General features: G+C 36.0%; 4 protein-coding genes, 1 non-coding gene and 3 pseudogenes across 5 annotated transcripts; 5 read left to right on the top strand and 3 right to left on the bottom strand.

Moving 5' to 3' along the window:
- Positions 1 to 22,973: 22,973 nt before the first annotated feature.
- Positions 22,974 to 23,501, bottom strand: LOC113713901 (uncharacterized). The gene has a single exon (XM_027237704.1). It carries the CDS (start codon positions 23,499 to 23,501, stop codon positions 22,974 to 22,976), a length of 528 nt encoding a protein of 175 aa, XP_027093505.1.
- A 1,732-nt stretch (positions 23,502 to 25,233) lies between these two features.
- LOC113715274 (small nucleolar RNA R71) lies at positions 25,234 to 25,340 on the bottom strand. Its single transcript, XR_003453910.1, has one exon. It is a non-coding gene; the product is annotated as a small nucleolar RNA R71 (small nucleolar RNA).
- A 15,208-nt stretch (positions 25,341 to 40,548) lies between these two features.
- On the bottom strand, positions 40,549 to 41,661 carry LOC140015777 (uncharacterized). The gene has a single exon (XM_072068592.1). The coding sequence runs from the start codon at positions 41,659 to 41,661 to the stop codon at positions 40,549 to 40,551; it is 1,113 nt and encodes a 370-aa protein (XP_071924693.1).
- Positions 41,662 to 43,454: 1,793 nt separating this feature from the next.
- On the top strand, positions 43,455 to 47,355 carry LOC113713267 (protein NRT1/ PTR FAMILY 5.10-like; annotated as a pseudogene).
- Positions 47,356 to 50,721: 3,366 nt separating this feature from the next.
- Positions 50,722 to 52,138, top strand: LOC140015776 (protein NRT1/ PTR FAMILY 5.10-like; annotated as a pseudogene).
- Positions 52,139 to 52,543: 405 nt separating this feature from the next.
- Positions 52,544 to 53,627, top strand: LOC140015671 (protein NRT1/ PTR FAMILY 5.10-like; annotated as a pseudogene).
- A 7,850-nt stretch (positions 53,628 to 61,477) lies between these two features.
- On the top strand, positions 61,478 to 64,708 carry LOC140004374 (protein NRT1/ PTR FAMILY 5.10-like). Its single transcript, XM_072068461.1, has 4 exons — positions 61,478 to 62,045; positions 62,228 to 62,445; positions 62,654 to 63,210; positions 63,690 to 64,708. Exons 1-4 carry the CDS (start codon positions 61,922 to 61,924, stop codon positions 64,501 to 64,503), a joined length of 1,713 nt encoding a protein of 570 aa, XP_071924562.1. The 5' UTR covers positions 61,478 to 61,921; the 3' UTR covers positions 64,504 to 64,708.
- A 4,035-nt stretch (positions 64,709 to 68,743) lies between these two features.
- On the top strand, positions 68,744 to 71,883 carry LOC113713900 (protein NRT1/ PTR FAMILY 5.10-like). Its single transcript, XM_027237702.2, has 4 exons — positions 68,744 to 68,968; positions 69,138 to 69,355; positions 69,440 to 69,867; positions 70,109 to 71,883. Exons 1-4 carry the CDS (start codon positions 68,962 to 68,964, stop codon positions 70,968 to 70,970), a joined length of 1,515 nt encoding a protein of 504 aa, XP_027093503.2. The 5' UTR covers positions 68,744 to 68,961; the 3' UTR covers positions 70,971 to 71,883.
- Positions 71,884 to 72,089: the final 206 nt, after the last annotated feature.

The following is a 72,089-nucleotide window of genomic DNA, read 5'->3' as shown; positions in this document are numbered from 1 at the left end:
TTCAAATAAGTAGGGGAGGGATGGGATTGAAGAGACGGATAGGAGAAAAGGACAACTTGAATCCAAGACATAAATCGAGCATATCTTGACCACTTCTATTGGCTACTTGCTAGAACAGCTATCATGACCGAAAAGGCCTTAGTCTAATCGTTAAAATTAAGGGTCAAGGAGTTACAGGTTTTAATCCCCCACTCATTCCTTATTTTTTAAATTCCACCCTTCTCTTGCAAAAAAATCTATATACTATATTAAAAGCATCAATATGATTTGGTAATTTAGTAATTTAATTTTCTCTTTCCAATAATACCCTTGTCATAAATAATAAGGATTACAGTATGTATTCAATCCAGTACCCTCTCACATTAGCATGGGTATTTGTATACTATTGATGATGACATTTTGTGTTGGGAAAAGAATTTTATGGAACTAAACTTCCTCATAAAATATAGTTAGATATGGAATGCAGTTGCTTTATAATGTTAAATAGGAAAATCATTTAAAACGTCTCTTACATTTCGCCAAATGAATTTTTTCGCCCTTTACTTTTAAAATGTTAATTTTATATCCCTTACAAATTTCAATCAACAAAATTTGATCCCAACCTAAATTTTTGACAACCTTTTAACTTGAAATCACCGCATGACCCACATGCAGTCTTTTTTATATAGAAAAGGGTCAAATCCTACTTTTTTGGAAACAAACTTGATATGAATTGAGTTTGATCCCACTTTTTTAAAGAAAAATAAATATAGTTTGGGTCAGATTCTACTTTTTTAAGGGCAAAAATAAATATGAATTAGCATCTTTTTTTTAACTACAAATGAGATTTAATCTTTTAATCCCTAAGAAAAGACAATGTATGGGTCATGTGATGGATTCAGGGTAAAAGGTGGTCGAAAATCTAAGTTGGAACCAAATTTTACTGACTTGATCTTGTGTGGGATGTAAAGTTACTATTTTAAAGGTAAAAGATGAAAAAAAAAATTGAATTGACAAAATGTGAAGGATGTTTTTGAAAAATTTTCCCATGTTGAATTCTACAAATCAAAGTAACAATATAAGATTATATAAATTAAATCAACAAGAGTAAGGGGGGAGGGATGGGTTGGGTGGTACGGGGGGAGGGAGTGTAAGCGAGAGGTCTCGGGTTCGAATCCTCCAACTTACACAAAAAAGAAAAAATTAAATCAACAAGAGTATACATGTAGTTTCATTATAAGCCAAAGTGAAAAAAAATTACACAATAAATAAAAGTACTGATTTAAAATTCACTCATGGTTAAACTTTTAATACATAAACTAAACCCTAACAATGCTTCAGTACTCTAATTAATTACAAAATATTCTTTAACCACGCGCCTAAAAGGCCATAAGGATTAAGAAGGATGCTGAAAAAAAAAAAAAACATGCATACTCTCCAAAAATTAAGCAATGCGGACATACAAAACTCTACCAATGGAATTTCAATAAACACAAAAGTGAATAGACAACTTAAAAGGCATAAACACTACAGCATATTTACACATCATTAGTCGAATAGTGTTAAATGTATTAAGAATACTAGGGGGAAAAGCCCACGCAATGCGTGGGAGTTTAGTGCTTATAATTAAAGATGGTTAATAATTATTATTTGGCATTTTCTAGTATAAGAATTGAAGTATGATAATTTTATTATGTGATATTAAATTAAAAAAATCATAAGTTACATATTGAGTTAAAAAATATAATATGCAATAAAACATAATTATAAGATACGATCAACTATTTTGCATCTAACCTAGTATAATAAAAGACTTATTTATATCTGCTCATACACTTTAAGGATATTAAAATTTGTTATTTAGTTTGAATTTGATCATGCTATGAGGGCAATCCACCACATTATCTTGTCATATAAGTGAGATTTGAACAATTAGCATATTTGAAGAAATCATTGCTAGTAGAATTTTGATTCTTGCGAGCCAAATTCTTGAATTTATATTGATTCTAAGGACATATATCATCACGAGGTCTTCACATTGAGCAAACAATTAATTATAATTTATTGTATGATTTAGGACATATAGCAAAGCATCTCCTTTTCGATAGGGGTTACAATCACGAAATATCAGTTTTGTGTTAGTTGCAAAGATATACAACAACTAACATGCTAATTTAGAGGAATGATTACGTCAAAAAAGTACTAAAGCATCTTAATCCATTCAATTTAAGAAAAATAATTAAAAGTAATGAGGTACATACTTTAGATTTGTAGTCAAATAGTTTTAAGTAGATAGTTAAACATATTGGCAAATCAGATGAAGTGAAAAATTGTCTAAATGGAATAGTCAATAAAGTAGCAAACGATTTGAAAATTACCCTAACTAATAGTTAAAACAACAAAAGAAGTAGATGCAATCTATAAATGGGAAAATTTATGATGATAAACTTATTTTAAACCATAAATAACAATTAACAAATGTGGTCTCTTCCTTATCAAGCTTGTCTAACATGGGCAATTGAATTAAAATACTAAAAAATTATTGCACATACAACTTGCAATATTACAGATTTTTTACAACCAAAAAGTAGATTGGTTAAAGAAAACATATCTATTGAAAAAGGTGTTGCAAAATAGGGAAAAATAGTAGCTAATGTAACAACATCCGAATTAACATCTATGATAACGACCAAGAAACCAAACTTCTCTACTAATTGACATTAATTGTGTCTTAATATCTATATATCATAACTTTGCAAATAACTGATGAGAAAGACTTTAAGAAATTAAAAGACTTAGATGTTAATACAATTAAATGATTAGAAGGGCTTTTATGTAATTTCACTAAAACACAAGCTGAATTCAGTTGTACCCAATGTTTAATCGAATATCAAACAATGGCACATATCAAACTTACCCCTAGTTTTAAATGTTTAAAAGGACATCCAAGTAATTACAACAAAACTAAATTAGTTATAATGACTCATATTCAATACTCTAATTGCACTTCAAACACTCTCACATTTCCAAAAAAGTCTCATCCTTGCGGTTGAAATTCAAGCCCTAAACTCATTCTTATATAGTATAAGGATGTTAAAATTTCAAAAATCATTGTCCGACAAATTTAATAAAAAAAGTTGAGATAAATAGTCGTCTATATGTAGCTTCTAGAAGGAACATTCCAAACACCAAGGAGAATTAGGAGATTAGTGGCTTCTTGAAGAAATGTTCCAAACATCAAGGAAAATTAGGATATGAGTTTGTGATGGGATTTCTCGCAACAAAATTTTCAAGTCAGCTATTTGGCTTTGTATTCTAACCCCTTACCTCTTGTGTAAAGTGTAAACTTCTTGGCTATTGATAAAGATAAATTTGTGCATGAAACAAATTAAAATATAAGATATCATTTTTAAAATCTCTTATTGCTTCATTGTTGTATTAAAAAACAATAAGATCACAAACCTATGAATTATTTGAGCATTTATTTCTATAATTTTAATTTGAATGCATATTCTATAATTTCTAGCCATGATATTTAGGAAAAGCTAACTTTGAGATTATTGTTTAGGAATATATTTTCTTTCCAGTCAATTTCCTTATATTATAGAATAAAATGCAGTCAGGTATCATTTAGGGATAACATGTAAAGTTTAATTGAATTAAAATAGATCAAATTACATATAAATTTTTGTAGTTTTGTGTAACATTAGATGACCCCCTTAAGATTTCAAAATAGCCATATAGTCCCCCTATGATTTTGTATAAAGTGAAAGATAGACGGAATACACAATTAGTTAATGTACTGGAATTGGAATTCATTTGTATCGGTTTTTGGGTTTTGTTGACTCATGTGGTGTTATTTAGTCCTTGGATTTTTTTTATTACGCTATTAGTCCTTAAATTTAATACTTAGTATTAGAATGGCATTTGACATTTTTTTGGCCTTTTTTTATACAATTGTGGCCGGACACGTGACTGTCATATGGCTTTTTTTTTATAACAATTTGGAAAAAAATCGTCAAGGGTACTTAATGTGCTCAAAATTTGAAAGTTCGGGTACCAAATTTGTTTTCGTCCAAAATTTGGGAATTAAAACCGTTCGTGCGTCAAAGTTTAGGTACCAAAACTGTATTTTAGCCTTTTTTATTTCAGTTTGGCCGGACACGTGACTGTCACATGGCTTTTTTCGATAACAATTTGGGTAAAATCGTCAAGGGTACTTAATGTGCTCAAAATTTGAAAGTTCAGGCACCAAATTTGTTTTCGTCCAAAATTTGGGGACTAAAATCACTCGTGTGTCAAAGTTTAGGTACCAAAATTGCATTTTTCTCTTAAGTTTATTTGGAACAAAATAATCTAGCGATGGTGTTTGGAAAACTTTATGGTTTGCCTTTCAAGAGGAGACTTCAAATTGGAAATTTGTTTTCCTTTTGGGAGACTAATTCAGATTTGGATCTTTTTGAGATGACTTCTAGAAAAAAGAAAAAGAAAAAAGAATGCATTAGAATACCATGTAGAAATTAAATTTAACAAGAGTATGAGAATAAGAAATTAATTGGATAAAAGACTTTCATGTTTAACCATTTTGGACTCTATAATAAAAAATCATATAATTTTAGCCTAAATTAATCAATAGCAAATATGGAGAAAAAAAAACAAGGAAATCTATTAGTTAATATTGTGTTCAATAAATTCCATTAATTTGATTCATGCATGATAACATAGAGTAGGTCCGGCTTGATAACTTTGACGGGATGCAAAAATTACAAGCATTTAGCACTCTGTATATTCTTTAAAATGTTTCATTAATATCCCAAATAAAACCAACATACTTAGACCCCTTAATAATTGTGTAAATATATTTAAATGGGCAAAAAATTATGGTATTCTTTATGCTATGCAATACGTGCTATGAATCAATAATATTGACCAGTGGCGGAGCCAGAAAAAAATCTTAGTGGGGGCAAAATAACACTAAAATTTTTTATCTACTCTTTTTCTAGTTTTTTAAGTAAAAAAATAAATAAATTCACCAACAAGTACAAATAATACGTATATTCCATGAAAAATATAAAAAGACAAACTCAAAATTATTAATGTAATAATAATTTTATTTCAAAAACAAACTAAACTATTTACAATTGTTCACGGTGAGTTTTCATATTTTGATAACGGTTTATAACTTTCTCATTTTGAATTTCACGAAGTATATTTTTCTCAATATAAGTAACTAAACTAAATTTTGTGACCCATTCTTTCACATCTTTTCTAAAAAAACACTGAGGACACACTTAAAATTATATTAAAATTATATAAGTATTATAGGAATTTAAGGAGGTAGTGGGGGCCGTGCTCTCAGTGCCCCCACCTTAAATCCGCCCCTTATATTGACCATTAATATTACCAATTATGCAAGATCTCGATAGACAATAATAGAGGGGTGTGAGTTTAGTATCTTTGAAGTATTTGTGTGAAACATGTCATACATTTGATTCGTGCTAAAATTTTAGGGCCTAAAAGTACACAGGGTATACATAGGATTCCATGCATAGTAGTTCTCCCTTCTGTTCCTCTGCTGACAGCAGGTCCAATCCTCCTCTGAATTTTGAATCACATAATTGCTTCCACGACTTCCAGTGTTTCATTTAGTGGAGTTGGCCACCACTTTAAGTATAGGGTAAGAGGTTAAAAGTTCAAATCTTATCTCCTATCAAAAAGTAGCCACTTAACGTGGCTTTGTTTAGATCCATGTCTGTATGGTCCGATGATAGTTTAGTTCCATCGATTTTTCGTGACCGTATTGGATCATCCCCTAGTATAGGGGTGAGAGGTTAAAAGTTCAAATCTTATCTTCTATCAAAAAGTTGCCATTTAATGTGGTTTTGCTTAGATCCATGTCTATATGGTCCGATAATGGTTTAGTTCCGTCAGTTTTCCGTGACCGTATTGGGTCACCCCCTAATATAGGCTAGATTAGAAGTAGGAGTAGATGTAGATGGTGATAATTGACAAAAAAAAAAAAAAAAGACTTCCAATGGTTTCCTTTAGCATCAATAACTGCTTCCCGTATAAACCGTTCAATTGAACTGTCAATTGCTTTAGCTACTCCCCTAGGTATGCGAGACATTGTGTAATGGTACCACTGATTATAATCAGAGTAGCTAAGGGGGTAGATGAAAAAGAAAGAGAACAGAGGAAATAGGGAAGGAAAGATACGTGAGAGGGAAGGGATAATGAAGGAAAGAAGGAACTGAATTTGTTGTATCTCATTGCATAACCTTTCCGTCCCCTTTTAGGCTTATTTATACAAGATTCTTCCTCTAGATCCTTCTGTGTTCTAACCGCCCCCTTAACAGAATGAGCGTACATGCATGCATGCCTTTTTGATGAGTAACAGAGTAACTAACTTTTGAATTACTAACTAACTTCCTAAAATAGAAAACGCAGCAGATACATTTCTGCTAAAGGTATTTAAAATATCTAGGGTCATTACAACACCTTCCCCTTAAGAATCCTAGTCACTAGGATTGAGCTGGAAATTTGGGAACTGTGATTGTATTACTGTGACATCCTCCCAAGTTGAGTCTTCCGTGCCTAAGTTCACCCACTTGATCAACACTTGAGTCATCTTCTGTTTTCTCCTTATGATTTCACGAGTATCAAGTACACTTTCCGGGGCAATTTTAATCTGCCCCTCAACAGTAGTCAAGGGTAACTCCTGAGTCACAACACGATTTGTTGCAGATGGTTTGAGCAAGGAAACATGGAAGGTAGGATGTATCAAAGAACCAGCAGGTAACTCTAGCTTATAGGCTGCATTTCCAACCTTTTGAAGGATCTTATACGGCCCATAGTACTTGGAAGATAACTTCAGATTCTTCCTGATTGCTACTGAAGTTTGCCTGTAAGGCTGCAATTTCAAGTATACCCAGTCACCTACCTGGAAACTCCTTTCAATTCTGTCCTTGTCAGCAAACTGCTTCATTCGATTTTGAGCCTTGATTAGATTTCCCCTCAGCAATTCATTCCACTTCCTCCTATCCCCCAACCACTGTTCCACAGCGGCTACTGGGGTCTCTAAGGTATCTAGGCCTAATTGAGAGGGTGGATAACCATACAGAGCCTGAAAAGGAGTCATTTTCAAGGCTGTGTGATGGTTGGTATTGTACCACCATTCGGCAGCTGCTAGTAAGAACTTCCATTTGTGAGGTTGTTGGAAACAAAGACACCTCAAGTATGTCTCAACGCACCTGTTCAGCCTTTCTGTCTGCCCATCTGTCTGAGGGTGGTATGCAGTGGAGTAGTGCAGCTCAGTACCCAGCTTCCCAAACAATTCCTGCCAAAACATGCTAGTAAACAGCCTATCCCTGTCTGATACAATGCTCAGGGGTAATCCGTGCAACTTGTAGATGTTATCAAAGTACATGCTAGCTACTGATTGTGCTGTATACTTGGAGGGTAGTGCTAAGAGGTGGCAGTATTTGGTAAACCTATCAATGACCACTAGTATTCCTTCATATCCTTGAGATTTAGGTAATCCTTCAATGAAGTCCATTGCAATGTGCTGCCATGCTTGCTCAGGGACAGGAAGTGGTTGCAGTAGGCCTGGTGTTTTGCAATTTTCTACCTTGCTCCTCTTACAGACATCACATTGCTGCACCCAACCTTCTACCTCTCTCTTCATTCCTGGCCAGAAGAATGGTCCCTTCAACCTCTGATAGGTTCCCAGATTGCCTGAGTGTCCTCCAAGGTGCGAGTCATGAAAGCAAGTTATCAGCTTCTGTCGCAAGCTCCCTGACGCTCCAATGTAAATCCTGCCTTTATACCTGAGTAATCCCCTATCAAAAGAGTAATTTGGAAGAGAGTTAGGTGTAATTGTCAAGGCTTCGATTAGCTTAATCACTGCACTATCCTCTCGGTAGCTTTCCAGAACCTCAGCTAGCCACGCAGGTTTCATGACTGAGAGACTGTGTGTAGAGCTATCTTCTTCATAGCCTCTCCTGGACAGTGCATCAGCCACAAGATTTTCCTTACCTCTCTTGTACTGTATTTCATAGTCCAGTCCTAGCAACTTAGTAAGCCACTTTTGCTGCAGGGGAGTGGTTATCTTCTGCTCTAGTAGGTACTTTAAGCTCTGGTGATCTGTCTTTATGATGAAATGGTTGCCCAGCAGGTAATGTCTCCACTTGGAAACAGCTGTAATAAGGGACAGCAACTCCTTCTCGTATATGGATAGTCCCAGGTTCTTAAGTCCCAGAGCTTGACTGAGATAGGCAATAGGCCTTCCCTGCTGCATTAGGACTGCACCAATAGCCTTATGACTAGCATCGGTTTCTAGGATAAAAGGTAAAGAGAAATTAGGAAGAGTTAGGACTGGTGTACTGCTCATTAGCTGCTTCAGTTTTTGAAAAGCTAGCTCAGCCTGCTCATTCCAATGGAAGTTTTCCTTCTTCAAGAGTTCAGTAAGTGGCTTGGCAACAAGTCCATATCCCCTCACAAACCTCCTGTAGTACCCCGTCAGTCCCAAAAAACCTCTTAATGCTTTCACTGACGTAGGGGCAGGCCAATCCATCATGCTCTTGACTTTTGAAGAATCTGCCTGCACTCCATCTCCACTGATAACATGTCCCAAATACTCTACTTGTGACTGTCCAAAGACGCATTTGGAAAGCTTGGCAAAAAGAGAATGAGCTTGGAGTGTTTCTAGGACAGTTTTGAGGTGCAAAAGATGAGTGTCTGGGTCTGGACTGTATACAAGGATGTCATCAAAGAATACTAACACAAACTTCCTCAGGTAAGGTTCAAAGACATGGTTCATCAGGCTTTGAAAGGTTGCGGGTGCATTAGTAAGACCAAAGGGCATAACAGTGAACTCATACAATCCAAGGTGAGTTTTGAAAGCTGTTTTTGGAATGTCAGCAATGATCATCCTGACCTGATGGTATCCAGCTCTTAGATCTATTTTAGAAAAGAGCTTGGCTCCATACAGTTCATCAAGTAAATCATCAATGATAGGTATTGGGAATTTATCCTTGATAGTCAGGTCATTTAGTTGTCTGTAGTCAACACAAAATCTCCAAGTTCCATCTTTTTTTTTTACTAATAGAACTGGAGAGGCGAACGGACTATGGCTAAGCTGGATAATTCCACTACTAAGCATGTCCTTCACCTGCCTTTCTATTTCATTTTTTTGGTTGTGAGGGTACCTATATGGTGCTATCTTGAAAGGTTTGACATTAGGTACTAGGGGAATTTGATGGTCACAGTTTCTGGAAGGGGGAAGGGACCGTGGTTCACCAAATACATCTTTGTAGTCTTTAAGCAGAGCACCTAAGGACTGTTGAAAATCAGTGTCCAGCTGAGTGACAGTGTTTACCTGAGTCTCCTTCATTTGCAGTCCGCATGCATGCTTCCAAATTCTGGTACTCCATCCCTCCTTCTCAGCCTTATCACCAGGGAGTTTGAGAACAGTCTCCTTGGATTCTCCATGCAGAAGAATCCTCTCCCCTTTCTCATCAAAGGACATGTTCAGCTGCTTGAAGTCGAATGTGATGGGGCTGTGTGCTGCCATCCAGTCTACCCCTATGATCACATCATACGGCTCCAAGTTAATGACAAACATATCATGAGTGAACTGTTTACCTTGCATTGTCCAGCTCATGTTTGGGATCATCTTGTCGCAGGTCAAATACTCCCCATTTGCCACCCTGACTCTGAAAGGCTTGATAGACTGGACCAGCTCTGGGTAGAGTCGTGCCACAGAGTTTTTGACAAAGCTATGAGTGCTTCCTCCATCAACCAGAATTGATAGTGGTGTCCGTTTGAAACTCCCTTGCAGCTTGATGGTGTTGTAAGTCATTTTCCCTGTTAACGCATGTATCTCCATTTCTATACCCTTGGTTGATTGTGCTCCCTTGTACTCGATCATCTCCCCTTCCACCAGATCATCAGGACTGTCGTCTATTGCCACCAGCAGATGGATTTCCTTCTGCTTACATTGGTGTCCTGGACCAAACTTCTCCCCGCACCTAAAGCAAAGATGGTGCTCCCTCCTGTACTGCAGCTCTGCGGGTGTGATTTTTCTGAAGCTTTGAGGATTCTGTTTCTTGACAGCATTGGCAATAACAGGCTTGGTATGAGGCGCGGTATATTGAGCAGCAGTCTGTGTAGTATTCCCTGCGAAACCAGATTTTTGGGGAGGTTTGTGCTTCTTGTGGTAAGCTTCAAAGGCATTCTCTTGCAATCTGGCCAGCTCGAATGCTTTGGATAGAGTCTTAGGGTCGTGAGTCTTCACCATTGACCGTAACTCATCTGGTAGTCCACTCAAAAAACATGAAATGTAATAATTTTCTGGGAGGAGAGGTGCTCGACTCATTACCTCAGAGAGTAGCTCCTCAAATTTTTCCTGGTAGGCTAAGACTGTGGTGGAAAGCTGCAATTTATTGAATTCCTCCACTGGATCCATTTGTCCCAATGCTCCAAAACGCTTGCACAATTCTCCCGAAAACTCCATCCAATCCACCTTGTTACCTCTAGTAGATTTGAATCCTTGATACCACACCTCTGCTTTCCCTTCTAAATGGAATTCCGTTAGCTCCATCCACTGCTCCAAAGGAATGTGTAGAAGCTGGAAATACCTCCGAAGTTTCCTGATCCATTCCCGGGGATTGTCTCCCCTGAACGCTGGAATTTCTAATTTAGGTGTGCTAGCATGGAAGGTGCTCCTGACAGTTTTCTCTCCTTGCTCTCGAGTCCCCATGTCAGAGTTCCTGGAGTGACTTCCCTCTGGAGAGCTCAATAATCCCTTCTCAGAATTCCCTCGGTTCACACTGGAAAGCTGCTGAGAAATGGCCACCATGAACGCATCTAATTTATTGCTCAGCTCCCCGCTTACTGCATCCAACCTATCTTCCATAATTTGTTTGTCTGCTGCTAGGGATTCCAGAATTCCTTGGAGTCTGCTATCTTGCCTGCGTAGTTGTTCTTCCATAGTTTTCATTCGAGTTCCATCTGCCATTGGATTATAGTGATTTCAGCTTCCTAGTCCAAGGACCGGAAGCTCTGATACCACTTGTAATGGTACCACTGATTATAATCAGAGTAGCTAAGGGGGTAGATGAAAAAGAAAGAGAACAGAGGAAATAGGGAAGGAAAGATACGTGAGAGGGAAGGGATAATGAAGGAAAGAAGGAACTGAATTTGTTGTATCTCATTGCATAACCTTTCCGTCCCCTTTTAGGCTTATTTATACAAGATTCTTCCTCTAGATCCTTCTGTGTTCTAACCGCCCCCTTAACAGAATGAGCGTACATGCATGCATGCCTTTTTGATGAGTAACAGAGTAACTAACTTTTGAATTACTAACTAACTTCCTAAAATAGAAAACGCAGCAGATACATTTCTGCTAAAGGTATTTAAAATATCTAGGGTCATTACACATTGACATACAATATTGTGATAGGATGATCATCACCTCCATGATTTTAATATAGTGACAAATCCGCAACTCTAAAAATTCCTACAGTCGTTTTCTTTCTTGTTATCATGAAAACAGGGAAAATAGTTTCTCCATTAAAGCTTGTCCTGCAATCGTTTTCTCTCTTGTCATCTTGAAACAGGGAAAATAGTTTCTCCATTAAGCTTCAAGTATCATGTACCATGAACACTCAAGTGCAGAGTACACCAACGTACTCTTTTTTTTTTTTTTTTGAACTGTCATTCTTTGAAACAGCTACTTATTTGATAAGTACGCAATCAAGAGTTCAGCAAAGCTTAAACCACTATTTTTTTTTTCATATATATAGAAAGAATAATTTTTTTAAAAAAATCCGTACTAATGGAAAATACATCAAATCAAACACAACACAGATATATATATAAATGTAAAAATCAATGGATATAACTGATCTAAAGAATCAATACAACTAAAGACAGCATTGATACTCCAATACATCTTTCATTCAAATGAATCATTGTAATCTAATAGGTCTGCGCATGTTTTTGAACATTCAAATATAATTAAAAACTGGTTCAAATCCAAAAGAATCTTAAATCTAACAATAATAAACAAAAAAATTTAGATCTAAGATACTAAGCTTATAAAATATCAGATTTCACAAAAAAAAATTAAAAAAATTCTCATAATGAAAAACTCAGTTAGAGAGAATAAAACTCTTGTTAGAACAATTTATGAGAGAAGAATCTCTAATTAGGAGGAAACAAGACTATCCCGCCAAAAGCCCTTATGAAAGAATTTATTTAAATAAAGAAAACTAAAAATTAGAGAGAGGGCTCCCTTGGATAGGAAGAGACCAGATTTGTCTAGTCTCTCTCCCATGGCTAAGCTAGAGAAAATTTTGACCAGATGAATTTTAGAGACAAGGAGGAGAAAATAAGTCTCAGAATAGGAAATGTTAGGGAAACATTTAACTTAATCCATATTGGATTAGAAATTGGAATTATAGGGTGTTTTACAGTTTTATACTTGACAGTAGGGTTGCAAATGAATCGAGCCGCTCGCAAGTAGCTCGAGTCCAGCTCGAGTTCAAAATATTAAGCTTGTTAGCTTTCGAGTCTGCTTGCTAGCTCGAGTGTGTGTGTGTATATATATATATTATTTGTTTTTTAATAGTATATATATTTTTTTTATTTTAATAATAAAATTACATATGTATTCTTAATATTTTATTATTTATTAAGAAAAAATATATTATTTTATTTATTTTTTAAAAAATTAAAATAATTATTTTTTATTTTTTCGATCTCGAACTCGGCTCGAATCGAGTCAAGCTCGAGCTCAAGCTTTAGATTGTTAGCTCGTCGAGTTCGAGCTCGAGTTCAAGTTTAATAAAAATAAGTTAAGATTCAGTTCGATTAGGCCAAAACTCGACACGGCTTGACTCGTTTGCAGTCTTACTTGACAGCAAATCTTATTGTTTCGAAGCTGTTTATGTACTATCAACGGTAAGGTTTTTCCAAAGATGAATTATTTGAGAGAGTTTTTTAGGACTTTATTGTGCCCTGGATGGTATGAATGAAAACATTTGGTAAATTGAAATTCCGCCTCAAAGCTATCACTGTACTACTTAGTTATTTAATAAGTTGAAGTGTTGTTAATGAGTTAGTTAAGTAGTGAGCTGGGTAAGGGTTGGATTGGGTGATAAGGTGGAAGAAATTGTAAATAGATGGTCCTAAATTCAAGACCTCTCACTTACAAAATAAAAAAAAATTAGTTGTCTAAAATTCTCTCTTAGATTATTTAGAAAAAAATTATTTCAATGAACACTATAATATTTTTCTATGATGTGATGTTTATGAAATAAAAATAAAGTTAAAAATTATATTTATGATACAAGTTGAATAATATTTTAGAATTATTTTTTTTGTAAATTATGAAAACCAAACAGACCCAATGTATCTCATCCATATATAGGTCATAGATATATATATATGTATGACCTATGTGTGTGTGTATATATATATATGTGTGTGTGTGACTCTTTTAAGTACCAAAATGAAAAACAGAAAGGGTGGAATAAATTAATGAATTTAACCTTTACTCCAAAAATACTTCTCACCTCTTGACCTATTTCCGAACACAGATATAACCATTTGATCGTCGAATTATAACAAATGAAGGTTGCCCAAGCGTGAATCTCTCTTGTAAGTTATAGCCACATGATAATCTAATATAGAAAATAACTGGTCCTCCAGCCTTCACGGACTTTGTTTCCACAAGATATGTTAGTAACAGCGGAAAAATCAACTCCAACCTAGCAAAAATTTCTTGGAATGAATCTCTTTCGGCTTTGTGTAACGGGTGCAAAGCTAGGGATGTTCAAACTTGAGCCACCCCCAAAAAAAAAAAAAAAAAAAAAAAAAAGAACTAGTTGATCCAATCTAACTTAGATATCAAATGTCTGTGGATTGGTAAAACTAAATAATATCCATCTTTAGAGTTTTGTAAAATAGTTTGGAAATAGTTTTTGAAATTCAATTCTTAAATCCCCATTTACCGGCTAAATTAACAAATTTACACGTTATATTTGCTATATACCTACCACTATATTACCTTGTATACTGATTAAGGGTGGCAAACGGGTCGGGTTCGGGTTGGCATGTCGGGTTGAGGCCTAAGTATAACAAAGAACCTGCTGACCCGAACCCGACCCGCCAACCCGAAACGGGTCAGGGTACCTGACATGAACCCGAAAATTTCGGGTTGGCGGGCCGACCCGAAATGACCCGAAACTTAATTTTAATTTATTAATTTATCACTGTAATTTCTAATAAAATCAATTTTTCACAAAATTAATTACATCATCAAGTAATAAAAAATTAAATAAATAATTTCAAACCAAATCTAAAATAAATTAAACACCATAAAAGTGTTTTATCCCAAACCAAATATAAAATAAATTAAAACAACATAAAAGTAAAAAATAACATAATATATTATTTGTCCAAATATAATAATTTTAACTTCACACAAGTTAAATAAATTTATTTAGGATTAAGTAATTAAAGCCTTTGGAAAAAAAGAATAATTTAGTTTAGTTAGATAAAATAGTTTTTATGTTTATTAAATTAGTTTTAATTCGTAAACGGGTCACATCGGATCATATCAGGTCACCACGGGTTGACCCGAAATTGACCTGTTTTCTTTTCGGGTTCATCGGGTTCGACCCGATTCTGACCCGAACTCCCAAAACCTCAACCCAAACCCATTAATTTTGTGTTAGATTCGTATCGTGTTTTCGGGTCGTATCAGGAATTGCCACCCCTAAGACTAATAGTAATAAATAGTGTTATAAGTTATACCTTAAAAAAAAAAAGTGTTATGAGTTATAACATATACTTCTATAGGATTAATTAATCTATTAAGAATAAATTTTCTTGTATAATAACATTTGAAAGTCACTAATTTAGGATGTTCATGTATCATAGGAAATACTAGATTATTTCAAAAAGTTTTAGCACAATATGTGCTACATAATGTTGTTGATTGAAGATTAGGTACACGTAACTTCAAAAAAAAAAAAGATTAGGAATATGTGAAGAACATTAATAAACTTATCGATAAACTTTATTTTGTTGATAACAAGTCGAATATGCTTCACTAAATCTACACTAAAATAGCTTATTTAAAATTTTAGATACCATAGAAATAAATTATAAATTCAGTGTAAATTATGCATAATAACAAGCATCTTCTGTTTTTTAAGCCACATATCTTGCAAGAGGTTGTGAAGTGGTAAGTACATACTCCATCTATCCTACAAAATTAGGCGTACTTTTATTTTATTCTGTGCTAAATTATAGGCATGTTTCCTTTTTAAACAGCGGTATTAAATTATAAGCTAAATAATATGCCCATATTTAATGTAAATCTCTAACCCAAAAAGAAGAGTCGTGTTCCAAATGAGCCACTGATTTGCACTAATTCGAGTCATCTTGCATTAATGAAGGGGTATATTAGGTGAATACTAAGCAAAAATAATTACTTTAACTATGTTGTTTTAAACATCTTAATTTGTGTAAAAATGGAAGTAGGCCTGATTTTTTTTAGACGGAGGGACTACTTATTTTAACTACTGTTTTAAGATACTTGATGCGTGCGCAACTATTAGAAAATTCATTTGTTAATTCTATTTTGATAGTAAAAAAATGAAACAAAAAATTGAAATAAACAATAGAAATTATAAAGAACAGAGCACCAAAAGTCTATAAGAATTCAAGATAAAAGAAAGAACTTTTTATAGATAATTGTGGAAGTAGAAGTGGCTTATAATTATGAAAGTAGTGGATAGAGAAAGAAATTTTTTTTTTTGGTCAGAGTATAAGTGAGTGAAAGGTGTGGACAAAGAAAGAACTTTTTTGCAATTGTGAAAGGAATGGATAAAGAAAATTTTTTTTTTTTTGCAATTTTCAACGAAGTAGATGAAGAAAAAACCTTTTTTTTTTTTGGTGGATAACTGCAAAAGTATCTACGGTTTAGGTCAAAGGAATGGATAAGATGTGACCCCCACTTTTTTCAAGGGCGAACCCAAGGGTATCGGTGGAACGCCTGTCCAACTCTCGCCGGGACTCACTACAATCCATAATTCAAAAGTTAGAAATACTTCAAATATTTTCAGTATATAAGTAAAGTACTCCAAAACATTTCATACTTAAAATTAGATAACTTTCAAACTTAAATATAACCCAAAAGAATATTTACTACAGTCATATGCTACAATACAACTTAAAGTCTCCAAAAGAAAAACAACCTAGTACTATTCGCGAGCACTCTCGGCCTTGAACCCTGTTAAGAAAAACAAAAGCGTGAAATGAGCAAAACAGCCCAATGAGTTTCCAAAACCTAAGCAGTTCTAATAAATCAAGTAAATTGAGCACATTAAAATGAGACATTTATTATTGTATAGAAATAAATACACATTGAAAGGATACGGTGTTCACTTGGAACGATTTCAGTCCACTTCACCTTATAACTCCAATGATCCCCTCGGTTTGTCTGGCCATCATCTTATCCCTCCAGTGGTAATACTCGAGTATACCGAAACGGTGGTCCAAGGTTCCAACCTACCCAACCGAGCCAAGTCCTGACTCGAGCAGGTTAGTAACCAAGGGCAAGATCCAGTTCAGCTTAGAGCTTACAACATGCGCAAGTAATCAAGTAAATCAGTAAATGGTAGTAGTTCACGGTTAACGGTAGAAATTTATCATTTTAGTAGGTCGACTGAGATAAAGTACACACTCGCTTTAAAACAGTGGACAGTTACATAAGAGCATTTATAGGGTGCACTTAACACTTAAGTACACAATAACTATGAAGTAAACATGTAGTAAAACTGTTCAAGTCACGTACACCTATAAGGAACACTCACCAATTCAAAAGTGAGAAAACGAGCAAATATACTTTTAGATGTCCACTCCGAGACTCTCTTGAAGGTCCTCATGAGCGCATGAAGAAATATCGATTTTCTATTATTCACAATCATGCATCACCCAAGTAAGAATGTCCACTAGAATAGGATTGAGAAAATATCTTAAAGATTACTCTATTGACATGTAAGTTTCAAAAGTGAGAATTTTAAAGTCATAAAGGAGACTTGTATCCTCCATGAAATCGGGTCCAAAACGATATATCGATATCGGGATAAGGTGTTGAGTTTTCAAAAACTCATTTTCTAAGAAATCGAAAATTTTCAGTTTTGTGCGTCAAATTTAGAAAAATCAGATCTTGAATTTGGCATGTCCAAAAATGGAAAAATTTACACCGTTGGAATCTAGGTTCAAAGTATTAAAAGTTCCTAGAAGACACTTTTCTAAGATTTCAAACAGAAAGCATTCATTTTTCAGTTCAAAATCGCTGACTTATTAACAAGACAGAACCGACCTTGGTTATTCGGTGATATTTGGAAATTTGGCAAAATTCACAGAAAGTGAATTAGCATTTGAAATTCATAACACAATATGAGTTCCAAACAAGGTTTCAAACACAATAAATGGAATTAAATTCGGAGTTTTGAATATCGAGGTACATCATTTCAAAGTTGGTCGACTTTCATGACCTGTCCAGTCATTTTCCAGATTTGTGAAGGCATCTTTGAGGTACTATTTGGCAATCGAAATGGCATTGAAAATACACCAAATTTGGTACATTTAATCTTCCATATGTGAACTACATCTCTACCCAAATTCATACAAAAACTCACATGGAAAGGCAGTTAACAAAATAATCAAAATTCGTGAAATTTCCAAAGCAAATCTGCCATCTCAACCTTTTCTTTCTTTCCAAAAGCTTAGTACTATGAAATCGGTCCCAAGTCATTCCATTTTGAAACCAAGGGTCCAGAAACACTTAATAAGTAGTTTAGAGGTAATTAACATCAAGATTTTTGAAATATAACTTCCCAAATCAGATTGGACCATTCGGCCAAGAAGAAAGGAAAAGTTTCCAGTTTTCCAGTTTCGTCGAATTTTAGAAATCTGGCCATATATCACTCAATACAAACTCAAATTGAGAATGGTTGGTGGCTTTGGAAACTAGATTCCAAAATCTACATTTCATTAGAAGAAATCATTTCCAAAATCAGTTCACAAGTAGTTCCAAATCAGGCCTCAAGTTACCACTTCTCATTTCCATTCGAATGAACAGGCTGAACAGAACATTCAAATTTATCAGTTCACTGCAGTTCACACAAAACGAACTAGATAGTGATTTTTATACTGTTTTAAAGCTAAGAATGTCTAGTTTTAAATACCGCAAACGACACTCGATTTTGACTTTTTTACAAAGCGTTATGTTCGATCAAAGGGGCACTGTTCGATTGTCTAGAACCCAATTCCAGATTTCTTTCAATTTCGAAAATTCAAGTTTTGCTCAACCAAATCAAATAATTTTTGGTAGAAACTTTCTACACACTATATACAACATATATACATCAGTTCCAAAGTCATTTGAGCATAAAAAATTCGAATAAAGACAAGGCAATAACAGGACAGATTCGGCCAAGTCCATGCACCAACTTTCCTTCGATTTTCTCTTCATTTTCTATCCATAATTAACTCATCTATACAAATAACAATCATATTCAAGTATTTACACCTCAAACCAACTTCCTAGAGGCCACCTCAAGACCTCTACCTAAGATTAAAGCAAATCAAATGGATTTCTCAAGTCCTCTACCTAGTTTTATGTTTGGGTTTCAAACCCTTGCCATTAAAGCTCCAACTTTGAGAAAAAATTGGAAAGATTCAAGGTGGATGATCGCTACCTCTTAGCTCTTGAAGAAACCAGAAATTTTGCACCAAAAACTCCCAAGAAAACCCGCAAGATGAAGCCCTTCTCCAAGCTAAAGTTGCTCTCCTAGTGGTATGTGAGTTGTGTGAAGATTTAGAGGTGAAATGGTGCAAGATTGGATGGAGTTTTCTTTCCTTCTTCTTCCTTGGGGCTACTGGCCAAAAAATGGAGAGAGATGAGAGAGGTTTGTGTGCTAAAACTTGGGGAGAAAGAATGGAATAGTAGCCATTGGGCAAAAAGTCAACTCTTAATAGTTGTCGCGCGCGGGTTTCCTACCACCGTTTTATCTCTTGTTTGTTATACTTGTGTACTAAACCTCCAGTGTACTTCCTTTAACACTATAATTATTCACTCTTAGTAGTCTAGTATAAATTTCTTATATCTCCACTTAGCCGCTCCGACGTGAAACAGGCGTATTTAAGCAGAATGTGCGAACTTATGATGCGCGCGCGAAAAATCGAAACTTAAGAAAAATTCATGCACTACTAGGGTTATTAAATATAACTAGGGAAATTAATTATAAAAATAGCTAAATTAAGAAATAAAAACACGAGTCCTCACAGCCTCTCCCCCTTAAAAGAATTTCGTTCGCGAAATTCATACCTTCCACAATCTCAGATAATCCTGAACCTTGTTGTGTGATCATTTCATATGTTCTTGCAGGTGTCACTGGTCGGTTTCCTCCTCCATTGACTTGTCTTCCTTGTTGAATAGTATTTTCTCATGAATATCTCTTTGGGCAGTCGTGAACTTTATAGTTGGTACCCATACACTTTCGTCCCTTCACCCAACAGTTTTCTTCAATATGATTCGTCCTTCCACAATATCCACAGGTCAGATAAGGAGTTGTGACTTAACTTGCCTGCGAAATTTCCCTTAATTGGCTCTGTCCTACTGGAGCTCCTCGTGACCTAATTCCTTTGGATTTCTTTATCATGAGTGGTAAAGGAAGTGGTAGTCTTACTCCATCTACTCCTTTTCTAACTTTAGGTGGCGGTCCAATTTTTCTTGGTACTTCAACGTAATTACTACTACCGAATACATCTCTTTTCCTCGTTTGAAAGATTCTTAATTGGGATTTGGTGCTCTCTACCCTTTGTGCTTTCTCAAGAGCGTCACTAAATGTTTTAATCTGTATTGCAGCAAGGGCAACTTGGATTTCTAAATTTAATTTTTAGATAAACTGTCTTATTCTCTTTCATTCCGCTGCGACCAATTCTGGAGCATATGTAGATAATTTCGTGAATTGTATTTCATACTCAGCCACACTCGAAATTCCTTGACGAAGCTTTATAAAGTCGTCTTCTCTCTTTTTTTAGACTAATGGATGAAGAAGCTTCTCATTAAACTCTCATGCAAAGTTCATCTAAGTTTTTGGAGTTCGATGTCTTTCCCACTTGTTTCTTATAACATTCCACCAGGTTCGGGCTGTTCCTTCAAGTTGAAATACAGCAAAGGTGACTTGTCTTTTTTCTGTGTAGTTCAAGACATCGAATATATTTCTTATATTTTCTAACCAATTTTCAGCACTTCTGGATCAAGTCCTCCAGAAAATTTGGGTGAAAAAAATTTTTAAAACCGTTCCAAAGCTCGATCCTCCCCTATCTCTTGGTTTCCACGTTGGTTTCCTTGTCCAACCCCCTGGCCCTGTTGAGCTACTAAGAGTTTTAGTACATCCGTCATGCGAGTTAAAACTAATCCCATTTGGTCATCTCCTCTCCCAACCCTAAGCTCGGTGTTTTGATCAATAGCAGAATCATTATCTACCCTTTGATTTCGGGCTTGTTTGGGTTGACGTCCCTTACATTGTCCTCTAGTTTTCATGCTCACAACTAATCTATGTGCACATGCATAAATCCCACACTAATTCATAACTGAACTATACACACATACCGGTAACAATTCTAAAGAAAATAAAATCACTTGCACAAATAATATTATCAGCGTACAAGTCAAACACAAACTAGAGTTTATCAGATCATAACACAAGTTACAGTCAAGTAAAGTACATACCAAGTCAAGGTCAGTAAACAAAAGTAAACAGATAATTAACAAAAGTACATGTATCTCCAAGGCACGAACTCTTAAGTCCTATTCTCATCGTCCCATTACAAAAGATTAAAAATAGTGTTTTATTTGATTAATTGGAACTAAATTATTCTCGTTCCCTAATAATAGGATCCTCTGGGCCACGATCTTCTCCATCTCTCTCTCTTAATTATTGTGTCATCCTAGCCAAACGATTATTGATTTTGTGTAACTATTCACGTGAAATATTGATTCGTTCTTATTCCTCGCAAATAGAGATCTCAAGTTCCTAGCATTGCCCTCAACTCTTAAGTACTCGGGTACAAGAATTCGAAATAAGATAATTCACATCTCGAACTAGCCAGTCCCAAGAGTAAATCACCACATTTGAAATTCCTACTCAACAGACATATATAATTTCCCCAAATATCAAGATAAAGGGTTTATACCTATCACATTCATGATTCACAGCTTACGCTTTAGAAGAGTATTTAAGTCTTTACCCATTCACATAATAAGAAACATAACACCACTTGACCCAAACTCACCCCGCGCAGAGACCACGTGAAATGGCTCTGATACCACCTATGACGTCTCCACTTCTCCAAGGGCGAACCCAAGGGTATCGGTGGAACACCTGCCCAACTCTCGCCGGAACTCACTACAATCCATAATTTAAAAACTAGAAATACTTCAAATATTTTCAATATATAAGAAAAGTACTCCAAAACATTTCATACTTACAATTAGATAACCTTCAAGCTTAAATACAACCTAAAAAAATATTTACTACAGTCATATGCTACAATACGACTTAAGTCTCCAAAAGAAAATAACCTAATATTATTCGCGAACACTCTCGGCCTTGAACCCTGTTAAGGAAAATAAAATTGTGGAATGAGTTAAACAACCCAGTGAGGTTCCAAAATCTAAGCAATTCTAATAAATCAAGTAAATTGAGCATAACACATGTACGGTTCAAGATTTCACATTGGTACATTAAAATGAGACATTTATCATTGTGCAGAAATAAACACACATTGAAAGGATACGGTGATCACTTGAAACGATTTCAGTCCACTTCACCTTATAATTCCAATGATCCCCTCGGTTTGTCTGGTCATTACCTTATCCCTCCAGTGATAATACTTGAGTATATCGAAACGGTGGTCCAGGGTTCCAACCTACCCGACCGAGCCCAGTCTTGGCTCGAGCAGGTTAGTAACTAAGGGCAGGATCCAGTTCAGCTTAGAACTTACAACATGCGCAAGTAATCAAGTAAATTAGTAAATGGTAGTAGTTCACGGTTAACGGTAGAAATTTATCATTTTAGTAGGTCGACTGAGATAAAGTACACACTCGTTTTAAAACGGTGGACAGTTACATAAGAGCATTTATAGGGTGCACTTAACACTTAAGTACACAATAACTATGAAGTAAACATGTAGCAAAACTGTTCAAGTCACGTACACCTATAAGAAATACTCACCAATTCAAAAGTGAGAAAATGAGCAAATATGCTTTTAGATGTCCACTCCGAGACTCTCTTGAAGGTCCTCGTGAGCTTTTGAAGAAATATCGATTTTCTATTATTCACAATCATACATCACTCAAGTAAGAATATCCACTAGTTTAGGATTAAGAAAATATCTTAAAGAGCTTTACTCTATCAACATGTAAGTTTCAAAAGTGAGGATTTTAAAGTCACAAAGGAGACTTGTATCCTCCATGAAATCGGGTCCAAAACGATATATCGATATCGGGATAAGGTGTTGAGTTTTCAAAAACTCATTTCCCAAGAAATCGAAAAATTTCAGTTTTGTACGTCAAATTTAGAAAAATCAGATCTTGAATTTGGCATGTCCAAAAATGAAAAACTTTATACCGTTGGAATCTAGGTTCAAAGTATTAAAAGTTCCTAAAAGATACTTTTCCAAGATTCCAAATAGAAAGCATTCATTTTTCAGCTCAAAGTCGCTGACTTATTAACAAGACAGAACCAACCTTGGTTATTCGGTGATGTTTGGAAATTCGGCAAAATTCACAGAAAGTGAATCAGCCTTTGAAATTCATAACAAAATATGAGTTCCAAACAAGGTTTCAAACACAATAAATGGAATTAAATTCGGCGTTTTGAATATCGAGGTACATCATTTCAAAGTTATGACTTCCAAGCATTCATAGTCTCCCAAGCTTCCTTAACCACCCCAGGATATTGTGCATGGCCAGACCAAACATTCAAAAAACGGAAGGCGGAAGATGTTTGAGTAGTGGAGCAACACTTAATTAATAGAGGAGAATGATCAGATCTGCCTCGGGCTAAATGCGAAACTCGGTTAATAGGATATGCCTCTACCCATGCAGCATTCGTTAAAGCCCTATCTAACCGTTGCCAAACAACCCCATTAGTCCAAGTAAAGGGCTGCCCATCAAAATCAACAGAAGCCAACCCACAATTAAACATGGAGGAATTAAACTCCTCCATATTTCTAACATTCGCCGGTGAGCCACCTACACGTTCCTCAGCTGCTGAAATAACATTAAAATCACCCGCAGCTATCCATGCCCCTTGAGTATTAATACTAATGGACTCCATCGCATCCCACAAAGGGCGGCGGCCAACACGCGTACATTTTGCATAAATTCCGGAGAAAGCAAAATTAGCACCAGATGGAAACGACACAACCATATCTTTGACTTCTTTTTACAAAATTTGAGTGGAGGAAATTATGAAGTAAGAGGAATGGAATTTCTTCCACCATGCAGAAACACAGAGGAGAAGCCTGGCATTACCATACGTAGCTAGTTTTTCATTTTGTAATAAGTTTCTCTCTAGTTAGGAGTCTTGGAGAAGCATTTTGTCTTTGGAGTTTTTCACTGGTAATCAGATTGTGCAAGAGCATAGCAGGAATTAGAGAGCTTCACCTTCAGTTGGCTAAGCTTTCTTTCATCTTTCTTATACTTATACTGTATGATGTTTTGCAGCAATAAACTTGTGATTCTGATTGTTGAATCATACATGAGTAGCTAACTTTCTTCATCTAGGGAGTAGATGAAACTTATGGCTAAATAGTATAAATTGAATGTGATTTACACTTGTTATATCTTGTATTAACTTGTCTACTTGTGTAGCTGTGATTACTTGCTATTGATTGATCACCAATAGTTTGGTTATAGTTGTTATTGTTCAATGAGAATTGGTAATAACAATGGAAACACATGAGTAGAGCTTGAGTTGTATGTTCATGAAAATAGAGATACACTTAGGTGGATTATTTAGCATTTCATGAAATAAAACAGAGTAGTAGTAGTATTTCACCATGAAAATAGGGAAATCTATATTGCTTTAGGCCATTTCATCATGAAAATGAGACTTGGAAACTTTGGAAATGAATCTCTGGTTAAGCAAGAATAATATCAAGAAGTAAATTCATTCATTTGTGTTGTTTATGCCATAAGTGGAATCTACATCCCTAGAATCTTTCTTAAGTGAAATTTCTCTATTTGCATTCAACATTTGTTAAACTAGATTTGTATATCAGATTTGTAGATTACAGCATTAGACTTTCTCTGCTCAAATTAATTGTAAGTCTAAATAATAGAGAGAACAAGGGTTTAGTAATTGTTTAAATTGCTCCTCGTGGGATCGACCCGATAAACATCTTGTACTACAATTGCGACCTGTATACTTGCAGTCCAACGGGTGTAAAATCGGAATTAAACTTGCATTGATCTAAAAATCCCGTCAAGTTTTTGGCTCCGCTGCCGGGGAGCGGCAATATTAGGGCCTCATCATCTCTATTAATTTAGATAAATTTCATTATCTTTATTCAAGTTGTTGAATTAAAAGTACAAAAATTTTCTCTTATTTTTGTTTGTAGTGTATGCACCGATCAAATCGAGGAGTTGTACATTTCGATCCGGAAATTGAAAGAACACTACGCAGACAAAGGAGGAACACATCACATCAAGAGGAACAAGAGGTTTGGCAGCCAATAGAAGATATCTTGATAGAATTACAATTTGAGGAAGAAATGGCAGAAAATGAATCAAATAGGAGAATTCTGCGAGATTTTGCTTTACCGGGAGCACAAAGATCTCAAACTAGCATTGTAAGACCAACGGTAAACGCTAATAACTTTGAGATAAAACCATCACTGATTCAAATGGTACAACAATCTCAATATGGAGGTAATGCTACTGAGGATCCAAATTTTCACTTGTCAACATTTCTTGAAATTTGTGATACAATTAAGTTTAATGGTGTTAGTGAAGATGCGATTAAACTTCGATTGTTTCCATTTTCACTAAGGGACAAGGCTAAGGTTTGGCTACAATCTCATCCTCCAAATACTTTTACTACTTGGGATTAATTAGCTAAGGCTTTTCTTAATAAATTCTTTCCACCTGGAAAAACTGCTAAATTAAGAATGGATATAACTAGTTTCTCTCAACAGGAAGGAGAGACATTGTATGAAGCTTGGGAGCGCTATCGGGAATTGCAACGAAGATGCCCTCATCATGGTCTACCCTATTGGCTAGTAGTCCAAACATTTTACAATGGTCTCACCTATCCAACAAAGACACATGTAGATGCAGCAGCGGGAGGAGCTTTAATGGGAAAGACAGCTGAGGAAGCTCAGAAATTGATCGAAGAAATGGCTGCTAACAACTACCAATGGGCAAACGAACGAGGTAATTCAAGGAGAACCGCAGGTATGCTTGAAGTAGATACCTTGAATATGTTAAGTGCAAAAATGGATAATGTGGTTAAGATGCTTAATAGGCAAGTTGGTTCTAGTTCTAATCAAGGAGTAGTTGTTGCAAGTTGTACCATTTGCGGCGGAGATCATGATGATTTTATGTGTTCTAGCAGTGAACAGGTTCAATATCTCAACAATTACAACCGTCCACCCTAAAACAATCCATACTCCAATACTTATAATCCAGGATGGCGTAATCACCCGAATTTTGGATGGAAAGATCAAGGGAACCAACAAAGACCAGTTAATCCACCAGGTTTTCAACAAAAGCAAACACTGCATGAGTCCAAACCAGCTTGGGAATTGGCAATCGAAAAGCTAGCCAATGCATCGAATGATAAAATTGAAAAGGTAGCTAGTGCAACTACTCAATGGTTTGAAAGAATTGAGGGAAGAATGGACCAACTCACCAATATGTACAGGAATGTTGAGGTCCAATTAGGCCAAATTGCCAATGCGGTTAATAATCGCAACCAAGGGGATTTACCTAGCAAAACTGAAGTGAACCCAAGGGAGCATGTGAAGGCCATAACCCTCCGTAGTGGTAAGGAATTAGTTGAGCCGCCAGTAGTTGGAAGTGGAAGAGAGTTTGAAAAAATAGAGAATAAGAAATTGAGTGAGTTAAAAGAGGGAAGCAAGGAAGAAAAAGGGAAAGAAAAGATAGAGGAAAATGAACTGCAAATGGAAGATGCAACACCAATTCCTCCACCGGTGCCATTCCCTCAAAGATTGAAGCCTTCAAGAAATGACAAAGAATTTGAGAAATTTTTCAACATTTTTAAACAATTACATATTAACATTTCTTTTGTGGATGCTATTTTGCAGATTCCTTCGTACGCGAAGTTTCTCAAGGAGATAATGACCAAGAAAAGGAAGTTGGTAGACAGTGAGACAATTGCATTAACAGAAGAATGTAGTGCAATCATACAAAATAAATTGCCACCCAAATTGAAAGATCCAGGGAGTTTTACAGTTCCTTGCACTATCGGTAATGTAGAATTTTCTAAAGCACTTTGTGACCTTGGTGCAAGTGTGTCATTGATCCCTTTAACTGTGGCTAGGCAATTGGGGTTGAAAGAGTTGAAGCGTACTAACATTTCCTTGCAATTGACTGACAGGTCTATTAGACATCCAATGGGCATATTGGAAAATGTGCTCATTAAAGTGAAGAAATTTATTATTCCTGTCGATTTTGTTGTTTTAGATATGGAGGAAGATGTAAATGTACCTATTATACTTGGTAGACCATTTCTGGCCACTGCAGGTACAATAATAGACGTCAAACGAGGTAAGTTTAAGTTTCAAATCGGTGAAGAGGAAGTGGAATTTGATTTGAGTAAAGTAGAGAAATATCCCTCTTTTACCGACCATGTTTATTCGGTTGACATATGTGATGAATTGGCATTAGAAATGAGTCAAGTAAATCTTGATAATGATTCTCTTGAACTTTGTCTTAATGGTATAGGTATACAAGAGGAACAGATTGAAGAAATGACTGAATTTTTGCAGGCACAAATTCCTTATAAAAGGAGAAATGCATACGAGGCGTTAGGACTGAGCAAAGGGCTACCTCCACCATCATGTGAGAAAGCACCGCAGCTTGAGCTTAAACCGCTGCCTAAGCACCTCAAATATGCATTTTTTGGAGAAAAAGAGACACTGCCTGTGATTGTAAATTCAGCATTAAATGAGGAACAATTAGACAAGCTCTTACGTGTTTTAAGGAAGCGTTTAAAGGCTATAGGATGGACAATTTCTGATATCAAAGGAATTAGTCCAACTATTTGTATGCACAGGATTTTATTGGAAGAAAATTCTAAACCAGTGGTTGAGACTCAAAGAAGGTTAAATCCAAACATGAAAGAAGTGGTAAGAGTAGAAATCCTTAAATGGTTGGATGCAGATATAATTTTTCCAATTTCTGACAGTGTGTGGATTTCTCCTATCCATGTAGTACCAAAGAAAGGGGGGATAACCATAGTACATGGTAAAAATGATGAAATGATTCCCTCTAGAGTTGTGGTTGGTTGGCGAGTCTGTATTGATTACAGAAAATTGAATGCAGCTACTAGGAAGGATCATTTCCCTCTTCCTTTTCTTGATCAAATGGTAGAAAGATTGGCCGGATATGAATTTTATTGTTTCTTGGATGGTTTTTCAGGATACAATCAAATAGTTATTGCACCAGAAGATCAAGAGAAAACTACATTCACTTGTCCTTACGGTACTTTTGCATTTCGAATGATGCTTTTTGGACTGTGCAATGCACCGGCCACTTTCCAACGATGCATGATGGCAATTTTCTCTGATTTTAATGAGAAAATTATGGAAATCTTCATGGATGATTTTTCTGTATTTGGATCTACTTATGATGATTGTCTTAACAATTTAGATCTAATTTTGCAGAGATGTGAAGAAACAAACCTTGTACTCAATTGGGAAAAATGTCACTTCATGGTTTGTGAAGGTATTGTGTTAGGCCACAAAATTTCCTCAGAAGGTATTGAGGTTGATCAAGCCAAAATAGAGGTTATTGAGAGAATGCCTCCACCAACCAATGTGAAAGGCATTCGTAGCTTTCTTGGACATGTGGGATTCTATCGGCGGTTTATTAAGGATTTTTCCAAGATTGCTAAACCTTTATGTGAATTACTTGCAAAAGATGTTCCTTTTCACTTTAATGATGAGTGTGTACTTGCTTTTAATAGGTTGAAGAAGCAACTTGTCTCCGCACCCATCATAGCATCACCGGATTGGAGCTTGCCATTCGAATTAATGTGTGACGCAAGTGATTTTGCAGTTGGGGCTGTTCTTGGGCAAAAACATAATAAGCGACTTCATGTCATTTATTATGCAAGTAAAATGTTAAATGAAGCTCAAGTTAACTATGCAACAACAGAGAAGGAGTTGCTAGCAGTGATTTTTGCATTGGATAAATTTAGATCGTACTTAGTAGGATCTAAAGTTATCGTTTATACTAACCATGCAGCACTCAAGTATTTGTTAAATAAGAAAAATGCAAAACCGCGATTAATTCGATGGATTTTATTGTTGCAGGAATTTGACTTGGAGATCAAAGATAAAAAAGGATCCGAGAATTTAGTTGCAGATCATCTTTCTAGACTGGAGAACATGCAGCAAGATGACCATTTGTCCATTAAAGAAGAATTTCCAGATGAGTTTTTAATGGCAATTTATAAGTCACCATGGTATGCTGATCTAGTTAACTTTATAGCTAGTGGAGTGATACCAAATGATTTGAATTCTCATCAAAGAAAAAAATTCTTAAATGATGCTAAACATTACTTTTGGGATGAACCATTCTTTTACAAACATTGTGCAGATGGAATAATTAGAAGATGTGTTCCGGAGGAGGAGGTACATAGCATTTTAATGCATTGTCATACTCTTGAAACGGGAGGTCATTTTAGTACTACTAAGACTGTAGCAAAGATATGGCAATCTGGATTTTATTGGCCTACTATGCACCAAGATACTAGAAATTGGGTGAAAAGTTGTGATCAATGCCAAAGAACCGGTAATATCTCAAGAAGGAATGAAATGCCTTTGACTACATATTTGGAAGTTGAGTTATTTGATGTTTGGGGCATTGATTTTATGGGACCATTTCCTAGCTCATATAATAACAAGTACATCCTTTTAGCAGTTGATTATGTCTCTAAATGGGTGGAGGCCATTCCTTCACAAACTAATGATGCTAAAGTTGTGCTTAAGTTCCTGAGACGGAACATATTTTGTAGGTTTGGAGTCCCAAAGGCAATAATAAGCGACGAAGGTAAGCATTTTTGTAATAAAGCTATTGACACTTTGTTGCTTAAATATGGGTGCAGGCATAAAAAGTCACTCCCCTATCATCCTCAAGCTAATGGACAAGCGGAGTTGGCCAACCGGGAAATTAAAATCATTTTGGAGAAAACAGTAAACCAATCAAGAAAGGATTGGTCAAACAAGCTTGAAGATGCTTTATGGGCGTATAGAACGGCATTTAAAACGCCGTTGGAAATGTCTCCATATAAGCTTGTTTATGGGAAAGCATGTCATTTACCTGTGAAAATAGAACATAGAGCTTATTGGGCCGTTAAAGAAATTAACTTTGATTTTAAATCTACAGGTGAAAAGAGAATGCTTGAGTTAAGCGAATTGGAGGAATTGCGGTTGATTTCATATGAGAATGTCAAGATTTACAAAGAAAAAGTGAAATTTTGGCATGATAAACACATCCTCCCTAAGCATTTTGAAGTAGGGCAAAAGGTTTTGTTGTTTAACTCAAGGCTTAAATTATTTCCTGGAAAGCTTAAGTCTCGATGGTCCGGTCCATTTGAAGTGGTTCGCATGTTTCCTTATGGAGCAGTGGAAATAAAAGGAGAAAATGGTGCTCCATTCAAAGTAAATGGCCAAAGATTGAAGCTCTATTTAGCCGGAGAAAAAGTTCCTAAAGGAGTAATGTACTCCTTAGGAAATGCCATTGAGAGTTAAAAGAAGTAATAAGAAAGTCGAGCCAACGACTATAAACAAAAGCGCTAGTTGGGAGGCAACCCGATGATAAGTGTGTATTTATGTGTTTCTTACATTTTGGTGTGATTTAATTGACTAATTAGATGTATTTCACTTGTCTGTAGGAGGTACGGGAGTTTTATCATCCATCTCGGAGGTGCACTTGAAGAATATGTGTAAAAGGGAGTTTTTCTTACCAAATTGTGTTTTAAGTGTTTAAAATTCCCATGCATATACATACATTGTGCATTTCAAATGAGTTTTGGTGATATCATGGTTATAAAGGCTTATGGACTCATTTGATGTACATTTAATGCTCAAAAATGCCATTTTAGTGTAAAAATGCAAAAATGATCAAAGAACCCCACCCCTCGATTTTCAATGTAGATGTGTTTGTTGTGTTTTGAGAGGTTGGATATTATGTTTATGGTATATTACATGTGCATGGGACGTTGGAATTGAGAAAAGGGATGTCCAATGTGTAATATGGAATTGGCCGAAAAAGGGAGAAAAAGTTTAGAAAAATTGCAGTTTCTACAATTAGTGCAGAGAAATACAGATCCGAGCTCGGATCCTAAAAAGCCAGACAGATCCGACCGCGGATCCATAGATCCGACCTCGGATCATTCCAACCCAGATCAATCCGAGGGCTCGTCTGTGTTTCTGTTGGGACTGATCCGAGCCCTATCAGATCCGAGCCCTTCCAGAAAGGATCCGACCTCGGATCCTTTCACGATAAGAAAGGAAACGAGGCCTCGGTTCCTCATTTTTCCAGATTTCTCTTCTCTCTCTCTTCGAAACCCTATTCCTTTTTCCTCCAATCTTCCATTTCATCTATAAAATTCCCAATTTTTCACAATAAAACCTTCCCTAACCTCTTGTGAGCATTAACCCTCAACAATTTGAAATCAAAAACATCAAATTGAGGGGTTTTGATCTTCAAGACGCAAATTAGGGCCGAATTGAAATCTTGCAATTTGAGGTCGAGTTTGGGCTTGGTTGTTCTCCATTTTTGCATCATTATCATCCTCCATCATCACTCCATCTATTTGAGGTAACACATTTCGAATTTCTGTGACATTTTATATCTCTCATTTTTGTATATTTTTAGTTTCTCGATATATTTTGCTACTAGCTTAATTGTTGCAAATTCGTGATATAATTGTGCTACATTGTGCTCAAATCAGCTGCTATAACTATTTTCATGCTTATTTGTGTGAGAATTATGGATTTGGTGATAGTTTTGAGATTTCCTTCTCAACTTTTGGGCTTGAGCATTTTAGTGGTTTAAACTTGTGAATTTTGCTTTCTGTGAATATATGAACTTGTTCCGAGAGTATAAATCACTGTTATAATTGAAAATGATATGTTATCACTAGAGCAATAGCCCATTGGGTAAAAGTGTGTGTTCCCGATCAAGTTAAGCACATTGAACCACTTTTACTTGAAATAATTAGTATTTGGATGAATTGGGACTCATGTGTAGTTAACTTAAGTGTTAACGAGTGTTATGAATTGGATTGGAGATATTCTCAAGTGTTTGAGTGTTCATTCTTGCAAATGGATATAATTTAAAATTATTTGCACTTAATATGCATGAAATGATTTCTTTACTGCTAATATCCTTTCTGAGTGTGGGAATTGGATTTGAGAATTGTTAGGAAGTTTATTTGTTTAATTTTGGGTACATTTTGGCAGGGAGTTTAGCCCTTTTTCAAGGGGAAACTCTGCCAAAATTTTCTTAAATTCTTATTTAATATGTATGAGAGAGTTTCTATCGTTTCTAATAAATACTCATCTTGTTTATAGGTGCTATGGCTCGTACAAGGAGGGCTCGTATTCGTACTCCTACACCATCGTCAAGTGAAGAACATACACCTTCTGTGCATGAGGAGTCGCTTGAGGAAGAATCCCCTTCGCCTGAATCACCACCTCGATCTCGCCGGAAGACAGCGTCTACTAGCCGTGATGAGCCACCTCCGGACTACGATACCACACGATTCACATCACTTGAGAACCAACAGTGGTATGAAGCCGGATTGGACAAGGAGATCATAATTGAGAAACACTTGGCACCGGAGGTGGATGCGCACTACCACATTTCGACAGCATTCAAGAGGCTTGGATGGGAGAACATCCTTCAGTTGCCCAAGCACTACTACCCCAACCTGGTCAGGGAGTTCTATGCCAATGTGGAGAACAAGCAGAGCCACAGTGGCAACCTCATCGTCTCATGGGTTCGAGGTAAAAGAGTGACTCTCAATCGAGATACATTGAGACACTTCGTCCAACTCAAAGACGAAGGCGAAGATGTCAAACTGACCAAAGAATTCAAAGCTCGAGACCCTTGGCAAGTGGGAGAAGCCGTGGGACGTCTAAAGGGTCAGTACCGTGAGCGAGGAAGTTCGAAAAAACTCACGGTATATGCCGACTCCTTTGAGCATCGTTACCACCTGATCTTCTATCTTTTTGCCTTCAATGTGGTGCCGAAAAAGAGTGGTAAACGGGAGATCCGAAATAGCGATCTCTATTTTCTGGATAAGATGATACATGGAGTGGGTAGACAGTTGACTGGTATTCCTCTACCCAGCATTATCATCAGTTATATGCGGACCACAGCTCGCATGAGGGCCGGCGAGACTTGTTTTGGATTCCCTCGACTGCTATCCCTCATTTTTGAGAAGCTCAAGGTTCCTCTTGGAACCGAGAGATCGGTGGTAACGAGGTCGGCCGAGGAGGTAAATGATTCGTTACTCAAATCCTTGGGTATTTCTACTGATTTTGGAGCTACTTTGGTCCGGGACACAGGAGAAGCATCGACTTCCACTCAGCCTCCGCCTCACACTGAACCACAAGCGGAAACTCAAGAGACGGAGGCACAGCAGACTCTTCCTCCTCCGGTTCCACGACCACCTCCTCAAACGCGCTCCAAGTGGCAAGAGCTTCTCAATGCTATTTGCTGTATGGAGACGCGAGTCGTCGAGCGCATTGACCAGACGGAACGGATGATGACTGAGCGACTCGACAGACATGATCACCGTCTTCGTGCGATCGAGGATCATTTTCATATTCGACGGTCCCCTACACCGACACCTCATCAGTAGACCCTCGTTCCCAGCAGCCATGATGCTTTTTAGCGCATTAGACCTTTTATTTCTTTATTTTTCTTTTCTTTTGTTAAGACAAACTTTGTAGCTTTTATTTTTCTTTAATTTAAATCATTTTGTGCTACTTATGGTATTTGGTATCCTTGTTGTCTCATTTTGGACAGAAAATGGATGAGCGTGATGATTAAAAGATTCAAACGGCATCACCACCTATTTTGAGGGAAGTTTCAGTTCTTTTACCTTCCTCTACAATGAGGACATTGTAGATTTTAAGTGTGGGGAGGCATTACTTATCTTATGGGTGATTGTGTGTTGAAATGCATGATTTTAGTTGTTTATGGCTTAAAAATGTTGGAATTATATGTGGAGATAGTCATGAGGATAATTTTTGTGAAAATTGAGGTTGTTGGCAGGGAGTTTCATCCATTTTTATGGGGAAACTCTGTCAAAATTTTTCTAAAATATTTTCCAATATTTCATTACAATTCTTCCATAAAAATGGCCAAAATGTTAAAATTTTAAGTGTCTAATTCTTCCATTGGATAAAATGCTATGTGTATTTTGGAAAAGTTTAGTTCTTATTTGGCCTGGAATGAATTATTATGCAATTAGGATATTTACATTTTAGAAAGTATATTTGGTTAAATAAGAAAAATTATGCTTAGAATTTTGCAAAATTAATGAGATTTATCATTTTTACTTAATTTTATAAGTAAGTGATTGATATAGTAAAAAACAATGCCAAATTCTTCCTTTAATTATACTTAGAGGGAAAAAGAAATTATATGTTAAAAAAAAAAAAGAAAAAAGAAAAAAAGAAAAAAAGAAAAAAAAAGAATAATATTATTATTTTTCTACTCCAATGATTCATATACTGAGTAACCGGGGGTTGGCATTTACAAATGTCAACATTCGCGTAAAAAGGTATTGGAATTAAGAGTATGCTTAGCAATTTAAATAAGTGAAATGTTGAGTAACCGGGAATTTTCACCTAAAAGTGTTGATTTTCGCGTAAAAAGACATTTTCATTATTTAAATAAGAAGAAATGTGAATAAATCCCCCTAAATTGATAAGTTTTGGGATAAGGAAGGCCATAAAATTGACTATGTGATTTACTTATTTGTGAAATTAGAATAGAATGAGAGAATTGATTTGAATTTGTTGAAATTAAGGCATAATTATTTTTATTTAATTAAATATTATGAGTATTTAGTGTAATCTGAGAAATGGCATAATGATTGGTTTCTAGGTTTTTGAGGAATTAAAATTGACAAAAGTACGTATATTGTTTTATCTATTAAAATAGTTGAAGTAAGTTGTAAAAAAAATTGCTTGAGGACAAGCAATGATTCAAGTGTGGGGGAATTTGATAAGTGAATATTTAACGTACATTTTGTATGAATTTGGCATTAATTTTTGGTATGTTCTGAGAAGATTAAGCCATATTTGAACTCTTTTGGTGATAATTGCTTAAATATTGATTAAGGTTTCAAAAAATTGATAAATGAGTGAATTAATGCGTTAATCTTGTGAATTTATGAAGGTAATTGATGTATGAAATTCATGCACAAGTTCAAAGAAATGTAAGGGTCATCCAGAGGACAAAGTACACAAGAAATTAGGAGCAAAAATGTAGAAAAAGAGAAGAAGTGAAAAACTGGAAATTGGTCAATACGGATCCGAGCTCGGATCAGTGTGCACAAGATGGATCCGAACCCTCGTCTGTACTTCTGGCGGAGAGCATCCGAGGTCAGGACGATCCGACCTCGGATCCATTATGAAATCCCTCGGATCCTGAAGATCCGAGCTCGGATCCATTTTCACTCCTCGGATCCGAGGCTCGGATCTGTCTCTCTCCTCAGCAAGTGCAACAGCCGTTTTTCTTTACCTTTTTCACAACTTTTCAGCTATTTTGAGGGACAGAAATCGGTGGCACATGCTTCTGCAACAAAAGAGAAGACCAAATGAGTATGGACAAAAGGAAATATCATATCTTTGACTTCTTTTTACAAAATCTGAGTGGAGGAAATTATGAAGTAAGAGGAATGGAATTTCTTCCACCTTTTATGCAGAAACACAGAGGAGAAGCCTGGCATTACCATACGTAGCTAGTTTTTCATTTTGTAACAAGTTTCTCTCTAGTTAGGAGTCTTGGAGAAGCATTTTGTCTTTGGAGTTTTTCACTGGTAATCAGATTGTGCAAGAGTATAGCAGGAATTAGAGAGCTTCACCTTCAGTTGGCTAAGCTTTCTTTCATCTTTCTTATACTTATACTGTATGATGTTTTGCAGCAATAAACTTGTGATTCTGATTGTTGAATCATACATGAGTAGCTAACTTTCTTCATCTAGGGAGTAGATGAAACTTATGGCTAAATAGTATAAATTGAATGTGATTTACACTTGTTATATCTTGTATTAACTTGTCTACTTGTGTAGCTGTGATTACTTGCTATTGATTGATCACCAATAGTTTGGTTATAGTTGTTATTGTTCAATGAGAATTGGTAATAACAATGGAAACACATGAGTAGAGCTTGAGTTGTATGTTCATGAAAATAGAGATACACTTAGGTGGATTACTTAGCATTTCATGAAATAAAACAGAGTAATAGTAGTATTTCACCATGAAAATAGGGAAATCTATATTGCTTTAGGCCATTTCATCATGAAAATGAGACTTGGAAACTTTGGAAATGAATCTCTGGTTAAGCAAGAATAATATCAAGAAGTAAATCCATTCATTTGTGTTGTTTATGCCATAAGTGGAATCTACATCCCTAGAATCTTCCTTAAGTGAAATTTCTCTATTTGCATTCAGCATTTGTTAAACTAGATTTGTATATCAGATTTGTAGATTACAGCATTAGACTTTCTCTGCTCAAATTAATTGTAAGTCTAAATAATAGAGAGAACAAGGGCTTAGTAATTGTTTAAATTGCTCCTCGTGGGATCGACCCGATACACATCTTGTACTACAATTGCGACCTGTATACTTGCAGTCCAACGGGTGTAAAATCGGAATTAAACTTGCATTGATCTAAAAATCCCGTCAAAAGTCTCGTATGCTAATGCAGTTGGTAGCTTAATGTATGCAATGGTGTGTACGAGACCCAACATTTCACAGGCAGTTAGTGTAGTAAGCAGGTTTATGCATGATCCGGGCAAGGGTCATTGGCAAGCTGTGAAATGGATTCTACGGTATATCCAAAATACCGTAGATGTTGGATTAGTATTTGAGCAGGATAAATCACTTGGTCAATGTGTAGTTGGATATTGCGATTCTGACTATGCAGGTGATTTGGATAAGCGACGTTCTACAACTGGCTACTTGTTCACATTTGCCAAAGCGCCAGTTAGTTGGAAGTCTACTTTGCAGTCAACGGTGGCTTTGTCTACAACGGAGGCAGAGTATATGGCGATTACAGAAGCTGTAAAGGAGGCAATTTGGCTTCAAGGATTGCTTGAAGACTTGGGAGTTGATCAAAAACACATTGATGTGTTTTGTGATAGTCAGAGTGCTATTCACTTAGCGAAGAACCAGGTCTTGCACGCAAGAACGAAGCACATTGATGTTCGCTATCACTTTGTGCGGGAAATTCTCGAAGAAGAGGAGATTTTTCTCCAGAAGATTCGGACTACGGAGAATCCTGCAGATATGCTGACCAAGGTGGTTACAAGGTCCAAGTTTGAATATTGTTTAGACTTGGTCAATATCCTGCACATTCGAGTTGGCGCCTGATGGTGCAAATTTGGAAGCACCGCAAAGACCGTTTGGGTGAGAAGGTTTGTATTTTTGGTGGGACTAGAAATTATACCAAGGTGGAGATTTGTTGAATTCAAAGCCAACATTTGAATTCAAAGCCAACATTATTGACTATCTCAAGCCAATATTGCTGATTTTTGACAAAATTTATAAATCCCACATCGGTGATAGTAGTTGGAGATGTAAGGCTTGAGAGTTATAAATAACTCTCAAGCAAATCAATCCAATTGTACCAAGAACAACAAAGAATTACCCATAAGGATGAATTACCCATAAGGATTTTGTAATTCTTTGTATTCTTTTTCTTCTCCCAAAATTTATAAAAGCGGGCTGCTTGAGTGGTGCTCGGAGAGTAGGCAAAATTGGCCGAACTCCGTTATCAATTTTTCGGGTGCGTTCTTTCCTTGTCTCTTTCATTTGTTCCGCATTTATTTATTAGTTTCTTTTCTATTATAGTATAGTATTCAATATATTTGTCTATATTTGATGCGTTTATTTATAGTGTATTATACGATTCTTTTGGGTGTATTTTCTTATTCGTGTGTACGTATTATTTATGTATACACGGGTATAGTTGTGATAATACACCGTGCACATAAGTTCTGTCTAGGAGACTGGGTTTTAAGTGGGACCGCTTGTGACCCCTCCAGCCTTTCCTGGGAATTTACTTGGAATGGTAATTCTGTCTAAGGAGATTGTTTCGACGATCTTTCCTGGGAATTATTGAATCGGTTTAATCACTAGTTGTAATTTTGAGTGGGAAATTACCCGATTTTCCCAATACATGATTCCTTTCAGTTTAATTTATGATCGAATTTTTGTCCCAGTGGCAAGAAGGATAACAAGTTATCTCTCTGGCATAACAATGCTTCAAAGAAAAGGAATTGGCATGGCAACATTTCTCCTAAACATGGTCAGTGTAGCTTTGATTGAGATGAGACGACTGAAAACTGCTCAAGATTTTGGTCTGCTTGCTATTCCAATTGCTACAATTCCTATGAGCTTTTGGTGGTTGGCACCTCAATACCTATTACTTGGACTAGGGGATGTGTTCATTCGCGTAGGAATGCATTAATTCTTCTATGATCAGGTGCCTACTGAATTAAGATGTTTAGGCCTCTCTTTTTACCATGGTGCCACAGGTATAGGCAGCTTCTTCAGCAGTTTTCTTGCCTCTGCGATTGACAAAGCTACAAGTCAAAACGGTAGAGAAAGTTGGTTCTCGGACAACTTAAATCGAGCACATCTTGATTACTTCTATTCGTTGCTTGCTGGATTAGGTGTTGTGGGTTTAATTTCATTTTTCCATTTAGCAAAATCTTACACCTATAGCCAACAAAATGGCATGGAAAAAGGTTCCGAAGTATAAATTAACTTGTGGCCGAACTTCTGTACCGTTACTTATGCTGAAATTTGTTGTATTCAATCGCTAGAATCAATCATTATAATCAATTGTAAGAATCAATCATTAGAACAAAGGGGAATTGCAGTTTTGATCCCCAATATTTGGCTTATGTACTAATTAGTTCTTAATGTTTCATCTAAAGCAAATCTGGCTCCTAAAGTTTATGATTCTAGTCACATTCACGACAACTAATGGAGGCACATTCACGAGAACTAATGGAAAACTCGAGAATGACTAATAGTCAACATCACATTGCCGTTAGTCAACAATTTTGAATCTACAATTTTGGATTCCAATATTTTGATTTTAAATTATTATATTCTCCTAAATTTTAGATACTGACATTGAAGATTTTAAAGTGAAATGAATTGCAAATTAGAATGAAATTATATTAAATGGGCAATAGAAATTCTAATTAAATTTATTTTTCTCTTGTTTTATTTTTATTTCATTTATTCATGCACTAAATCTCATATTCTTGTTCTCTTTTGCATAATTAGTCTCAAGTTTATTATAGTAGCTATTGTATAAATTCTTATATATGTTGTGCATGTGGGCTTCAAATTCTTCTAGTTAGTCAATATAATCATAAAAACTAGTCAAGGAAAATAATAATGCGAAGTGCTTTTAAGAATATTTAGAAAAACTGTTGTTTTCCATTTTCTTGTCTTTCCTAGCAATTAAAATAAAATGTTCCATTACTATAGTTTTAAAATATTTATTTTAATATCTGGTACCTTGATAATCATTTAATGATTCAATTAATTTTTGAAACCAAATTCATTTCAAACTCAATTGATAACCAATTGAAATGCGAAAACAAAAAATTATCTAACAAGCGCCAAGTCATTAAGATGTAGTTCAAGTTTTAATATTTTAGAAATAAAAAGCTATATAAGGAAAGTTTAAAAATGCATGGCAGGGTAATAATTATTAGTGTTTGCATTCATATGATAAGTTATATGTAATTTAGGTATCTTAACAAGTGCCGCACTGGCACTCATTAGAAAAACCCATAAAAAAAAACTTAATTTACAAATAGTTTTTCTATATTTTAAAGGGTATTCCATTAGTTGTTTATAGACATGTCAATGGATCAAATCTTATCTAGACCCAATGTATTTGGATAGGGTTTGGATTTAATTTCTCATATCCAGACCCTACCTAGATCCAAATCCTGTAAAAGAGTTATGGGTCAGGGTAGGGTATGGTTTTCTATTATCCATATCCATATCTAAATCCAAATCCATACAGGATTCTATCCAGACCCATGTATATATACTAAAATTATATATATTAGTAAATTTATAAAATATTTTAATACTCTATGGTCATTGGATCTAATACAGTAAGATTTCATGATTTTTTTTCAAACTAATCTTAGTTGTCATTGTAATCAGTATAAATTTTTTTAGAAAAAGGAGAAAAAGTAAAGGCAAATAAATGAAAGATTGCATGTAGATACAGTTGAAGTTTTAAAAATAAATAGAAGCAATCACTAATAGTTATTCTTTTGAATTCATCATATTGCATTCAACTTCGCGAATATTAATTTTATTATTTGAAAATAAAAATTGGATAGCATTATGCTTTTTTGAAATCTACATATTTTTAATATATTTTTACTTTAGTATGTTTAGAAAAATGTAACGGGTATCCATTGGATATCCAAATCCAGGAGGTTTGGGTTTAGACTTAGTTTTTCAAATCCATAAGGGTCTGTATCTGGATTTGAGTCTAATTGAATTTAATGGCTCTAGATCTGGATCAAAGGGATCCAATCTAAACTCTATCCATTAACATGCCAAAGTGTTTAGCTATCACTAAACATTATAAAAAATGATAGAACTCATTGTCAATTAATTACTAATAGCATAAAACAATAATATACATATATTATATCAAATTTGAGATTAATTTTGCAAAGAAAAGAATAAGTATATCATATATCAGTGGCAGAATAAATTAAATAAAAAATGGAAAAAATTAAATTAAATTAGAATTCTTATTACCCATTTAATAGAATTTCGTTATAAATTGCATCTAATTTCATCCTAAAACCTTTAATATCACGATTTAAAATTTAAGGAAATATAATTATTTAAAATCAAAATATTGGGGACAAAAAATGCAAATTCAAAATTGTTTTTTTTTTTTTGTCAAAACATCGTAACTTCATTTCATTTTGTAAACTTGATATTACAAGACTTAGGTACATCAGATTCGCTTCCTCTGAAGTCACTTTGGGCTTCCTCTTGGAGCCACATGGGAAAACATACATCCCATTCAACATTTGTTGTTAGCTTTACAGCAAATTTTGCTACACTATGTGCACATCTATTCCCATCTCTATGCACAAAAGAGAAAGTACATTGTTCAAACAAACATCTCATATTTGCTATATCCTCAAGGATGACCACGATGTTGTTTTGCTGCTTTTGTTTCTTGTTTAGCATGTCCACCACGTCTTTGCAGTCTGATTGAAGCTCAACTACCCTCCAGTTTGCTTTCCAGGCCATTTGCATTCCCATCCTAATTGCTGCTGCTTCCTCCACCCGTGGCTCACTACGTTTTAGTTCAGCTCTTGCCCAGACTTTCATCAGCTCCCCTTCAGCATTTCTGGCCACAACACCTATGCCTGTTCTCTCCAAATTTTGTGAAAATGCAGCATCAGTATTTAGTTTTATCGTACCTCTTGATGGTGGCCTCCATTTCTTACTTCTGCTTGAGTTTGTTGTTTGTTGAATGAACTCTCCTGTTATATCTTGTTGGGCTTCTATATACTCATTCCACTCACCCACAGCTTTTTGCATTGTTTTCCTTGGGTCTGTCTCATATGCATCAAAAGCTGTCCTGTTCCTTGCCTTCCATATTTGCCATAGGATATTCACAGTCAGCGCTATATGCTCCTGTCCTTGCTCCCTAGTTTTCACTCCTAATATCCCTTCCCACCATCTTACAAAATTTCCTCTCATATCCTTCAACCCATCCCATTGTATGGGTGCAAGTTTCCAGGTCGTTTCAGCCATGTTACAAAAGAACAACATGTGTTCTAACGTTTCCACCTCTTCCCCACAGCTGCTACATATTGGACTGCCTTTGCCTGTTCGCTTATGTATTTGCTCATTCACTGGCAGGCTATGATGTAGGCACCTCCATATGAAGTGCTTCAGTTTGTGTTTCAGTTGTAATGCCCACACATTCTTCCAAACTTTGGAGTTCAGTTGAGCATAGCTTGTACTTCCGCTATCTCCTTGCCTCCTTTCCTTTTGTTTGTGCTTCCTTATTTCCATTGATACATCATATGCAGATTTTACCGTGAACACACTTGATTTGGTGTATCTCCAATACAACCGATCCTGGCAGCCTGTGATACTGAGTGGAATAGCTTTGATCTTTTGGATATCCTCTGCTATGAACCACCGGTTCAGTGTTTGCTAGTCCCAAGCTCCATCCACTATCAGCTCATCCACTTTCCTTAGTGTGCACTGTGGTTCCCTTCTAGTCTTAATCCTCCCCTCCTCACTCCCTTGTAACCAGTTATCCTGCCAAATATCAACAGTTCTCCCATCACCTATTATCTTTCCTAGTCCTTTTGTCAACAGTTGTCTTGTTCCAAAAATACTTTTCCATGTCCACGAAGCTGCTCCAGGAATGTCTTTCTCCCAGTTCTGTGGTTGTGCTAGGTACTTTGCCCTCATAATCCTGCTTACAAGCAAATCTGGACAGGACAGTATTCTCCACAGTTGCTTTGCTAAGAGTGCTTCATTGAACTTTTCCAAGTCCCTAAAACCCAGCCCCCCCTTTCCCTTCACCTGCGACATTTTTTCCCAACTAGTCCAATGTATTTTCCTCTCATTTTCTCCACCTCCCCACCAGAAGCAAATTCAAAATTGTTGACTAATAGCAATTTGATGTTGATAGTTAGCCTTTCTTGAAATTCCATTAGTTGTCCTATACGTGCTTAAAATCAGAAATTGTAAGGACCAAATTCACATTAGACGAAAACTAAGGACTAATTTAACACATAGGTTAAATATTGGGGGACGAAAACTACAATTCTCTCCTAAAGCTAATTTCATGGATATGAGGTTTAGGGATAATTTCAAAAACTTCCCTTAAGGTTTGTGACAGTTTCACCTAGAGCCCCTTAACTTTAAAAAATATCACTTGCCTCCCCAATTTTTAACTTTTTGTAACATTGTCAACCCATTTCAAAAGATATTGTTTAAAAACTCATTTTCGAATAGAGAACACATTTTTGTTCCAAAAGTGCCATTTGTTGTCCTAATCTTTTTTTTAAAAACAAAAAAAAAATGAAAGCATGTAATAAAAGGTTGAAAATGAAGAAAAATTGTACAAATGTATAATTTTGATGAACACAATATAACAATAGGTATTTTAATGTACAAAAAGAATTAGTTTTAAAAATGTAGTCAAAGTTTTTTCAAGCCAAAAATATTATTCCTTTATTTTGAAGTGTTTTCAATCAATTTGAGGAGTTTTTCAAATTTTTTAGAATTTCTTATTTAGATTGATGGATTGAAAATGAGAAAAACAAAAGACAAGATGTTTATGTTTACAAACTCATTTGAGGTTTTATCAAATACAAAAATTATTTTTAATTCAAAAAGTACTTGTGTATGAAGTAAAGATTTATGAATTATATACAAGTTTTTTTGAATTTTCTATTTCTTTCTCAAGATCAATGGCTTAAAAACTTGAAAATTATAAATTCTTATCTATATATTTAGAAATTTATTTGAAGTGTTTTTAATGTGCAACTTGTTATAAATTTCTCACATAATTTTTATGGGTTTTCTAAATTAATAGAATCTCAAATTTTTATTATATTTCTTGTGTAGACTAATGAAAGGAAAATTATTAATATGTCTTTCAACCTTTTTAACACATTGTAATTCCTAATTAAAAAATCATACCGTTCAAATTTTCAAAAGTTTAGGGATTAACTAAATTTGTTATGAGTCTAAAATGGACAATATTAGAATGAAAACATATTCTCTATCCTGACTTTTTTAGTGACATAATTGTCACAAACCCAACTTAGGAAAAAGTAATACATGGATATAATAAGATTGAGAAAATGGTAACTTACCCCGTCTCAGGCTCAGCACGCTCTTTTTCCAAACCACCAGCTCCACCGCAGCTGGCCGCACTACCACCACCACCACCAGCTCCATAACTAACTCCATGCCCATATCCACAACCAGGAGAAACCTTCATTCCCAACCACCCCTAATATTGCTAATTGCTTCCTTACTGGCTTTCGCAATTGCAGCTTGCAGGGTACAATTCATAGCCCAAATCTGCGCAATTCAAATTCTATTCAAATTTTAAAAATTTCTTGCGCTCAAAATTGATGACTGCAGATCCGACGAACTTCAGGTCGGCCTGATCTGGATCATGAACTGTTCTCTGCAATCTGGCAGTACCTAAGCCTTCTAATGATTTTTTGGTCGGTATAGTTGAGTTTGTGGGTTCTTGCTAGTTAATTGAGTAAGCAGTTTATGGTTTTCTTCTGAAAAATTATCAATAATTTCAACTTGTTTACAACAATTGATGTAAGCCGTTGAAAATCAGGGCAGATTGATAGAAAACACCAACCGTTCTGATTTCTGAATCCACAATTAAGGCCTAACAAAGTATGAAAATCTGCTTTAAGAAAATAAGCCTACCGGGATATGGATGGAATATAATATACAAGAATGCCGATTAAAATAAGTTTAAAGAAGGTTGAACTTTTTAGCATGCATTAACAGTGAGGTACAAATGTAATTATTGAGGCTCCGGTTCCATTTTAAAGAAAGATTCCTTGTCCGCTAAGTTGACTGTATAATAAAGAACAGAGATGGCATCACTGTCCCATTTTCTGGTTGATTTCGTCTGTCATGAGCGGAAGCAGAGTTCTGGAGACCCAAACTCCACCTCTGGAGACTGAAAATGAAGCAGGCCCAGGTGGATGGAGATCGGCATCTTTCATGCTAGGTTAGTATTTTATCATTGAAGGCTAAAGTTTTTTGAGAATTCTTTTTTTTTTTCCTTTAGTCCAATATTCTAAGAACTAGTGATGATTAAGAAGCAAAATAAAGCATATTCAGAACTGAAGCTGATCACCAGTAGAAGTTTTTTGGAACTGGATTGATTGAGTTGACTGAATCAATCTACAGCTGGAGGATCCCTGGAGAGATTTGCATATTATGGAGTAGAATCCAACCGCATTAGCTATCTCACCGGACCAATTGGAGAATCCGTGGCAACAGCGGCTGCAAATGTCAATACATGGATTGGTGTTGTTTCGCTTGTGCCAGTTTTAGGGGCATATTTGGCTGATTCTTTCCTCGGCCGCCATAGATCAATCATCTTTACTTCCCTTCTCTACATCTTGGTTAGTTTACAATTTTTTTCTTTTTAGGAATTGCTATTGGCATTCTTATGTTTGTTAATGGCACTATCATTCAGTTGCCATTTAAATTACAATTTGATTAGAAAAAATGAGTAATTATGAGTGGTTGTGATACTAGTATTCTTGTTTAATTCATATTGACAAGAAGTCCTCTTGTTACTCTCTTTGGCGATAAGGCTGAAAATTTTGCAGGGACTCGGTCTTTTGAGCTTGTCTGCAATAATTATTCCAACATCTACCAGCAGCTCGACCTATCAAGGCATGAACAAGAAATCAGGCCCGAAAACAGGACTCCAAGTTTTGTTTTTTGTCTCACTTTACTTGGTTGCATTGGCTCAAGGATATAAACCTTGGGTTCAAGCTTTTGGAGCTGATCAATTTGATGGAAAACATCCGGAACAGAGCAAAGCTAAGAGCTCATTTTTCAATTGGTGGCTGTGTGGCATATGCATAGGATCTACAGCTGCACATTTGATCTTGCACTATATTCAAGATAACATAAACTGGGCACTTGGTTTTGGGATTCCTTGTCTAGCTATGATTCTTGGGCTGACTCTTTTTTTACTTGGAAGCAGAATTTACTTCTTTCCTGTTAAAAGAGGTGATGAAGAAAGGTAATATGGAAGGATTACATGTGGTTTAGATAAAGCGGATGATACTTTACAACATGAATCACTAGCATCAAGCAGTCAAGAAGAGTACCAAGAAGATTTGTTGTTAAATGCTCGACAAAGATCTCAAGACTACAGGTAAGGAAAGATCACTAGACTAAGAAGAAAATGTCTCAAACTTAATCATTTTTCTGATGATATATACAAACTATGGAGTGCTTAAATAGTTCATCCCATTAAAGTTATCCAGACTGGAATGAAGGTTACTCATCTGTTTCAGTTCACCCTAATTAACTTATCTGTTTCAACCTTAAAGAAAGGGAAGTTAAACAGTTCTAATTTTGTTTTATAAAAGCAAAATTATGTATCAAAGCTTTTCAAGAGTTTTTTTGGGTCATTAAATATCGCAACTCCTCTTTGAATTATGTCATTAGCAAATGGTCAGATAGACAACTAGGGTGACCCCAAAACACAAATTCATTGACAAGAATTTTCTTCATAGATTTGATTTAAATCATAAACTATGCTATGGAACACTTTACAAGTTTAGCATCCATGTTAACTTGGTGCTCAATAGAAAGTGCAATGCATGCTAATAGCCTCAATTTCTTGTCAAATGTTGTTGGACAGATTTCTGGAAAATGTATCGCCTGCAGCAGATGACTATTCAACTGTCTCTGACAAAACAGAAGTGCCAAAGAATGTTCTAAGGCTATTTCCTATATGGATAACTTGTTTAACATATACAGTTGCATATGCTCAAGCGGCCACATTATTTACAAAGCAAGCAACAGCCTTGGACAAATCAATAGGGCTAAGTTTTAATATTCCAGCTGCCACACTTAGGACTTTCGTCCCCCTTACCATAATGTTGTGCATTCCAATCTATGACCGAATTTTCATCCCAGTTGCCAGAACAATCACAAAAAACCCACAGGTATAACAATGCTGCAAAGAATAGGAGCAGGGATGGGCATATCGGTTATTAACATGGTTGTTGCAGCTCTAATCGAAATCAAAAGACTCAAAACTGCTCAAGATTATCATTTGGTAGATATACCCAATGCAACACTTCCTATGAGCTTCTGGTGGTTGGTGCCTCAATACATATTATTTGGACTTGCAGATGTGTTCAATCAGGTAGGGATGCAGGAGTTTTTCTATGATCAGGTCCCCATTGAATTAAGAAGTGTAGGCCTGTCATTTTACTATGGCGCCTTGGGAATAGGGAACTTCTTGAGTAGTTTTCTCGTCTCAATGATTGACAAAGCCACAAGTCTACGGGGTAGAGAGAGTTGGTTCTCAGACAACTTAAATCATGCACATATTGATTATTTCTATTGGCTACTTGCTGGAATAGGTGATGTGGGTTTAATCATTTTTGTCTATCTATCAAGATTTTACAGCTGTGTCGAGCAAAATGATAGTGGCAAGTGTTCTCAAACAGGTTTAGCTGGTACGTTGACTGGTAACCCGTAGGAGATTACTAGCTTGTGTGATAGCTGTCTAAAGTTAGATTATGCACAAAGGATAACCTTCTGCACTGGCGATTTTCTAGTATCAGTCCTGAATGTGCCTCTTCTAGGGCTGCACCAGCATCCTTACAGCACTTATTCTTCGACTAACATGTTTCTGCTGCAGAATGTGGTGAAGTCCAAAGTCTATGTCTTGGGATTCTACATGGTTCATACATGAGGGAATTCAATGATATACCGATCATTGTTCGACCAACAAATTTGTTGACAAAATCAGACGGTTGGCATTTTCTGCAACTACAAAAAAAATCCAGGTTATGTACAACTTTTCGTGTGAATATGGTTTCCCCTCTTGGTTGGAAGAAAGGCACGGAAAGTTACTAGGTTATGTACCCTTTAAGTGTACAAGTATGCAGATATATTTTCATATTAATGATATATTGACATTTTACAAAAGAAAAAAAAAAAAGTGGCACACTGATGAACAGGTACAAGTTTAGATTCCTCCTCCTCCACCTAATGATTAATGCTCCTTAGTGTTTAACATATAGATTCGTGACATGGACGTGAATCGAAATTATGCTACAAACCTTAATGATAATTTTGGAGGGTACCCCAAAATCAATGAAAAATTATACTACAAACCTCACAAGATTGAGACTTTCTTCAGCAAGAGTTTAGCTATTGCTGAAACTTAATCACAATCGTTCAATGAAAAATTCCTATGCTCATAATACAGCAATTGTAGATAACACCACCTAACACAACCATAGCAGTTAGGTACGGTTGTTGTATTTCATCGACAACAATCCATTGAATTGTATACAATAAAGTTAAATACCAGTATACCATATTATGTAAAAAAGAGGGTAAAATACAAAAAAAAAAAAAATACTCCACGGTTTGCTAAATATTTAATTTAATTCTCTTTGATTTGAAAACCTACACTATAGCTATATGTGGTTTCAACTAAATTGAAAATTAGACGGAAAGCATCCAATCTAATGTTGTATATGAAATGTCAATACAGCCCCAGCATAAATGAACTTCATGTGGTTTGCCAAATATTCAATTTAACTGCCGCTGATTTAGAAAACTATGCTATAACTCTCTGTGATTTCGACTAAATTAAAAATTAAACAACAAGCATTTCATGCATAGTCAAGGCCATATTGACATTTCTCACACAGCCGTTAGATTGAATGCTTTCTGCCTAATTTTTAATTTAGTCAAAATTACAATAAACTATAGTGTAGATTTTCAAATCAGAGGGAGTTATATTGAACATTTAATAAATCAAAGGGAAATTTTTGGTATTTTACCCTGAAAAATAATAATAACCGGACAATTGCATCAAACTTCCAACTCCACCCTGCCCAGGTTGCACCTAACTTAACCGCACCTGCTCCGATTCCGCATTTTACAATTAATGACTAGTAAAGGTTCTGAATAAACCACCTGTCGATTCTCTTATTGCAACTCCCCGGGAACGATGTCCTGGATTTACCTTTGATGAATGCTCCATTGGGTTCTAACTTGCAGAGAAGAATGGGTGGGGGAGAACTGCAAGACATGGTTAAATATTTCTGCAGGCTTAGTATCAAGAAACTTTAGCAATGAACGCCCCTCTGAACAATTTTACCTTAAAGAAAGGAAATGGAGACTGTAAAGGAACAAAAGCACAGCTTTTTTTGAGCACTAAATGCAGAGCTTCCCTCCTTAGGAGGTAAAAACTTATGCATTCCCTTTAGTATAGATCAAATTTGTCGCGAAAGCAATGGATGCAATGCACGTTTTGCTGTCCATTACCATAAGATTGCAATTTGATGTACTGTAAAGTTATTAGGTAATATATGGTTTCACCATAAATACGAAAACAACCTTGTATAGATTTTTTATTGAGTGATCTCTCGTATGTTTCCATTTTCTACATCCCCTGATTCACAAGGAAGCCAAGAAAAGATAAAAACAAACTCCTGATTCATGTGAAAATCATTAACACCGAAAAGTAACTAAATTCTTGATCTAGTAGGTAATTAAACTAAGTATTCAAAAGCCCCTGGTCAAGGATAGGACAGCAATACATCATTATACTATGGTCTTAATTCAACCTTCCTGCCCAAGTAGTATCATGTTTAGGTAAGCATGCTTTGATACATGTTGGGGTATCAGGCCAATTATTTGAAAAAGAAAAGATCAACAATTTAATAGAAAACAATATCTAACACGAACGATGAACAACACACAAGAATTAACGTGGTTCGGCTTAATCACTAAGCCTACATCCACGGAGAGAAAAACTTGTTCTTACTATGAGAGAAAAACACTACAAAATTACAACTTGATTCCCAAGCCCCAACTCTTGTATAACCCTCTCACCTACTAAGAACTCTCTCACTCCTTTCTTGTGTATCTTTGTAGTATGCCAACCCACCTATTTATAGGGAACATTACTGCCAAAAAAATCAAATAACAATTGGAAATCAATACTATTTCCTAAACTCATATAGAGTAGAAAATAGTATCTAGCTAAATAGGAATTTACTTGACTACTACTTCAAGTAACTAAATCCAATTAGGAAACTAGTTACTTCCACACAAAATAGGAATTTTACCTAAAAGAAATTAAGCCAATTTCCTAACAATACATTTTCTTGCTACCTTGAGATGTTGACTAACCACCAACCCCTTTCCCTCGAAATCTTTAGCATTGCAGACATGGTCATAGTAATTAAAAGGGTTAAATGCAAAAAAACTCCCACAAATATATCTAGTTGTAGTTTATCCCCTAAACTATAATAATAGGCATTTTGCTCCCTTAAATTATAGTTTGGACAACACTACCCTTATTATCTTAATTTTTTTTCTTTTTTCTCTACTCTTTTTTTTTCCTTCTCTCCCATGTCTTTTTCCTTTTATTTTCTTCTTTTTCCCCCTTCTCTCTTGGAACTAGCCAATGTTTCCCTCCAATGCTAAAAGACTTACATCAGAATTTTTAATATTTTTTGAACTGTTTTTTAATTCGTTTATTTGTTAAATTTGTTCTTAATAATTCATCATTAACTCTTTCTTATTACAAAATATATGTAGCTTGTATTGTAAAGTGTACTAATCCAGTAATTCAACAATTAAAGTACCTATAAACCAATTAGAATTTACAATTACTCAACTATTTATAACAAAAGTTACTTATTATATATCACGTAAGAAAGAAAATTTAAGAATTGTTATTTGAAGTGAAATAAAAAGATAAGAATAAATAACAATAGTAATTCATTTTTTATTTGTTATTAATACTATTCATAATTGATTAATCAATATCTCTAGTTTGTTCTTATATATTTGAATAGTTCAATTTCTTAAATGATATTGACTTCAACATTTGAAAAAAAAAATCTTCTATACCATAGAATTCCTTTATAAAATGTTGACATGAGAAATTAAGAAATAAATAAGTTTTGATTAATCTAGTATACTGATTTAAACAGTGCTTAAAGAAAATAAAGAAGAAGAATCTAAAAAGAAAATGATAGAGAATAAAGAAAAGAAACAATGATTAAGATAAAAGGGATAGATTTGTCCAACTATATCATAAAAGGGGGCAAAGCACCTATAAAAATAGTTTGAGGGGTAAACTGCAACAAGATATATAGTTCATGGGGTTTTTTGCATTTAACCCAAATTAAAATGAGTTGAAGAAGCTTGAACTTTAAGCAAGATCAGTAATTAGTGGCGCCTATTTTGAATTATTTATTATCCCATATGGCTCCTCATCTACTTGAACAAATACTTGAAGACTACTGATGTTCTGCTAGGTTTCATTGATATGAGCATCAGCGGAGGATGAGCAGAAGCAGAATTTTTGAGCCCCAATCTCCGCTTCTAGAAACTGACAATGAGGCGGTCCAGGCTCATGTCTATTACAAGGGCAGTCCAGGTGGATGGAGATCAGCATCTTTCATGCTGGGTTAGTAAACATATAAAAGTAAATACATAGTCCTACTAAGGTATTTTCCAATGATTGCTAAAGTTCTTTAAGCATTACCTTCTTTTTGTCCAATTTTCTAAGAAATAGTAATGATTTAGAAGCAAAACAAAGTTTAAGCGGTATTCAACCTGAACATTATGATTGACTGGATTGGCTGTAATCTACAGCGGGAGGATCTCTGGAGAGGTTTGCCTATCATGGAGTAGAATCTAATCTGATTAGCTATCTTACTGGACCACTTTGAGAATCCCTGGCAACAGCAGCTGCAAATGTCAATACATGGATTGGTGTAGTTTCACTTGTACAGTTTTAGGAGCATATTTGGCTGATTCTTTCCTTGGCCGCTATTGATCAATTATCATTGCTTCCATTCTCTATATCTTGGTCAGTTCACAATTTTACTTTTATAAATTGTTATTGGCGTTTCCTTGTTTGTTAATGCAACTTTTGTGCACTTTCCACTCATACAAAAAGATAAAGATATCTACATTTTTGTCACTTGAAGTAAAATTTGACTAGATGGGAGTGGTTGTGATTTGTGAATGCAATGAAGTATATGGGTACTTTAATTCAACTCAGAGGATCAGAACCTCAAACGAGAGCCAAATACAAATAAGGGGGTGAAAATAACAAGTCTCCATCTCTTTGGAATTGTACATACTTCAAGCTCTTATTACCCTCTATGGTAATATAGTGCTGAAAATGTTGCAGGGACTTGGTTTTTTGAGTCTGTCTGCATTAATTAGTCCAACATTTCTCAGCAGCTCAAGCTATCAAGCCATAACCAAGAAATCAGGACTGGATACATGAAACCAAGTTTTGTTTTTTGTCTCACTTTACTTGATTGCATTGGCTCAAGGATATAAACCTTGTGTTCAAGCTTTCGGAGCTAATCAATTCAACGGAAAACATCAGGAAAAAAGCAAAGCCAAGAGCTCATTTTTTAATTGGTGGCTCTGTGGCCTATGCATTGGTTCTATAGTAGCACATTTGATCTTGCACTATATTCAACACAATATTAGTTGGGCACTTGGTTTTGGGATTCCATGTCTTGTTATGATTCTTGGGCTAATTCTCTTTTTACTTGGACATAGAACTTACTTTTTTGATGTTAAAAGAGGTGATGAAGAGAGCCCTTTTGGGAGGATCAAGTGGGACATAGCTAAAGGGGGTGATGCTTTGAGCAATAGAGCACAGGCATCAAGCAGTCAAGAAGAGTGCCAAGAATATTTGTTGTCGAAAACTCAACAAAGATCTCAAGATTATAGGTAAGGAAATATTACCCGACCAGAAAGAAATTTTCTGACCATACAATAAACTATGGAGTCCTCAAATAAATCTTCCTGAACAATTTATCCAGTTACCAGGAAGGTAACTCAATTGGTCCAATTTCTTTTGCGAACAGAAATTTTGCATTTTGTAGCTAACCTCTTCAAGAATCTTCTGTTTTTTCCCTTTATTATTTTACATTCAGTTATGTCAAGTAGTTAAAGGTCTAAAAAGCAAATCCCTTGGTAAGAAATTTGCATTACATATCACAATTTTAAGCATACGTTACAATTTTAGTATCTGTAAGACTGCCTTACTGACAACAAAAGTATCGGTTGCTAATTCCTACAATTTCTGGTCAAATTTGCCGATGCTTGTTGAACAGGTGTCTGAAGGATGTATTGCCCGGAGCAGATGACCATTCAACTGATATTATGGCACTCCCTAGCAAGACAAAAGAGCAAGAGCAAAAGAATGTTCTAAGGCTGCTACCTATATGGATCACTTGTTTAACATATACAATTGCGAGTTCTCAAGCCTCTACATTATTTCTCAAGCAAGCAACAACCTTGGACAAATCAATAGGGCCAAAACTTAATATTCCATCTGCCACACTTAATACTGTCATCCCCCTCACTATAATGTTCTGCATTCCAATTTATGACCAAATTTTCGTCCCAATTGCCAAAAAGATTACAAAATACATCCCACTGGTATAACGATGCTGCGAGGAATAGGAGCTGGGATGGGCATATCGGTTATTAACATGGTTGTTTCAGCTCTAGTCGAAATGAAAAGACTAAAAACTGCTTAAGATTATGGTTTAGTAGATATTCCCAATGCAACACTTCCTATGAGCTTCTGGTGGTTGGTTCCTCAATACATACTATTCGGGCTTGGAAATGTGTTCAATCAGGTGGGCATACAAGAGTTTTTCTATGATCAGGTCCCTGATGATATATTAGAAGTGCAGGCCCATCATTGTATTATGGTGCCGTGGGCATAGGGAACTTCTTGAGCTGTTTTCTGGTCTCAATGATTGACAAAGCTACAAGTCAAAGTGGTAGAGAAAGTTGATTGTCAGATAACCTGAATCATGCACATGTTGATTACTTCTACTGGATGCTTGCTGGAATAGGTGCAGTGGGTTTAATTTTCTTTGTACATCTGTCAAAAGCTTACAGCTTTGTGAAGCAAAATGATGGCGAGAAGTGTTATCAAGCAGGTTTAGCGGGTAGGCGAATTGGTGACTCTTAGGAGTTCAACTTCTCAGCTAGATGTATGAAAGTAGAGTATGCACAAGGGATAGATTGCTGCATTGAAGATTATGTCTACTACCAGCCCTGGATGTGTTTATTCTGGAGCTGCGGCACAATCCTTGCAGCACTTATTCTCCAAGTGTCCAATTTCTGCTGCAGTACAGAGGGTTTTCCGCTTAGCACAAGGTGATTGAACGGTATAGTGATCATTGTTCTACCAATACAGTTGTAAGCATGTCAGAAGGTTGGCATTATTCCCAAATTCGGTTAAGCTTTAGAGAACAAGAAATGATTGTAAATTTGGAGCTCTGAACACAGCCCTACTTAGGCAATAGTGAGATGCTGTTATCAATCAACGAGTGTGTTTGGATAGAAGATTATTTAAAATATTATTTAGAATAATTAATGTAGTACTTTTTGCGATATGATGTATGTAAGATAAAAAGGTAATTGACAAGATAAGAAGTTGCGTTGAAAAATGTATTTGTAATACAAGCAAATAATTTTTGTGCAAATAATTCCTATACAATGTACAGCATGATCTGTTATGGGACAAGATTCAACCATTTGATTATGATATAACAAAAAAGGTGTGATCAGAAACCACTCAGAGCAACAAGTTGAAGCTATCAAGTTTGCACTAGCGAAGGCTGCTGAACAGAAGTGGAGGTATATAAAAGTAGAAGTCTCAAACAAACACTTCCTGGAACTAGATCAATGGAAAGAGGCACAAGGAAATTTGGATAGCAGATCTAATTCAAGACATACAAGAACTGAGTTCACTGTTTCAAATGTGCTTCTTTTTGTTTAAATGAAATAGATAAGAATGATCTTACCTACTCGGTGCTCAAGCCTTGAGCAATTACCAGGATGTATATTGTTCCCAACTAATTCTACTTGCATGATGCATCCGTATAGTAACCACTCAAAGGCAGATGCCGCAATTAATTTAAAAATAAATTTTGAAAACTTATACAAACCATTATCAATTAATTAATCAATCAATAATCCAATTTAAAAACCCTGTATTTGTACTAGATTCTAATTTTTTTTCTACTAAAAACTGTCTGCTTTAATCAACAACTAATAATATACGAATCAATATATTATCTTAAACCCTACTCTATGGCCTATTCACTTGAAGAGGTCACAACCGCATTACTTGTCATTTTTTACTACAAAACCCCAAGATGAAAATCACTACCAACCACTTTTCAGAACACTCGGACCCAACATTCATTACCACCCACAATAAACACCATTTTATAAGTTGTTCCCACCTTGGCATACAAATCTACAAAATGATTAAATAGAGATACTTTAAGAGTTTTGTAAGGACATACCATACACCGTATGGTATGTCAAAGAAATGATCCCCTCTTCTAATTATCCAATCCATCATGGATCAACGAACATTAGTTTCACTCGAGGTATCTTTGATCCTTCAACCAACTGCAACCAAAATTTTTTGTTGAGGGTTGTTTGTGTGAATTAGTTTATTATTTGGTAGTAAAATGATTTTAACCTAGCACATATCATGTGCAGATGAAAAAGCCCCTTATCTATCTCCTCGTGCCTCGTGCGAATTGCTATATTTGGACACAACAACTCAAGTGGAAAGAAGGGCTAAGAGTATGCGTTCTAATCAGACGAAGGGCTAAAATTGTTTAGTTAATAGTTAGAGGGTTAAAAGTTTAATTTTATAATAATTTGAAAGCCAATAGGCATTTTGCCGTTTCTTCTATGGATATAGTAAGATTTAGAAAAGGGTTAATAACACTTCACCCTGCAAGTGGGGATAACAATATTTTGCCCCCTCAATTAAAACAATAGTCATCTTTTATCGTTTGGAAAAAAAAATAAAACAATAGACACTTTACCCATTTAAAAATATTATGTTCGGTGTTTGCATCAAGTATTCTATTTTTTTTTTTTTTGTCGAAACGTTAGCTTGTTTTATATATATAGAACTGTAAACTTTACAATATTTTGGACAAAGGTCCAATCAAAAGGGACAAATTGTCCTACAGAATCACTTATGTCTAGCATCTAAGATTGGGATTCACCCATTCTTTATCTAACCAGATGTTTAGAGCATGAATGCTCAATTTGATACTTTCAACTTTCCTAGAATTAGCAAAAAGAATAGAGCACTGTTGAAACAAAGTACCAATGGATCGAATGTCCTCAATTAGAGTGGCCATCAGCTGATTGTTGTACTTTGCTGCTGTTATATTTTCTACCAGCTTGCGATTGTCAAGCTCTACTTTGATATTCCTCCAGCCTTGGCCTGCAACTTTCAGTAGAGCTAATCTAACCGCCACAGCTTGGTCTTGTAATGTATCCCCGGATGATCTTTCTCTAAGTGCCCAGGCTGCTTGCAGTTGTCCCAAGTTATCTATAGCTGTGGTTCCAATCCCTACTGTTACTTGCCTTCTGTCTTGATGCGTGTGGATCTTTAATAACATACCAGTGTGGCTCTCATTTTGAACCTGGACAGTCCTTTGCTGTATCGCTGTTTCCTGAGTGCTCCTTCTTGAATTCTCCCCTTTGTTAGCTTCATTATATTAGTGTCCACTCCTGCTGTGCCTTCTCAATTATCTTGAAAGGCTCCTTTTCCTTATGGTTAAACTCTCTATTATTCCTGGATTTCCATAACTGCCAGAGAATGTTGATGGTAATGTTCACTTGATCCTCCACACCTCTACTGGCTTGAGCTTCCTGGACTGCAGACCACCATTTGGTGAAGTTGTCAGACAGATGTTCTATTCCATCCCACTACACTGGCGCCATTTTCCAAATTTCCTTCACTTTAGTACATTGCAGCAGCATGTGTTCGATTTTTTCCACCTTCTCTCCACATCCAGTACATATGATTTTGTTCTTGTAAAAATTGCCTCATTGACTGGGAGTCCCCCATGCAAGCATTTCCAAATGAAAACCTTTAGTTTCTGGCTTGCCTTCTGTTGCCACAATGAGTTCCAGATCTTGGAGTTAGTTCCTTCACAGCTTGTTCCAGCGTCCTCCTTCCTTCTTGTGTACTTGTTTTCCTTTGCCTTCAGCCAAGCTTCATAACCAGATTGAACTATGTACTGTCCATCCTGGGAATGCATCCAGAAATAGCTGTCCTCACATCCTGTTACACTTAATGGTATACTCAGTATTCTCTCAGCATCCTGTGAATTAAACGTTTTGAATACCAGGTCTCTATTCCATCTGTTGTTCCTAATCAAATCAGACACCGATCTTAGTTGACACCCCATTGGCCTTGTAACAGTTGGTTTCCCTTCCAATGTTCCTGGGATCCAATTATCTTCCCATATTCTGGTTCCTCTCCCATTGCCAATTTTCCTCCTAACTCCTTCTTGCAATTCCTTTCTTACTCCTGCTAGGCTCTGCCAGATCCAAGATGCATTTTGTGGTACCTTGCAATTGAAAATTGATTGCTTGGGGTAGTACTTCTCCTTTAGTACTCTACTGACTAACAGATTTGGCTGTGTTATTAGTTTCCAGATCTGTTTAGCCAATAGAGCCTTGTTAAACAGCTTCAAATCTTTAAATCCCATTCCTCCATTGCTTCTCTTAGCTGTCAACTTCTTCCAGCTTATCCAGTGCAACTTTTTTTTCCTATCAGCATCACCCCACCAGTAATCAGCCATTTTCGAACTGATTTCTTTGCATATCTTGTTGGTTAGTCTGAAGCAGGCCATAGTGTAGGTAGGCATGGCCATTGCCACAGCTTTAATCATTATTTCCTTCCCTACTTGGCTTAACAACTTATTCCTCCATCCTTTCAGTTTCTTATCTATTGAGTTTCTTATGAATCCGAATACCTGCTCTTTTGATCTTGTTATTACCATTGGTAACCCAAGATATTTGCCCCGTTCAACCTGTTTAATGGATCCTATCGCCTGACAGACTTCACTCTTCACAGATGGCAATGTGTTTTTGCTGAATAAGACTGAGGACTTTTCCATATTAATGAATTGCCCTGTTGCCTCTTCAGACTCTTTGAGGATCTTTTTCAACTTCTCTGCTTCTTGTTTGTTAGCTTTACAGAATACCAAGGAATCATCTGCAAAGAACAAATGAGTTATTGTAGGCGCCATTCTGCTAATTTTTATTCCTGTCAGTTCCTTGTCCATCTTAGCTTTCTGCAACAAATTTGATAGTCCTTCTGAACAAAGCAAAAACAGGTATGGGGATAGTGGATCGCCCTGCCTGATACCTCTTGAGGGGGTGACAAACTCCTTGTGCTCACCATTAATATTGAAGGAGTAGGTTACTGTACTTATGCATGCCATGATCCAGTTTACCCAAGTTGAACAAAAATCCATTTTTTCCATTATTGCCTTCAAAAAGCTCCATTCCACTCTGTCGTAGGCTTTAGACATGTCCAGTTTCACTACCATAGAGCCACTCTACCTTGCCTTTTGTTTTTTAGATAGTGCATCAACTCATGAGAAAGAATGACATTGTCTAAAATTTGCCTACCTGGTACAAATACATATTGGCTTTTGCTGATGCATCTACTTAGGAAAGGCTTTAGTCTGTTAACAAGGATTTTTGCTAACGCTTTATAGACCACTTGACAAAGACTAATAGGCCTATACTGATTGATCTCTGTAGGACAATCAACTTTTGGGATCAAAGAGATAACAGTATGGTTTATGGCTTTGAGGATGACTCCATGATGGAAGAATCCTTGGATTGCATTTACCAAATCCTTTTTAATAAGACTCCAGAATTTTTGAAAAAAAAGGGGGGACATGCCATCATTTCCAGGAGCCTTATTAGGATCCATTGAAAAAAATGCATTCTTTATTTCATTTTCATCCACTTTTTTGGTCAAATCCTTGTTCATATGTTCAGTTATAGTTAGAGGAATCCCCTCTAAGATCTCCTCTAGCTGCCCATTTGCTGTCAATTTGAACAGGTCCACATAATATTTGGCTATTTCCCCATCCAGTTCTTCGTCATTGGTAGTCCATTCTCCACTCTCCTTTCTCAAATTCTGCAATCTATTCCTCTTCCTTGTTCCTTTCACCGTTGCATGGAAAAACTGAGTATTTTTATCCCTTTCCTTTAGCCACCTCAATCTTGACTTCTGATTCCAATAAGCTTCTTCCTCCTCATATGCCTTTTTCAATTGTCCCTTCATTTCCTGTACTTGTTGCTTCTTGTTATCTCCAGTAGATGCCTTGATTCCCTCAATTTGGTTTTTGCACCATTTAATTTTTTCGGAGGAATTTCCTTTCTTGCTACTGCTCCACTTTAGTAACTAAATTCTGCAGTTCTTAATCTTCTCTTTTACCTTAAACCACCTTGTTCCAGCACATGGAATGTCCCAGGCTTTCTTAACCACTTCCTCTACCTCACTTTGTTAGAGCCACCTCTTATCAAACTGGAATCTCTTTTTCCTTTGCTTACTGTCCTTCTGAGTTTCTAGTAATAGCATACTATGATCAGAAGCTTGGGACTCTATATGAGTACAGTTGGCTTCCTCATAACATTTGGACCATTCTAAAGTGCATAACCCCCTGTCCAGTCTTTCTTTTACCTCTCCAGGCCCATACCAGTTGTTGCTCCATGTCCACGGCTTCCCTTCATAACCCACATCTACCAACTGATTATCATTTATGAATTTCCTGAAATTTTGAAAGCTTCCATTATCTCTCTCCCTTCCACCCCATTTTTCATCATTTGAAGTAATGTCATTAAAGTCTCCCATGATTATCCATTTTGCTCCCCAGATTGATTTCCTTCTATTTATGACTTCCTATTGATTCCTTCTTATCTGACCATCACAGCTAGCATATATTCCAATAAACCACCATCTTTCCTTTTTCTCTTCATCTTCCACTTTTGCCTCAATAGTGAAGGCTGTTCCTTGAACGTCAGAGATCTTCACCCCATTATTCCACAATAAGGCCATGCCACCAATTTTGTTCATTGCTTCCACTATAAAGCTATTTTCAAAATTCAGGATTTTTTTACTTTTTCCATGTAATTTTTCCTATTTTTTGTTTCACTTAGGAAAATAATATTTGGGGAAAGGAGTCTGTTTTCCTCCTTCAGATGGGGAACTGTCAAGGGGCTCCCAGCACCTTGACAGTTCCACACCAGAGCCCTCATGTTTGGTTGAGAGACCATGCTGGGCTGGCCTCTTCCACCCTCTTGTCCCGGCCATTACAGGTCTCCCCATTCCCAACTTTATTCCTTTTGGTGGTTGTATCCACATCTGTCGTCTCTATCATTTCCTCATCAACAATGTGAAGTTTCCTCTTGGTGTTCAATCCAGATCCATGTTCCAAGTTCTGCAGTTCTTTCAGGGGGGTTCTATCTCTTGCACCTATTTTGTTTAACAGTTTCACCTTCCTCCCTCTTCTTGTTCCTACACATTTAGTTTGAACAACCTTCTCGCCATCCACTTCCATAGCTGTCTTCATGCTTACTCCTTCATCCATCCCATTAGTTTGAATCCTGTTCCCCATCTCTCCTGATACTACATGTGGCTCCATTGCAATTATCTTCTTCCCATTCTCACTTGATTCTGGTCTAGATGTCTGCTCTTCATCTTTGCTCACCTCCTCCACCATCTTAGACCATTCAGTCTCTTGTGCCTCCTGTATATCCTCATCTTCTTGACCTGAATTCTGAGCCTCTCCTTTGCCCTTTCCAACTGACCTTGCAACACTAATTCCTTGCTCATAGATTCCATCACTTCCTTCTCCTTCCGAGGTCTATTGAGTTGATCCCCCTGTACAACAAACTTCCCGCCACTCTTCTTGATCCATTCCCCATTATGGAATCCCCACACTTGCTTATCTGGGGTGAATGTACTAGTCATGTCATCTTTTTGAGGGGAATTCTTCCCCACCTGAGCCCTCAACCATGGTCCAAATTGATTTTCTTGTTGCCCTTTCCTGATGATTACTACATTCTTGCACTTCTTTTCACTGTGGCCAATTATGCCGCAATTGTAGCAAAAATCCGGTACCCTTTCATACCCATCAAGTTTTCTATTTGAAAAGGCAGAAAAATAGACTATTTAAATATGTTGACATTTCTACCCTTAATTTGTAAGTTTATCTTTAGTCAAATTGATTCTATAGAATCGTAAGTCATAACACCAATTATGTAATAGAATAGTCTATGATATATATTATTATGTAATATATTATATAATATATATTAATACATAAAATTCGGTAATTGAGCCGGTAATTGAGAATTTAGTAATCAAATATTAATATTCGATATCTAATGCCCTCAGGGGCTTGGTCTGGTGGTTGAGGTTGCTGAAGATGGAGCCTCAGGTCCCTGGTTCAAATCTTGCTGCCAGCAAGTTGCTGAGGGTGGTGAATAGTCTGCGGGGTCCACTCCCTGCGGGACACACCTAAAAAAAAAAAAAAAAAATATTCGATATCTAATCTAGATTGGAATGGCCAATTTTTCGATTTTTTGGAAGTTTGAACACCCCTAAATGAGTGCTGTTTCTAAAGAAAACCTCTAGTGCTAATTCGATTATCAATAAATGTCTTTATAAATTACCATTATTTATTAGCAGTATAACAGTATGTTATTAGTCAACAACAGAAGGGTAAAATTGTCAACATATTTAAGCAGTCTATTTTTTGGCATTTTCGAATGAAATACTTGCTACAAATACTAAATAAAATATTTTCAAATGCGTAAAGTGTCTATTGTTTTCATTGAGAGTAGCAAAGTGTTATTACACCCCACTTTGGTTGAAGCCACAAAGTGTCATCAACCCTTTAGAAAACGGTACCCTTTAGAAAATGATAACGCACTCCCGCCTCAGCGAGCACCACCACCTCCACGATCACCATCAGCTCGTAACTAAATCCATACTCATATCCACTATCGGAAAAAACCCTCCTCCGACCTTCATTTCCAACTCCCTTGCTGCTTGCAGAGTACAGTTCATATACCAAATCCGATGCAATTCAAATTTAAAAAATGTTTTGCTCTCAAAAATGATAGCCGAAGATCCGGCGACTTCGGGTTGGCCTGATCTGGATCATGAACTGTTCTCTGCAATCTGGCAGTACCTAAGCCTTCTAATGATTTTTTGGTCTGTAGAGTTGAGTTTGTGGTGTCTGGCTAGTTAATTGAGTAACCAGTTTATGGTTTTTTTCGGAAAAATTATCAATAATTTCTACTTGTTTACAACAATTGATGTAAGCCGTTGAAAATCAGGACAGAGTGATAGAAGAAACCAACCGTTCTGATTTCTGAATCCACAATTCAGGCCTAACAAAGTATGAAAATCTGCATTAATAAAATAAGCCTACTGGGACATGGATGGAATATATTATCCAAGAATACCGATTAAAATAAGTTTAAAGAAGGTTGAACTTTTTAGCATGCATTAACAGTGAGGTACAATTGTAATTATTGAGGCTCCAGTTCCATTATAACGATTCCTTGTCCACTAACTTGACTGAATAATAAACGACAGAGATCGCATCACCGTCTCATTTTCTTCTTGATTTCATCTGTCATGAGCGGAAGCAGTGTTCTGGAGCCCCAAACTCCACTTCTGGAGACTGAAAATGAAGCAGTCCATGGTTATGTTGACTACAAGGGCAGCCCAAGTGGATGGAGATCAGCATCTTTCATGCTAGGTTAGTATTTTATCATTGAAGGCTAAAGTTTTTTAAGCATTCTTTTTTTTTTTTCTTTAGTCCAATATTCTAAGAACTAGTGATGATTAAGAAGCAAAATAAAGCGTATTCAGAACTGAAGCTGATCACCAGTAGAAGTTTTTTGGAACTGGATTGATTGAGTTGACTGAATCAATCTACAGCTGGAGGATCCCTGGAGAGATTTGCATATTATGGAGTAGAATCCAACCTCATTAGCTATCTCACCGGACCAATTGGAGAATCCGTGGCAACAGCGGCTGCAAATGTCAATACATGGATTGGTGTTGTGTCGCTTGTGCCAGTTTTAGGAGCATATTTGGCTGATTCTTTCCTCGGCCGCCATAGATCAATCATCTTTACTTCCCTTCTCTACATCTTGGTTAGTTTACAATTTTTTTCTTTTTAGGAATTGTAATTGGCATTCTTATGTTTGTTAATGGCACTATCATTCAGTTGCCATTTAAATTACAATTTGATTAGAAAAAATGAGATTATGAGTGGTTGTGATACTAGCATTCTTGTTTAATTCATATTGACAAGAAGTCCACCTATTACTCTCTTTGGCGATAAGGCTGAAAATTTTGCAGGGACTCGGTCTTTTGAGCCTGTCTGCAATAATTATTCCAACATCTGCCAGTAGCTCAACCTATCAGGGCATGAACAAGAAATCAGACCCGGATACTGGAAACCAAGTTTTGTTTTTTGTATCACTTTACTTGATTGCATTGGCTCAAGGATATAAACCATGTGTTCAAGCTTTTGGAGCTGATCAATTCATTGAAAAAGATCAGGAAAAGGGCAAAGCCAAGAGCTCGTTTTTCAATTGGTGGATTTGTGGCATATGTATTGGTTCTATAGCAGCACATTTGATCTTGCACTATATTCAGGATAACATAAATTGGGCAATTGGTTTTGGGATTCCATGTCTTGCTATGGTTCTTGGGCTGATTCTGTTTCTACTTGGAAATAGAACTTACTTTTTTGCTGTTAAAAGAGGTTATGAAGAGAGCCATCATGGGAGGATAAATTGGGGCAGAGAAGAAGTGGATGATGCCTTGCACAATGGACCGCTAGCATCAAGCGGTCAAGGACAGTGCAAAGAATATTTGTTGTTGAAAACTCCACAAAGATCTCAAGGCTACAGGTAAGGAAACATTACCAGACCAGAGAAAAATCCATCAAAATCAGTGGATTTTCTGACCATACAATAAACTATGAGTTCTTAAATAAATCTTCCTAATTAACTTGTCTGGTATCCAGAGAAGGTAGCTCACTGTTTTACCCTTTAAAAAAGCAAAATGAAATAGGTCCTTTATTTTCCTTTTTTGTGAGCAGAAAACAGTTCTGCATTGTTTACAAGACCTCTTCAATAGTCTTCTCATCTTTTTCTTTATTAATTTATATTCGATTATGTCATTCAGTAAATGATTACATGGAGAAGTAGGTAAAGTTCTAAAATGCAAATTCATTGCTATGAATTTTTCATACATAATAGTGATTTTAAGGATACTTTTACGGACTTTAGTTACAGTCTGTTATAGTGCCTTGCTGACACACACACACAAAACTTCGGTTGGTAATTCCTACCATTGCTGGTCAAATTTGGTGATGCTTGTTGAACAGGCTTCTGAAGGATATATTGCCTGCAGCAGATGATTATTCAACTGATAACATTGCACACTCTAGCAAAAGGAAAGAGCAAAAGAATGTTATAACGCTGCTACCTGTATGGATCACTTGTTTAACATATACAATTGCATACGCTCAAGCCTCGACAATATTTCTCAAGCAAGCAACAACCTTGGACAGATCAATACGGACAAATTTTAATATTCCAGCTGCCACACTTAAGACTTTCATCCCCCTCACCGTAATGTTCTGCATTCCAATATATGACAAAATTTTCGTCCCAGTTGCCAGAGCGATTACAAAATACCCCACTGGTATAACAATGCTGCAAAGAATAGGAGCTGGGATGGGCATATCAGTTATTACAATGGTTGTTGCAGCTCTAGTCGAAATGAAAAGACACAAAACTGCTGAAGATTATGGTTTAGTAGATATTCCCAATGCAACACTTCCTATGAGCTTCTGGTGGTTGGTTCCTCAATACATACTCTTCGGATTTGCAGATGTGTTCATTCAGGTAGGGATGCAGGAGTTTTTCTATGATCAGGTTCCTATTGAATTAAGAAGTGTAGGCCTATCATTTCACTTTGGCGCCTTGGGAATAGGGAACTTCTTGAGTAGTTTTCTGGTCTCAATGATTGACAAAGCTACAAGTCAATGGGGTAGAGTGAGTTGGTTCTCAGACAACTTAAATCATGCACATATTGATTACTTCTATTGGCTACTTGCTGGAATAGGTGCTGTGGGTTTAATCATTTTTGTCTATATATCAAGATTTTACAGCTATGTGGGGCAAAATGATGACTAACGTGTTTCTGCTGCAGTCGTGACATGGACGTAAAATCGAATTGTACTACAAATTTTAATGATAGTTTTGGAGGGCATTCCAAATGCGAAGTCTTTGACAAGATTGAAAAACTTTCTTCTGTATTTAGCTGCTCATGAAACTTAATCACAGTAATCAATATCAATTAAAATCCCATTGCTCCTATGAGCAATGCTTTTTTTTTTTTTTTTTTACTAGTAATATTCCACCTGTTGAGTCTCTTATTGCACCTCCGCCAGAACGATATCACAGATTATTACCTTTAAATGCTCCATTCGTTTTTAACTTCCAAAGAAGAATGGGTGGCGGCCAACTCCAAGAAATGGTTAATATTTCTGCAGGCTTAGTTTCAAGAAGCTTAGCAATGAACGCCCCTCAGACCAATTTTACCTGAAGGGATAGGAAAGGGAGACTGTGCATAGGAACAAAAGCACAGCTTCACCATGAGATTGTAATTTGATGTACTGAAAAGCTATTAGGTAATTTTCAGCTTCACCATAGATATGAAAACAACCTTGTAGAGAATCTTTATTGAGTGAACTCTCTTATGTTTCCATTTCCTACATCCCCTGATTCACGAGGAAGTCTAGAAACGACAAAACAAACTCCTGATTCATGTGGAAAACATTAACACCAAGAAGAAACAAACTCCTGATCCACGAGGAAATTTAGCCAAACCTAAAAAGTCCCTGGTCAAGGATATACAACTTTTTTTTGTTTAAGATGGTGACTGAAGTAACCATCGATGCCTTTCCCTATAAATCTTTAGCGTTGCATACTGAGTCATATTAATTAAAATGAGTCTAAGAAGGTTGAAGTTTTATGCAACATTGAGTAGTTACGCCCATTCTGAATTAATTATCATCACAAATATGCTGCACATCTACTTCACCAAATAATATAAGGCTAAGATGGCATCGTATAACCAAAAAGGAACGCTCAAGTACAAATTTCGCGTTTTTCAACAGTATTAATGTGCAGTGAAATGGAAAATCTGTTCATTGTTAGCATACAAGGAGTTCTTTTTAGATGTATAGAAAGGAAACAATTAAAGAAATTCAATTCAGAACTGTAATAAACTTTCTTGCAATCAATGTAGTTAGGGATCAACCTCTCCTAGCTCATAGTGATTCCAAACTGGCCTTCAGACGGCCAACTCAACATCTTTTTGTTAAGTAACTTTTACTATGCTTCCTGTTCCACACACCTGATTCAGGAGGAAGGCAGGAATGAATAAACCCAGGAATGTATAAACCTGATTTAAGTGGAAAATCTTTAAAAAAAAAAAATACAAACTTCCTAATTGATGAACATAACCATTTCACTTTTAACTTGGCCTGGTCAATGACAGGAGAGTAGTATTTTGTTTTATCTGAGGGCTCAATTTAATTCTACCTACCTAAGGAGTACCAGGTGATTTGGCGTAGAACATGCATTTAAATTGAATCTTGCAGCCCTACTGGGATTTTCTTCTGTTGAAAATATTAGGTGCCTTTAGTAGCAAAGGTTTTAATGTTAATAAGAAGTGCACGTCTAAGTGACTTTATTTTAACCCACAACTAAGCAGAGTTTACTTAGGCGAAAAGAGTTTAATTAGACGGATACATAACCACTGAGTTTGGTCAGTAGCCACTAGGTGAAACTTAAGTTTCTTTCTAGGGCATCAGTCAAGGTTTGAATCCTGTCAACATCATCTCCGCCAAAGAACAACAGCAGCAGGAGGCGTCCCCCCTTCCCCACCATTCCCTTTCCCAAGACCTCTCCTCGTAACTTGTCGTAGAATAGGATTTCAAAAAAAAAAAAAAAAAGGTGGATACATAAAAGTGAAGAGCTTAAATATTAGGGGTCATTTGAGCATTTGTAGTATTTACTGTCTTTTTCGCTAAATCAACAAAAGTTTTGAAGATTGTGAGAAGAAAGCTTAAACTAACAATTGCCTAAACTTATAACTGGAGACCAAATATGTAGAATGAACCTGCTTCAGTTTTTATCTACCAGTACTGTATTCAACTAATTTTTCAGTAATTTTGAAAAGTATGCGCACATTGGATTTTTAATATGTCTTTTTTTTTTTTTTGTGGTTGGTCCCATTTTACTTCCATCATGTTTTATTTCTCACAAATTATTCTGCAAAAAGAAATGCTCAAAGCAGCCAATTTTGCTAGGTCTTTTTCCATGGGAGGAAACCTCTCTCTAGTTTTTAGTTTCTCTTATAAGAATAAATTCTCTCCTGGGGTTTCCTGATGAGAGATTTTACTCCCTTAGAATCTCCTAGTAAGAGTTTTTTCTCTCTTAAATTGTTCTAATGAGAATTTTATTCTCTCCTAGGGTTTTTCCTTGTGAGAGTTTGTTTCAATTTTTAATATTTCCTATGAAATTTGAGATTTTGGAGATCTAGTTTCTCCTATCTGCAATTTCTCCATTTATTATTATCAGATCTAAACTTATCTTTGAACTTGAACCAGTTTTTAATCAAATCTGATTGTTAGAAAACATGCGCAGATCTATGGGATTACAATGATTCATTTGGACAGAAAATATGTTGGAACTTATCTTTATTTGTATTGATCTTTTCAGATCTATTGCATATATTAATTTCAAATCTCTATGTATATGTGTCATGTTTGATTTGATGTCTTTCTGCCATTAGTAGCGTAGATTGTTTAAATGAAGTGATCTTTTCTATCAAGAAGGGAAAAGCAGCCAATTTTGCTATGATATTCTCAGAACTTTATCCATCTGAAGCCTCAAATTAATTTTGAGAGGCAAAGCTGGCTGGCTCTTCATCTAGAATTGAAGGAGTTGGAGATTGGAGAAAGATCAAGGTCCAACGAATGATGGCAGCAAAGTCAATTCCAACATCTCGTTTTTATCTGTTCTTGACAACTTCCAATAAACACATTGATTAATTCTTTTAGTTTAAAATTTTTTAACATAAATGGATTTTGATGAATATTGAATAAAAATACCATGTTATGCATCTAGTCTCTTTAGAGTAAAATCACAGTCTTTGAAAACTTAATCCTATTATATAACCTCGTGGTTGTGCAAGAATTACTTGCTTCCCAAAATGGAAGAAGTTGCATGACCATAATTTCCAGCATTTTATCCACTTTCTTCAATCTCCCTTCCTCTTACTTCACCAGTTAGGGGACTTCAAAATGCATGATATGGAGACCTGAACAGAACATCTACATAATTCAGTCTATTAATTCCATGCGGATATTCAATTCATGGGATCGGATCGCATATGGATGGCAAGCTTACATGATTGGATACTTGGAGATATCGAAATCCAATTCTCTTAATTATTATTTTTTTTATTTTATACAATAAAATTTTAACATTAATACTCATTAATCTGTACTAGCTTCATCACTTTGTTATCATTGCTTATGTCTAAATTTTCTTTCTATGCTAGCATTTTTGTGTGAGGGATTAAGTTTGTAAATATTGGCATAAAAATCATAAACGAAGTATTCAATTTTATTTGTTTTGAATTGGAATACAACTCTGTCAAAAAATATATATTAAAAATGCTTTGCATTTTGACAAATATTTGTTTGGTTAATTCAATTGGACTAGAAATATCCATATTATTAGTATTTACATAATTTTTGGGGTATGCCTATTCTCTTATGGTCTCATTCTAGTTTTTAAGACCTATAAAATAAAAATTAAAAATGAATAATGGAATTAGATCAGATATCCAATTGATCCGATCTACCAGAGGGACAAGAGAGCCCTTCCCCCAAGTTTTAGACATTTATAATTTTTCTTCTTAAAATTTTAGAAATTTTGAAAAGTACTTCTTATGAATTTTATACTGTCTGCCCCCAAAATTATTTTTTTAAAAAAATTATATTATTTCAGAAGTTTATATATACATGCATTTCACCACTTCAAATTAAAATATCTGGTTCCATCCTACCTACCACCAGCTCTAAAGGGAGACAATTCAGGTAGCCAAGATGTCTTTGTTGGTTCTACAGATGGAATCTTGATGAGAATTGAGAAAATAAGTGACAGTTGGAATTATTTACCCATCAATTTAATAGAAAAACAGAACCTTGGTCAGGGATTGAATACAAAAACACATTAATTAAAACAAGTTTAAGAAGCTCGATCTTTATCAAAGTGCAAGTAATTGATGCACCATAAAAATGATTAAGGGCCCATTTCCCTATCAACTTTTGTCTTGAATGGTTCCTCACCCGCTTGACCTAATCATGAAGGACAAAAAGATGCCGTTAACGTTTACTTCCCCACCAAAAGGAAAAAGAAATGCCATTACCGTCCCATTTTCGGTTTATCTCTGCTGTGATGAGTGGAAGCAGAGTCATGGAATCCCAGATTCCATTCCTCTAGAGCAAAAATGAAGCAGACCATGGTGATGTTGATGACAATGGCAGCCCAGGCGGATGGAGATCAGCATCTTTCATGCTAGGTTGGTAAACATATATATTGCTGAAAGTTTTCTTAAGAATGTTTTCTTTTGTCCATTTCTCTAAGAACTAGTAACAACTAGTAAGAAGAGTATGCGGAATTCAAGCTGATCATCAGCTGAACTTCATAAGAATAGGAATTTGATTGAGTTGGCTGAATTTAATCTACAGTTGGAGGGTCTCTGGAGAGGTTTGTGTATATTGGATTAGAATGCAATCTCATAAGCTATCTTACCGGGCCAATTGGAGAATCATTGGCAACAGCTGCTGCAAATGTCAATACATGGACCGGTGTAGCATCACTTGTGCCAGTTTTAGGAGCATACTTGGCTGATTCTTTCGTTGGCCGCTACCGATCAATCATAGTTTCTTCCATTCTCTACATCTTGGTTAGTTTACAATTTTCTGTTTCAAATTTCAGAATTTCAAGCACCTGTTATTGTCTGAGGTGAAATTGGTTGAACATTTTGCAGGGACTCGGTTTTTTGAGCCTGTCTGCGACAATTATTCCTACACTTATTAATAGCCCAAGGTACCAAGACATGACCAAAAAATCAGGCCCGAATACAGGAATCAAAGTTTTCTTTTTTGTTTCACTTTATTTGGTTGCTTTGGCTCAAGGATACAAACCTTGCATTCAAGCTTTTGGAGCTGATCAATTTGAGGGAAGATATCCAGGACAGAGCAGAGCCAAGAGCTCATTTTTCTATTGGTGGCTCTGTTGCCTATGCATGGGTTCTACAACATCACACTTGATCTTGCACTACATCCAAGACAACATAAATTGGACAATTGGTTTTGGAATTCCTTGTCTTGCTATGATTCTTGGGCTTATTGTGTTTCTACACGGAAGAAGAACTTACATCTTTCCTGCTAAGATAGGTGATAAAGAAAATAACAGGTATGGATATAACTAGACCAAGAACAAAAAAATCCCTCAAAGTCAGTCAGTGGGTTTTATGATGCTACCTAATTAATCTATTCAGTCCAGATAACAAATCCATTAACTAAACTTCATGTTCTATGAATGAATGTTGTTACAAGTTTAGTGTCTATATTAACACCGTAACGCTGCAAAGAACAAGCTTTACTAATCTCTGCAATTTTTAGTCTTATATTCTAGTGCTGCATTTTTCAAACAGGTTACTCAAGGATGCATTGCCTGCAGCAGATGATTGTTCAATAGATAATAGTGTAATATCCACCAAAGCAAAAGAGCCAAGGAACGTTCTCAGGCTGCTTCCTGTATGGATCACTTGTTTAACGTATACGATTGCCTATGCTCAATCCTCCACATTGTTTCTCAAGCAAGCAACCACATTGGACAAATCAATTGGTCCAAGTTTTGACATTCCAGCTGCCACGCTCAAGACTTTCATCCCCATTACTATAGTGTTGTGCATTCCCATCTATGACCGAATTTTCATCCCAATTGCAAAAAGGATTACTGGAAATCCCACCGGCATAACAACGCTGCAAAGAATAGGACCAGGGATGGCCATTTCAGTCATCAACGTGGTTGTTGCAGCTCTAGTAGAAATGAGAAGGCTCAAAACTGCTCAAGATTGTGGTTTGGTAGATATTCCCAATGCAACACTTCCTATGAGCTTCTGCTGGTTGGTGCTTCAATACATATTATTTGGACTCACAGATGTTTTCAATCAGGTAGGAATGCAAGAGTTTTTCTATGATCAGGTTCCTACTGAGTTAAGAAGCGTAGGCCTATCATTTTACTATGGTGCCATGGGCATAGGGAATTTCTTGAGCAGTTTTCTAGTCTCAATCATTGACAAAGCTACAAGTCAAGGGGATAGAGAAAGTTGGTTCTTAGATAACTTAAATCATGCACATATCGATTACTTCTACTGGCTGCTTGCTGGAATAGGTACTGTGGGTTTAATCTTCTTTGCGTATCTATCAAAATTATACAAATATGTAGAGCAAAGAGATGACCAGAACTGTTCTCAAGGGCGTTTAGCTGATAGATCCATTGGTGACTTGTAGGAGTTCACTTGGATATGTAAAACAAAGATTATGCCCAAAGGATAGACTGCTGCATTGGGGATTATCTAGTATTTGGTCTTAAATGTGTCATTTAAAGAGCTGCAGCAGAATCCTCAGATCTCTTATTCTTCAACTGTCCAATTTCTGCTAGCAGTCAGTGAGGGACGGAAAGCAAGCAACCACATTGATATAAACTTGAGTTAATCTTATATACACTGATAGCGCATACACTATCACGGTTAGATGCATGATATATATGTAAAATTTGAATTTTAAATTCAAATTCAAATTATATATTATTCATCTAATAGTGAAAGTGTATACATTGTTGATGTATAGAAGATTAATTCTATAAACTTGGCAACAGTATGTGGTGAATTAAAGTTTGTATGTACAGAAGTTTGTCTACATGCAGAGGTTCAATGGTGTAGTGATCAGTCTTCAACAAATACATATTTTAACCACATCAAAAAGGTTGGCATGATTTGCAGCTATGGATGAGCTATGGAGATCAAGGATTTTTTGTATTTGCAGCACCGGACATTGCTCTGCTTAGGCAATTGTGAATAGTCTTCCCAAAGCTACTTGATATATAGCTGCCTCATGGAAGAATCTGAGAAGAATGAAGGTGGAAATGGAACCTAGCCACGTTTGGGGTTATTTTAGAATTGTATAGCAACATAATGGAATTTTGTGTGTATTTTTGAGCTCTCGTAGGTCTCAAATTTTACAGGCTCTATTTCATGATTACCCAAAGAATTCATAGTTGGCCTAAAAATTGTTTGTCTAGGATGGTTCAATCCTGGATTTTGAGAGTGTACTTTAACGGGTCAAAAGTGGTGGATCAATTGGATACAACATGATCCAGCATTGTAATCACAATGAATGTGGTTGAATAGAGTATTATTTGAAATGTCGTTTGGAATAATTACTGTAATAATTATCTGTTATGATGTGATGTATGTGACATAAAAAAATATTTAAAAATATAAAAAAAATGATTGAAAAACGTGTTTATAATATAAGTAAAATAATTTTTGAAAAATTTGTGTTATAAAACTAATAAAATGAAATACTACAATAGGAATTGAAGAAGGAGTAAAGAAAAGGAGAATGATA

This window comes from Coffea arabica, chromosome 10c (genome assembly GCF_036785885.1).
Source record: "Coffea arabica cultivar ET-39 chromosome 10c, Coffea Arabica ET-39 HiFi, whole genome shotgun sequence".
Taxonomy (NCBI): Eukaryota; Viridiplantae; Streptophyta; class Magnoliopsida; order Gentianales; family Rubiaceae; genus Coffea; species Coffea arabica.
The sequence above is the reverse complement of the archived record's forward strand: the minus strand, read 5'-3'. Positions and strand labels throughout refer to the sequence as shown.

Bases quoted from the DNA above. Each gene is read 5' to 3' on its own strand.
- LOC140015777 (XM_072068592.1), bottom strand. From the start codon at position 41,661: ATGGAAATAAGGAAGCACAAACAAAAGGAAAGGAGGCAAGGAGATAGC.
- LOC113713900 (XM_027237702.2), top strand. The intron at 69,356-69,439 runs GTTAGTTTACAA...AACATTTTGCAG, and splicing joins CTTCCATTCTCTACATCTTG to GGACTCGGTTTTTTGAGCCT. The intron at 69,868-70,108 runs GTATGGATATAA...TTTTTCAAACAG, and splicing joins GGTGATAAAGAAAATAACAG to GTTACTCAAGGATGCATTGC.
- LOC113713901 (XM_027237704.1), bottom strand. From the start codon at position 23,501: ATGGTTGTGTCGTTTCCATCTGGTGCTAATTTTGCTTTCTCCGGAATT.
- LOC140004374 (XM_072068461.1), top strand. From the start codon at position 61,922: ATGAGCGGAAGCAGTGTTCTGGAGCCCCAAACTCCACTTCTGGAGACT. The intron at 62,446-62,653 runs GTTAGTTTACAA...AAAATTTTGCAG, and splicing joins CTTCCCTTCTCTACATCTTG to GGACTCGGTCTTTTGAGCCT. The intron at 63,211-63,689 runs GTAAGGAAACAT...CTTGTTGAACAG, and splicing joins CAAAGATCTCAAGGCTACAG to GCTTCTGAAGGATATATTGC.